We start from the raw sequence: 69,760 nt of genomic DNA on the forward strand, positions 1-69,760 counted from the left end.
GCACTGGAGGAAATACTGGAGGCTGCTACAAACAACAGCCGCAAGGCAGAGATCAGGATGTACTGGAGACTCATCTGGCAATGCCAAAAAAAGAAAGCACTGCGTTTTAGGAGGGTTTCTCAAGCGCTCACCAGCACAGTAGGCGTGGGGTGGTGGGCTGTCATCGTTGTGACGGTTGAAGCAAGTGGGATCTGCCAGAACTAAGCTGCAGCTCAAAATTTTGGAAGGGCTGTTGCCTCACCACGTTATCCAAAGGTGTGTTCAGTGCGTGGCGGTACATGTCACCCTCATTAAGCTTCGTTAACGTCACGCAGATCTGAAGCTGGTGATTTGCTTCTGGGACCACTGCCATGCCTCGGGGTGCCTGACGGGAGGATTATTTTTGTTCTTTGCAGAAGACACTGTTTTCCAAATGGATCATAAAAAGAAAAATGTGCTCGTAGGTGTTGAAAGAGCAAATGGTTTTGCATTTGACTGCTCTGTGCTTTTTCTAGTTTCTCTGCTCTTTGGAAGCAAGTGGGGGCTTTCATCCCAATTTTAAATTCTGGGTCCTTGAGGACTGGCTCAGTCCTCATAACTACAGTGAGGACTGTGATTTTGGAGGGGAAAGTAATGGAAGCAGTGTACAGTGATTCACAAAACAGACCTTCTGAGGTACTGTCTGCTCCCTTAGCCAAGTTTTGCCTTTTACCTTTTCCTGGGTCTTTTAATTTTTGTTTCTGGTTCATAAACATTCATGCTCTCATACACCCCCAGAGTGTTTCTGGAGCTTTGTTAGGGCAGCATCTGGGCCTGGGTTGAAATCCATTTCATCCTTTCTCTTGGAGATGATGGTAACCCACACTGCAGTTTTCCATGAGGCAGTCTGCCATACTGTGTCCTGCCCACGGTGCTCTCATTACATGCTCATTCTTTACTCCATGTTACCAGAGACCCTGCCTGGACCCATCTGTGCTTGTCCTGGAGGTTGCTTCTGGTGCATTTTTTCCCATGCTTTTAGCATGGGTTTCTCCAAGTCCTTCCTGAGAAGTTCTTGGCATCTCCTTATATACTGATTTTGGAGGATTGTGCCCCTGATTTTCTGCACTATAATGTTTGGATCCATTTGGAGACATTATTTGTTAGCAGCTCCCCAGGCCTACCAACCTCATCTGATCTCCTACACCAGCATGCTTCTCTTTAGCCACCATTTGACTGTACAGGTCTGTTGTGAAATCCCTTCCCTGACTAATCCTTTTGATCCTTTTAAACTGCCCACTCAAAAAGCACATTATAGGCTGGGATGAGGAACTCATCCAGGTTTGAGCTATGCTTGTGCCTTTTGTCCAAGCATCTCTGAAGCTTCTGGAGAAGAGAGAGTTCCCACCACGGCCCCTTGCAGAGTGGGAATAGTCCTGAATTTGCTGAACCAGAGGCCACTGCCTTCACACGCTGGAAGACAGGTTTGGTTGTCTGGGAGAGTGTCTGGGGAAAGGTTGAATCTGCTGGTCTTATCAGATACTCTTCTCTGCTGCTAGTGCTTTGAATATGGTGGTATCTCCTTTTTCAGTACTTTCAAAAAGCTCCTTTTCGTGAGGTCACAAAAAGTAATTTTTCATGGGCATTTTTCATACAGTGGGGAGAAGGAGCCAGTGGGACTGCAGGTGAAGGTGCCCCCATTACAACATTGGTCCTCACTGGGTATCATGGAGGCAGAGCTGGTGCTCTGTGAACGGCCAGAAGGAAATCAATCGGTAACCACAGCCGATTTCTCTGGTGGCACAACCTCTGTCATTGGATGGGCAGGGTTATCAAATCTTAAAACCCCATTAAAATGGAAACAGCAGCTTCAGAGAATTTTGTCTCTCTGTCATTTCATTTGCCAGCCATCTGAGCTCTGGTTGCGGGATCTGTCTCCTTGGAGCAACCTTCCTAGGTGGGTGGATATTGTCTGTTTTCCCCATGAGTTCTTCATGGCACTGTTGATCTCCTGACTTAAATCTTTTATACAATTAAGGAAAGCAGTATCATCGAACTGTCTGCGCAGGAAAGTGATGATCAGTGACAGCCTGAATGTATCACATCAGCAACTTCCTACGAGGCACTTGCTACCCCCACAGAAGTTATTTGCAGATAGTTTTACTTACTCTTTGTCTTGCCCAAAGGCAAAAGAGTTGTTCAAAAAATAAAGAGGTCAGTGGCACCTCTAGAGATTTCCTCTTGTTTCCACATGGTCTTGGGAGGTCTTGTTTTCCCAGCCTGTAAAAGGAGGAAGTTCTGACTGGATGGAGGTGGGAAGCACCTTGAGATGTGCAGCACAAGTTTGGCAGGTACCTAACTGCAGAGAAAAAGAGAAATGGGCCAAGTGTTCTGCAGTGAACCCAAAACACACATGGTAGAGATTGAGCAGAACTGCTGATCTTGGGGCTCCTGGACAGGGCAGGACATAGTTATGGTCCTCCTTGCTCCAATACAAAGTCAAAGGGGAAAGTGCCAAGCAGGCAGCCATCTCTAGGGGACAATATGCTGCCTGCGTGGAGGTCTGAGTGCTGCTGCTGTGTACAGAGCATCACTGATGCTCAGCAAGTTGCAGCTTCCAAAGTAGGTATTGATACTTGTCTCCTCTTCTTGAGTATGGTCTGGGAGCAGTACTCTCCCAACCATCATGCCAGGGGTAGGATGACAGTGGTTGCACATGGGCATGCTTCAGGTGGAAAAATAAGTGACAAAGCCGCCTTGTACAGAAATGTTATCACTGGTGGTTGTGTTTATATGCATGTGTTTATTTTAATTAACCTCCAAACAATGTATTCGGGTTTTGGTGGGGTTTTTTTCATTTTAAATATTATTTGAGGCCGGCTTCAAAGTGACCTCCTGAGGTAGTGGTTCAGATAATTCTTAGCAGAGAACAACTTCTGAGTAAGAGCTAGAGCTTCATAATGAGACCTTGAAACATTAAATCCATCACTTCATTTCCCCAGGTACCTGCGTGCCTGGAATACATTCTCCTTATGCTCCTTTGTTTGAACTCTAGAAGGGGGTGACAGAGTTATTAATTAAAACAGTGGTGTGCACAAGGTTTGGAAAGGGAACAAGAAACACGAAAGGCCTGTGAACAATTTCCTCCTCCTCTCCTTCCCCTGCAATTTATTCTATTCCTGGTTTTCCATGTGATATCTCTTCCTTGCAAACCAAAAACCAAACCAACCCACCTCCCCCATCCAGACTTATTTTGGGAAGATGCTTGGGAACACCTTTTGCTTTGAACTGAATCATTGCTTTATTTCATGGGTACGGAGGCAGCAGCAGGGACCCCCTGACACGTCCCCTGAATCAGGTGTTGGCACTACGCAAATATACCTTAAAAAGATGTGTAGGCAGTAAATCCCTGCCCTGGTATGGGGATATGAAGATGATTCTCAGAAACACCTTTTTCTTTGGGTTCACAGCCCTGTTTGAGTCAATGATGGCCACTGTGGTTGCCTCCATCTAGGTCAGGCTCTTGATGTGAAAGACAGGGAGCTAGTCACAGGTGGAGACTAAAGGTCTAATCCAGGCATCTGCTGCTGTCACATCTTCCAGGTAACAGTTCAGGGCCTGTTTTCCAGACCTGGCATCTTCTAGAGCTCTGCGTCCCACAGAAAACCTCCGTTGTACCATCTACTTCTCTGTAATCTTTTTGCCACCGTTCCCCATCACTGAGGAAAACTGGTGTCCTTACTGGCCTGGATGCTGCAAGAATAAGTACATTGTCTGTGGTGATGTCATTTAAAAAAATTAATACATTAAAAATGTTTCCTTCCTCTACCATAATGATAATCTTAATTTTTGAGCTTCCTGCAGTGGAACATTTTCTTAATTGAATTCCTAATTCATTGAACATCTCTAATAAGCATGAATGGCAATTTCATCTTACTGGCTGTATTCTTCTAAGGGATGCTCTTTGGAGACTGGTTCATGAAACAAAGACTTTTTTCACCTCTCAGACCAAGGTTTTAACTCCAGCCTTTGCTCAGCTGTCAACAGCAACCTGGGGCCTCTGCTCCTCCAGACCAAGGAGTGAAACAGGAGTAAGTGCTGGGCTCCTCTCATTGCTGTCTCCAGCTTGAAGGCACTAACCCTCCTGCAGGCACCCTGGGCTCATCTCTGAGCTCAGTGGAGCTGGGCTTCCTCTGCTGGGGAGATGCTGGAGTGGATATCCCATCTTGTCCCAGAGCACCATCACCTACCAGGAACCCCATGTGCTCTGCTGGGTTCAGCGCTGAATGAAACACACACTTTACTACATGCTGTGCATCCTTTCTAGACCTGCTTTTTTCGAAGGACTTAGGGTGCTGGAATTCGTTAGCTGGTGTATGATGAATCTGGAGCATGCTATCACCTTCTGGTGCGTCTTCCTTATCCTTCAATGTCCACCACACATTTTTTCTCCTTTTTCTCAATATGATCAGTCCTTTGTTGGAGATGAGCTCCTGTGTCTGTCACAGGATACAGGCACATCTCAGTTCAGCTGGAGAGGCAGCCCAGCTGCCTGTTCTCCTGCCTGTATGAGCACAAACTCTACAAAGGGCTTGCTTGAACTGGGTGATTTTTGCACCATTCCCTTGCCACAGGTCTCCTGATGCTGGCATGACTCTTGATGGAGGGCATGCTCCACCATGCCATCCATCCTAAAGTGCACCTGAAGACATCTTTAATTCCACCTAAGTGCCTAACTTGCATAGAGCTTTGCAGGGCTGGTGAAGATGTTTTTGGTGATGTTACAGTTGCCTTGTCTCATTGGAAAGCAAGAGGATCAGAAAGAGAGGGGAACACAAAGGAAGCTGAGGATCCTGCTGCAACAATTACCTAGCTTCAATTAATTGTTGGCACACAAGATACAACTCTTTCTCCTTAGGGTTTTTTTGAGCAAAGAGCCTCTCCCAGCAGCCTCTCTCTCTGCTGTACCCCGGTCCGTGTCGTTGGTTAGCTCTAGCCTTGAAGCAGTGGCATTATTCGTCCTTTGAGGACCAACTGAAACCCAGCAGCACTCCTGAAATGGGCACATCCCGACTGCTGCCTAGATAAAGGATGGCAGCAAGCAGTGCACATGAACCAGTGCTCTCAGATAGCTCGTCTGTTAATGCAGCACTGTGTAGCACGTCCCAACTGCTGCCTAGATAGCTCGTCTGTTAATGCAGCACTGTGTTCTCAAAGCTAAGTGAGTTCTTCCAGCCAGAAGCTGGCATCAGTAAAGTAAGGAGGTGGGCACCATGTTCACTATGTGGAAAAAGGCCCAACAGTTATGGGAAACAGTCTTTCGTATCTTATTTAGATGTGACATGCACAATTCTTGTGTCTAGGACCATCTTCAGTATTTCTAGGGCCCTTCCCTGAGTCTTTGTAAAGTATTTATTTAAATAAAGACCAACACAGTGGGAACAATCTATAAGAGGATTTGGGTTCCTTTGGGTGGAAAACCCCAGTCCAGCCTGCTCTGAGAAGCCTGCGCCATCCCCTCCCTTTGCAGCCAGGACTGACTGTTCACGATTTGCAATTCCAAGCAAAGAGATGGTTGAGAGACTGCAGGATGTCCAGGGAGTGATTCCCAGGTTGTGCAGGAGCTAAATCGAACATGCGTACATTGAATAGCTGCAGCTTTGCCAGCACCCAGGAAAGCCACACTACGACGTGCAGAACTCTGCAAGCCATCTTGTGCCATGCTGGGTCGATTCCTGTGGCAGAGGCTTTTTGCATGATTACTTCCTAATTGTACTTTGTGTCTATTGTTTTGTGGTTTGCCAGAAAAGACTTCGGGTGAAGCACGTTCATTTGAAACGTTATTCTATAGATCTGGCAGAAAAAAGAGTAATGGGAAATTATCTCCTCTTCACAAGAGGTCTGAATTCTTCCCTCCTCTTCTCTGGTCAGTGTCGATCACGAGCCCAGTTACAGCACAGCTCCTGCAGAACATCTCTCCCTTGCCATCCAGCTTCATTATGGTTCCTATTTTCTTTTGCTTCCCAGAGCAACATTATACTGCACTTTCATTGCTGCTCGCGAGGGAAAGGAGCCCTCATAAGCAAACCTCTTGTGCGGGGACTAGTCCTGATAAAAACCTATTTATGTCCAATGAGAAGATGCCTACCTCGAAATCACTCTGCAGTCTTCCTCTGCAGTCCATTATAAACGTGACAGCAGGCAGGTGAAGACTGCTGGCTAGCAGAGAACTTCTTTTTTCCTCCCTAATAAATGATTGAGTCCAACTTTTTAGAAGGAAAGCACCGATTATCTGCTATCTCAGGAAAACTAAGAACAAGCAGGAGTGCAAGGCTATTCACACTAACTCTACGGGGCCAAACTCTGTGCAGTAAGACCTTGAACTCCCAGGGCTCAACACATCTGCTAAGAGAAGAAGTTGTACTAGGCTGGACCATTTCACTGTTTAGTGGTAATTTTGCGGAAAATGCAATGTGCTGAAGGTGCTTTTCCATTTGGGTTAACACAGAAATGTTCTCCAAAAAACACCGAACACACGCAATATTTTTAACTTAAAATTGCTGCTTAAAATGCAAGGAAGACCATGGCTAATTAGGCCTCTGATCATTAGAATTAGTGCATGTGGCTCAGAGAATACAGCCCAATCCAATTAGAGATTTGGTAAAGGCATGAATCAAAGCAGGTGCTGTGGAAGGGAAGAAAAGTCTAGAGATTTTTCAGCTCCCATCTACAGAACAAGATTCTGTCCTTTTGTGGTAATTTTACTATTCTTCCCATGACTTTGATTTGCAGGGTAGAAGAAACAGAGATAACAAACACCGTGATCTTCTGCAGCTTCTGCGTAATATTTTCCAGCTCTCTCCTTTTCACTGCTCACCTGTATGGGGAGTAAGACATACATTTTATTGAAGGCCAGAGCAGATCAAAATTACTCAGTATGCTATATATATGTTCAGTTAGGAACTTAAATGAGGGTGTAGTTTGGTCTTGTGGAGAGCAGCGGAGCAAGGTTTTCTTTCCAGCAAAGACCAAGTGATGGAGCTAAGGGCTCTGTATTGTCACCTCTTGTTGTCCTATATGCTGATGGCTCAGTGGGGGAGTAAGACATACATTTTATTGAAGGCCAGAGCAGATCAAAATTACTCAGTATGCTATATATATGTTCAGTTAGGAACTTAAATGAGGGTGTAGTTTGGTCTTGTGGAGAGCAGCGGAGCAAGGTTTTCTTTCCAGCAAAGACCAAGTGATGGAGCTAAGGGCTCTGTATTGTCACCTCTTGTTGTCCTATATGCTGATGGCTCAGTGACACTCAGCGGTGACATCTCACAGTCTGGGGGACTCATTTAACTCCATCCCCTATCAATTTGGTGTCTTCTCTGCGTTTTTATTAGTAACACTGATTTTTACTAAGGATAGAAGCTTGTACTGAGCGTGCATCATTTAATTAAAGGGATGATGCAAACATGTGTCTGAAATTTCCTGTGAACGTTGACTTCTGGGAGGTTGTCCATATTTTGTTTGGGCTCTGGCAAATTGATATCTGTGTAGCGCTTCCTCAGAACAATTTGGTTTGCTTTGAAAGCAATAGCTCGTTTAAGGCCACTTAGTATGTGCTCTGAAACCGAGCTGCATCAGGGCTTCAACTGATTTCAGCTCTCATTAAGCAAATGGACACATCCCTGTCTTTTTGCACCAGGGGCCTCTCAATATACTGATGTTCTCTGTGGCTGCAGGCAGGACAGTCTGTCCACTGAAGACCTGCCCAGAAAGGTGACTGCTGCCCTGCACCGTGTTTGTTCAGATGGGTCTAGCCCTATTTTCAGACATGGCACGTGTCTCATCGTTCTCAGCAGATGAGCCTGCTATTAAAAACCCCCAAACAACAGGGTTTTTAAAAATTATTTAGAGAAGCTTGACAGGTTCATATATAAGTGCACTGATGTTGTTTCAAACCTGACATTGTCATGAACAAGGAGCTTCCACTGTAGTGGCTTGTAGTCCTGCTGGACTTGAAAGTGGCTTGAAAAAGGAAAAAGGTCATGGGAAAAGAATATATTGTCCTTTGGAAGCAGAAGGAGTCAACTGATTTTCCAGAGGCAACTTTATAGGGTTCACTTAGAGGCAAGCCTCCACCATCAGCCTTGGAGCCCTCAGAGGGCTTGAAAATTGTTACAGAATTTGCATCTCATGTGAAACTGGAGATCCAGATGTTAACCCAGAGCCCCAAAGCCTGTCATGCATATCAAGGACAGAGAAAACATCAGGAGTTAGACAGCACAGGCACACCCAATTACCCCCATCGGTTAGTTACATTCCCTTTGTAATTAAATCTTTGTTTGGCGTTTCAGTGCATTCCTTGCTGCACCAAAGTCACTACTTTTCCATGACATCTTCTCCTTTCTGTGTTGTTCAGGTAGTCAGTTAGTTACATTCCCTTTGTAATTAAACCTTTGTTTGGCATTTCAGTGCACTCCTGTTGCACCAAATTCACTACTTTTCCATGATATCTTCTCCTTTCTGTGTTGTTCAGGTAGTCATGCTGCCCTGATCACAGCAACACCGGAGCTCCATCAGCCTTGGAGCCCTCAGAGGGCTTGAAAATTGTTACAGAATTTGCATCTCATGTGAAACTGGAGATCCAGATGTTAACCCAGAGCCCCAAAGCCTGTCATGCATATCAGGGACAGAGAAAACATCAGGAGTTAGACAGCACAGGCACACCCAATTACCCCCATCAGTTAGTTACATTCCCTTTGTAATTAAACCTTTGTTTGGCATTTCAGTGCACTCCTGTTGCACCAAATTCACTACTTTTCCATGATATCTTCTCCTTTCTGTGTTGTTCAGGTAGTCATGCTGCCCTGATCACAGCAACACCGGAGCTCTTCAAGGAGTGCATCATCACAGGACTTAGATTTATCTTTTGTGGCTCTCCCTTCTTCCATGTCCCTGAAATAATAACAGAGGTGAGTATTTTATTTTAACGTGGATTTATCTTCTGTGGCTCTCCCTTCTTCCACGTCCCTGAAATAACAGAGGTGAGTATTTTATTTTAACGTTTTCCTTTTTTTATCACTGTTGATAAACAGGCATCAGCAAAGGAATAGCTTAGCACTTGAAATGGGAGTCAGCTCTGAGATCTGTTGGGAACTGATTTTAGGGTCAGTGTGTGGGAAAGGTTGGACTCCTCCAGAAGTGAGGTTTATTTCCATGTTTCCCAACTAATTGGCCGAATGATGTCTGGGAAATAGGCCATCCCAGGCATCACTGTGGCATCAGTGGACTGGGCATATTAAGAAAATCCCAAGACCCGAAAATTGATTTTGAGTAGAGGAAAATGATGGGCAGGATGGCTGCCCATCAAATGATGGTGTGACTTGGCTGCTGGCCAGGACAGTGAGTGGCTCTGCAAAACACCCTGTGAGACTTAGATTTTTTGAAGAACATGGGAAATCATCTTACCCAGCTTATATCACCTAGAAATTAGAGGGCTGGGCTTCCTGGGTACTCATCTTGAGAGTGTCAGAGAGCGATTCCACCCTGCTGTGTTAGCATGGGGAGCTGAGGGAGAGCACTCTCTGAGCCCGAGGTATTACCCCAGTAATGCAAGTTGTATTACTCACTAAAAGAGGTTTAGGCTTGAAAATGTTGTGAAGGGCTAAAACTGTGCAGAGAGATGATTACTGCAGCTCACCACGTCCCTCAGATGATGGTCTGTAGGAGAAGCTAAGCAACCTGTTGCAGCTGTCAGAGGAATAAGTCTCTTATCTCAGTGGGTTGATCCATGAAGGTCCAAGCCCTGCACTTAACCAGGTCATTTTCACTAGAAAATGTAAATGTGTTATCAACATTAGGACACATCCCGTAGACTTGCTGAGTATATAAGAAGCCCAAGCCTCTGCTATTAAAAAAAAAAAAAAGCCCCAAAAGATTCTCCTTAGTCTTGCAAGCTGTGTTTAAGAAAAAAAGAAAAAGCATATTTAAAAAAAATATGTGTACAACCGAGAGATTTAGGACGGTGATCCAACCCCCTACAGCCAGAGAAAGAGACTGTCATGACTCTTAACTCTGGTACTCCGGCCAAATTATTAATAGAGGTGACTGATGGATTCCAGATACTCAAGTCAGGCTGCCTCCTGACATTTTCTGTCAGTAAAAATAAGTAGCCTTTCTTTACATCAAACAAAAATCTCTTCCCTGGCTCTCCTTGACGGTTCCCCCTCCTGTCTCCACCTCCAGAGATGTCTGAACAGTATAATTTCCTTTTATTTTTAGCCGTCTTTCATAATTGAAAGTATCTCTGTGTCAAAGAGAAAACGTTCCCATGAATTCCTCAACAGGCACTTACTGAAAGCAATTGATGAAAATGAAATATTTAGTGGGGTTTTATACCTGTGGACCTGGAGACACTGATGCATCTCAAAAGCAAAATTTTAATGACATCAGGGTGGATGGGCATGGGGCCATCATCTCCCCAGCTTTGCTGGTGCTTCTCTTTTGAGGTCAGCATTGGATCCTGTCTGAAGGGTGCATTCACCAGTGGCAGGTGAGCTTTGGGAAACGGTGGCTGCTCCTGACCCCAGAGTTTTCAGCTGTTCCTGCTGAAGTCACAATACTGCTGCTTGGATCAAAGCTGTCTCACTTTTCAGTAGTATCTAGGGTGGTTGCAGTGCTCTCCAGAGATCCAGCCACATTCACATTCATCTCATCTAAGGTAAGAACCACTTGGAATCAAACCCAGGGTCCAGCTAGCCCCATTCCTTCTCTTGCAAAGTGGCCAGAGCAGATACCTCTGGAAGAAAATGACACAGGAGCTCCTTCAGGTGGTCTCCTGTGTATGTGCTGCCCACCTGTGTGAGTTTGCTTTCAGGATCTTCTCGAGGCATCGTTTTTGTCTTTGACGGACTTTTCCTCCCTGGATTAGCTCATCTCTCCCTAGGCCAGTTCTGTGGTCCCTTTTCAATGCTCAGGGAACACAAATACTGCTCCTGCCCATCCTCAGCAGCTCAGCTGGATTTGAGCTGCAGCAAGAGCATTTCAAAGAAAGTAGAGGAGCAGAAGCAGCCCCTTGACAGCACACAGTGAGGCAGGAGTTGATTCAGTTTAACACAGCTACTAAGACAGACGCTGAGGACCCAAGTTTTTAATTGCATCCACTTCACAAATCAAGCTCTCTCTAATCAAGCTGTCATGTTATAACTCTTCCCTAGCCCAGAGCTGACTGCTGTGGAGGTAGAGAGGATGGACCTCAGTCCTTGCCCTTTCTCCCTCCCTCACCAGCTAGTAACCTCTACTTCCGATGTGCCCCTCCTAGGCTGCCTCCCCTCGCCCCCCAAGTGTCACTGTTCTGTCCCCAGCCACCTCCCAGCATGAGCAGTGGCTCATGCATCTCACAGCATCTCAGTGGAGAAGGGTGTGGGGTGTTGTGTCCTCAAAATTAAGGAGGTAGGGCCCCACCTTCTCTCTGCTGCCCTCAGATGTGTGGGTATCAGCCTAAGGAGGGTCTCACTTGCTGTCCATGTCACTTCCTCATGGTTTTCTGTTGCAAAAGCTGTGGAAGAGAGTTTTCAGTGTAATGTGTCTGTTTGGGAATCATAACAAGGCTGGAATTCATGAATCATAACTAATTGTTTTGCCAGGTACAGGGAGGATTATACGATGTGTGATCTAATAACTTCTGACCGTTAATCACCTGTGGTAGGTTCTCAGCACATTGCACAACAGGTAACATAACTGACCTTTTAAGGTGAAACCACAGAAGCTGTTTCTTTGTAGGTGTTTTCCTTGCTCTCCTTGACTAGAGCATCCCTGTGAGTAGCAGGACCTTCTGGCCTGGTGGAAGTAGGCAGGAGTATTGTCTCGTGAGTGTTGTCACATCTCAGAGGGGTTTCCCACTGGGATTTCTGCAATGATTTCAACAGCAAGCGAGGGAACTCAGTCTGAATTTTCTATGAGGCTGTTGTTGCACAGGTGTCTGTAGATGTTCAGAAACTGAAGTGGTCTCCAAAGGAGGCTGGAAAGGCTCTGCCATCTCAGAGAAGACATTGCTGGGGTGGACCCATGACTGTAATCTAGCCCTACAGTGTACCTGCATGTGAGTTGCATAGGGTCACAGCTACCCAACTTATGCTATTTGTGCATCGTTCATTCACTCTTGTCCACCAACCCCAAAGAAACACTTTTCCTCTCTAAAGACCTGCCTCCATAAGGAAGATATGAATAATGAAGATAAAGAAGATGACCCTTGCCTGGAAGTGACAGTCCCTTCCTGCTGCCACCCTGGCATTGCGAGTAGCTGAAATGTGTGTCCCAGCAAAAAATCCTCAACAACCTCTTGAGCTAAGTTTAGCTTAACCAATATAAATATGCTGAGATAAAGTTAAAATAATTGTCCAGGTGACGGTCACCCTTCCAGGGGCATTTGTGAAAGAGTGAGGGTTTTCTGGGTAACCCCACACTCTGCCCAGGTGCTGACGGTGACTTTCCCAGACAGCCAAAGCACAATTCTTCCTCTGGAACATCTTCCCTGCGGCCCTTGGAGTGATTTCAAGTGAAAAACAAAACGGTGACATTTTAAACGTTGGCCTCCCACGCAGTGTCTCTCCTCAGCCTCCATTGCTGCTTACTGTGGGTTCAGAAGTCTCTGGTGGATCAGTCTGCCCCTGAAAAAACGTGGGTTTGCCAAAATAGAAGCATTTTTGCAGAAGGCAGTGATTTGGCTGAATGTTTTGCCAGCATGCGTCTCTGGGGTTTGTGATTTGTTTCAGCATTTTGTGCTTTTGTTTAATTTTGGATTTCATTTTCTCGTACAAGATACTATCAAAACAAAATATTTTAATGCTTTCAAATAATTTTTTGGGCTGGGGGGAAAACATTGATTTTTCAAATACGTTTTGAAATGCAATAATTTCCTACCGAGCAGCAGTCTCATTTTGCTGTCAGCTCACAGCATCAGCTCTGGTTACACAGAAGTTAATGCCACTGTGAAAGGAGCTGAATATCTTTCCCACTAATATGCTTTACTTTCAGCGTGGTGAATTATTTAAAATGCTTTCTATGGCTTTAGTCTGTCCCAAGTCACAATCTCATATTTCATTAATGTTGGTCTCATAATCGATTATTTCTTTTCTGGAAGCAGCTGCAATCTCCTGCAAAGGACCAAGGTGCGGTTGGTACCTTCCTGGGTGGTGATGGAGAGCAGGGCAGATAGGGTCTGGCCTGATGCACTAATTCAGCCAAACTAGGGATGGTGGAGACCTTCACAACCCACAGTGAGTTGGAGGAGAGCAAAGCCAACTGTTGAGCAGGGAAATTACACAAGCAAGGTGAGGCAGACACTAGGGTTGGTGGGCCTTAGAGAGAGAGTATGGAGCAAAAGAAGAAAAGATCTTTCAAGGCAATGGGAAGCATTTGTATTTGATATTCCTCTGTAAATGCTGTTTTCTGGCACCTCAAAAACCAGTTGTCATAGTGGGAAAAGGGAGTGAAAAATAATGTGTCCAGCGGAAATTCTTGCAGCTCTTGGCTCAGCAGAGTGAAATTGCTGAAGACTGGAGCCTACTCAGGACACTGGACCTAACACCTCTGCTCTTGCAAGAAGTGGGATCTTGGGTGACCACAAGCAGTAAGCTTGGGATGTCATTAAAATAGCAACACCTGCAGCAGCACAAAGCCCTGAACTCCCTGCTGAGGGGTGTCAGTGTGCTGCTAACTTGGCGGGAAGATGCCACCTACTAAATCACCCAAACCACTTCCTGCAGCACCTGGTTTTTCCTCATGTCTCCTATCCAAATAGTGGCTAGACCCACATAAAAACATGCTGTCTCTGCTGAAATAGCTGGGCTGGGCATTGCTGGATCCGCGCCGCACATTGCCAGCAGGACGGCTGCAGGAGGAGTAACATGCAGAAGGAGTAACACCTGTGCCCACACCATGGGCAGAGCCAGGGCCTGGCCCTGTTCCACACTGGAGCTTGTCACTGTGCAGCTCTTCATCACAGCCCTCAATGGAGACAGGTGACTTGCAGACCCTTGTGGCTGCTCGCAGGTTCTTGGAGACGCAGGTTCCCAGAAACGCATTGAGAGTGGTCAGTTGGGGCAGCTGCCCAAGCATCTTCAGGGCCAACGCAGTACCAGCCTTCAGATCTTGAATGCCTCAGTCCAGGTGGGGATGGACAGCCAGCATGAACCATTGTTCTGCACCAGAGGCCCCCTCTCCAAAGTGCCTCCTTTAGGAGGAAGTGCATGGGTTTGGTCAGAACCTTCTCTTTTGACTTGAGACCCAGCCCGGTACGTTGGTGGTCCCTCGATCGCCATGGAGCTGTATGCTCACCACTCACATGCCAAAGGCCAAAACCCCACAGTGATTCCCTCTGGTCATTATTTTCTCAATATATTATCTCCACCAGGCAGTTAGCAGCAGCAGGCACTGTTGGCAGAGCCAGGAACCCTTTTGCTTTCCTTCCTGGAGAAGGAACCTGACTGTTACACTTGCTCCCTGACCTGGAGAAGACCTGGCAAAACAGATCTGCAAGCTGTGGGCATTTTGTGCTCCCAGGAACTTCCCCAGCACCTGGTCAAGCCAATTTGATGACTGTTGTTTCTGAATGTGGACTGGAAGAGAGGCAGAGATAACTCTTGGGCTGGCTGGAGCCTTCAGCAGGGAGAAGGGCTGTGGCCATCCCAGCTGCCTTCTTGCTCCTCAGCTCTCTCTTTCTCAAGGGCCTCAGAAAGCTGCAGAAATTAAGAGGTGGTTTCTTCCCCTTTATTGAAAGTGTGGCTAAAAATAAAGAGAGTACTGAAACCAAGCCCAGCCCACGAAGCAGAGTGTGTAGGTGTGATGGTAACCAACACCTGAGGCTGTGAAGCGTCCCAGGGGAGCTGGCATCCATCTGGTAGACATGTTGGCTCTTTCTCCTCATTCTTTCTTTGGCACCTTTTCAAAGAGCACACGAGATGATGAATCTAAAGTTGTTTTGTTTGAAAATGCCCTACGCACATTGTTCCGGTTATAAGGAGAGGAGGACAGTGAGAGGACAATGGTTTTCATTTGCAAAACCTACCAGGACCCCCAAGCTGCTACTATGCTCCCTACTTTTATTTCCTGGCTGAAGGTTTCTAGGGGTGGCTGGTAGAAAACGGTGAAGGCAGATACTTCTTCATGGTGAGACACGAGGATGTCTCTGAGGTCTTGCCCTTGGTAGATGTAAATAGACCAGCAGACAGCATACAGTGCACAGGGGTGAGTTCTTGGGCAGCCCTGGGTGGCAAAGGGGGAAGGTTTAATGGAAAGGAGCTCCTCCAAGTGTCGGGAAACCTCAGTTCCAGACCTGAAAGGAAGGGTGCCATGGTAGTTAACTCATAGGTTCTCTGTGGCTGGGCAACATGGACATGCCAGCCCCGTGGTTCACCCCTCACTCACACCCTCTCAGTGTGTGCACAGGTAGGTCTTGTGGGTGTGATGGGGAGATGCAGGTCTTCCCTGAAGATGCAGGATTTCTAGGGGCTCTGCATAGTGATAAAAATCATAACACACGTGCATGCTGCTGCCACAGTCTCCCCAGAAGACCCACACTTCCACCCTGCCATAGCAAAGGGGATTGGGGCAGAGTGGGCATTAACATGTTAATACTTACACAGCGAGAGCTGCAGCTACCATGGATGAAGGGCTGTGGTGGACAGACATGGATTTAGTGTCATCTGTAATGCTGCAGAGATTGGCATTTGGGTATGAAGGGAATTTGCCACTGTTGGGTTCAGTAAATTGCTTGGTGATACTGTGACCTTGGAGCAGCTCATCTCCTCCCTTTGCATGGCCAGGAGGAGCTGTGTGCAGCCCTAGGGACAGGGATCATTACCCTGTGATGTGAAAGAGCCTGAGATCTGATGGATAAAGGTAGCACAGGTGGGACAGCTTATGTACAAGAGAAGTTTTATGAGCTGCATTGGTCTGCAATAGTCTACACAGGGGCGCCTCTTGGGCACAGTGTCCCAGCTACTGCAGCAACCTGAGAGGCTGTAATTCCCCTTTCCTCCCTGCGTTCTCCATCCCCAGTGCCTCTGCTAGGACTAGGAAATGGTAGGAAAGGAAGTATCATCAGAGCAAGCTGAGTCAGAGAGCGGCCAAGCTGGAAGGGCTGTGAAAATCCAGGTGGGAACCAAAGGGGCTGTGCTTCCAGTGGCAAATTCCCAGAGGTGGGCTTCCTGGGACAGTCCCGTATGGTGCTGCCTGCAGACACCAGCAAAAGAAAAAGCCATGAACATTGCCTAGATCCTGCATTAACCTCCCCTCCTACCACCCACAACCCCTGCCGACCTAAAGGCAAAATTGGAAGCAGTTTATTCCCCGTTGGCCCTTTCCTGCTTGTCTGGAGCCAACAGTGAGAGCAGGAGCTGCTCTCGCAGAGGGACCCTGCAAATCCTCGGGCAAATGCCTGGACCAGGCGCTGTTTCCCAGGGGGATTGGGGCAGATTGGATAATTAATCACAGCTTGTCTGGGGGAGGATGAGGAAGTCTGAATAAAGGTGTTAACAGCTCTTAAAGGCTTTCCCAGTTCGCAGAGGGTGCTGCCTCAAACAGATTATCTGGAAATATTATTAGCTGGAGTGGGAAAGGGTTTTTTTCTTCCTCTAGGCTCTTTGCAGCCACCCTAAATCTGCTTGAGCCATGGAGACAGGTTTTATTGTGTGGGGGGGAGAAGTGTTGGCTGTCAGTGGGTCAGCAATTAATTGGTTTATTCCTTTCTCACGGTTATTTTCTAACCAACAACTGCTAAAACCTTGATGCCCACTTTGTCCCAGCTCAGGAATCAAGAACCACAGGGATTTTTTGGGGGGAACCCCAGGCCATGAGGTTCTTTGTCTCCTGCTAAGCCTCTTTCCCCTGTGTCTCGTCTTAGGAGGAGGATGTGATTAGTGTTTTCTGCCATGGGATGTCAGCTGAGGGATGAGAACCGTGTGCCAAGAGGAGGAAAGAGCTGTCACAGATGGATGGTAAGTGAAAGCAGAGACTCCAAAGGAAACTTTCTTCCAACATCTCCATGGCCTATTAGTTCAGACAAATGCTCTTGTTCAGCCTGGTACTACCTTCTCTCCTGGCAGAAATAGCCTTCAGATACGTGTTTCTGGGTGAGGGTGGGCTCCCCTCCATCTTCTGCTGCTGTCTGGGAAGCCATTTCTCATGAAACCAGCTTTATTGGAGCAACGCTCCTGCTTCCCCGTGGCTTTGTCACAATTCTAGTGCCTTTGCAAGTCAGAAACAGGGGGTGCCATCAAAGCAGAAACCTCATGCCCTGCCAGCTCCAGCTCAGCCCAGTTTCTGTCCACCAGCTCCACTGCTATAAATGAGCTGAAGTCGGTGGCAGGGCTGTGCTGGCACAGCTGTGCCTGGCAGCAGGGTCTTGCTGGGAGCATCACAGATGGCTCTCTTACGGTAATTGCCCAGATAGTGCATCTCGAGCTGGCAAATCACCTTTCAGGCCAGAGGAGGAATAGAAAAAGAATATGGCTTTGACCTGAAGGATTTTGATATTTGTAGCTTGGCATCATTTTGTCTTGGAGTGAAAAGAAAACATTTCCAGTCCTAGAAAGGTGATGGAGTGGGGACTGTGCAACTGCTGGTGCAGGGTAGTCCCCTCTCTGCTTTGCCTGCCTGGCCTCCCCAGAGCCTGCTGGGCAAGTGGAAAACCCCCTCCATAGAGACGTTCATTGGAAATCACATCATCCACAGGGAACACTCCTTGTTGCCATGTGGGTACTTCTCTCCCAGCTCTTCCTAGATCTTTAACAGGAGTTAGGCTCTCTGGATAGAGTCCCGCAGGCTGCTTTCTTCATGGTTGCATTGATTTCGAACAACTAATTTAGCCCCAAAGAAAGCATAATGGAAGCAGCAGATTTCCAGGTCTCTCTTTCCCTTCACAGAAGGCCATCCCTTTCAGATGTGAAGCACAGCAAGCCAAGCTGGATCCCCATTCTCCTTGGGGGTCGGCCTGCAGGGATGACGAGAGAAGTGAAGCGAGTCCCCAGCCCTCTCTGGAGCTAAACTGCAAAACCACAGGCTTTACCAAAGCCCTTCTCCCAGCAAAGTCTTTGTCTCTCTCTCGACTCAGGGCTGGAAATACTGACAGGTATGGAAAATCCATTGCAAATAACTAAATTAACCCTCCCTGCAGCACTGCTGGCTCTGTTAGCACTTCCCCAGCTCTGGGAGACCACAGGAGCACTCCCCAGAGTGAGTGGACGCAGGTGGTGCTGGTATGCATCTGGGAGCAGCCCAACAGTTGGGGGGGAGGCTGGACTTTCTGGTTGTCTGGACCCTTCCCCTCTGCGACGAGGTCCCCTGTAGCCTCTCTGGGGTTTCCAGACAGCCCAGTGTCTGCCCTGGAAGAGTCCCACTGGAGGTTGGGGATCCAGGCTTGGCAGTGGTGGCAGAGTGGTACCCAGTTTCCTTGAGGCAGAAATGTCATTTTGCATTTAAATAGCTTTTTCCTCCCAAAGAGTCCATAAGGAATCTCTAAGATGTTAGAGCAGCAGCCTGGCTGGCCAACCATCAAGGTGATGGTGGGGTAGATGGGAAGGGAAGGGACCACGCGCTGTGCAGGTCCCCAGTGTCGACCAGCACATTAGCCATGGGAAGGGAGAGATGTTGGCCAAGGGTTCTAGGTGAAACCCTGTCATCAGGTGCAACCTGACACGGGCTCTTTGCCGTCCATCTGCTAGAACCTGAAGCAGCACATGTTGAGTAGCTCCTACATGCTCATACTGAAAAGAAGGGCTTTGTCCACAACCAACACTGCATGATTTTTCTCCAAGGTTTCTTGGAGACCATGGAGCAGGCAGGAACCAGGAGAGGGACAGGCTGCTTTGGTGTTGGACTCTTGTTACCGTGTTAAGAAAACCAGAAGGAAAAGGGTCAGTGTTTCTGGTGAGCAGGCAAGCTCTGAACTAAGCCAAGCTCTAATGTTCCAGTGTCCGTTTCCTTCTTGAAGGATGTTTCTGGTAACACATTTCTGGGGAAGGAAGTCAGCCTTGTGGTCAGCAGGGTGGCACAAGGAGCTCTGAACTTGATAGTGCTGGATAGAGGTGCAGAGATGCTCCAGGAAGTGCAACTGGACAAGGGGCTTGTTGCAGTCATCTGCCTAGTTCTTCCAGCACTCTCCACTTCCCCACAGACTTTAATTCTGCAAAGCAAGTGGGACCAAATAGATGTACCGGGTTAGTCTTGTGTTGCCCATTACAGGGATAGATGGGTGTAGTGTGTGGGATGGAGAAGAATGGATTTTAGCCACTGGGACCAAATAGATGTACCAGGTTAGTCTTGTGTTGCCCATTACAGGGATAGATGGGTGTAGTGTGTGGGATGGAGAAGAAACCAACCACTCATTCTTGTCTTGAAGACCCTCCTGTTAGAAGTAAAGGACCAGGGTTCAAATTACAGCTTGTGTTTCACCAGTAACTTCTGCTGCTGAAATTGCGTTGTTGCTCGTAATCATGTAAGGCTTATTTTCCCACACTGGAAAATGAATTCAGCGCCGCTGGCAAAGCTGGGGGCCGGGAAGTTTTAATTACTGTTTGTACAGTGCTTTGGGGCTCTGGAGTGAATGATGCTGGAGGCCTGGGAAGGGTTATATTATATATTGGCAGATAGTTATCTTTTATTATATATGTGAGCTCTGTGGTCCTGTCAGCAGCTCCTTCCTGATGCCTGGATGCAGTGAGGCTTCCTGACACAAGTAGTGCAGATACCCCCCTCCTGTAGCCGCTCACCGCTGCTGAGCATTACTGCACAGTAAGAGGGGGACCAGTGTCAACCTCCAGCCAGACTAAACTCAACCAGCGTGTGCCTGTAAAACCCACCTGCAACGCAGGAGAGAAGAGCCAGAAAGCTCTCCTCTCACAAGGCTTTTCCCATTAGATCATCTCTTCCTTAGGCGATGCAGCCACATCCTACATTAACCTTCCTGTCCCCTTGCCCCCCTGCTCGGAACAGCACCTCCTTAATTATAATCCATCAAATGCCTCTCTCCTCTACCTGAAAAGAATTGGATTTGGGGACAAGGAACAAATGTGAAGGTGTAAGTCTCTTTTCATGGGAAAGAAAATCTATCCAGCACCCTGCTGGGAACTCTGCTTTGCCTAAAACCCCAGCATAATGCAGTAAGAAGTTAAGGCTCTTAGCGGGCGAACAGCGCAAGAGTCCTATTGAGCACATCTCGGGTCTTTGCGGTCAAGGGCTCTGTGTTGCACCCAGCGCACTGCGTTTCACACAACGGGGTGATTGTGGCCCCCATTGCTCTGGCATCAGCAACCCACACTTGCCCAGGCTGGGCCACAGAGGAGATGGGCTGTTCGACAGCCACTTGCAGGTCAAAGCCGGTGCTTCAGGAAATGAGCTCGTAGAGGACAGGAGTTTTTCGATATTGTCAAACTCCTGGGAGAAAGGCCACATTGGCTGACAATTCGCATCTGTGCTCACATGGCTGCAGCTGTGGGTATGTGAGGTAATGTGGTATCCAGGATTATGATACCATCCACAGGAAAATCAGTGAGGGAACATGATGACTTTGACCAAAACTGTGGTTTCTATTCTTTATCATCCATCCATTTGTGTGTTGGTGGCACACTTGGGTTTTTGACAGATAGTGCAGAAATATTCAGCTGATTGCTGCAAAGGGCAAAACTGGGGTTACTTAAAATTTGTCTAAAATGTAAAAGCCTCCCTAAAAGATGTGCTTCCCCTCTTTAGCCGGGTCTCACCAAAGTGTCTAAAATGTAAAAGCCTCCCTAATAGATGTGCTTCCCCTCTTTAGCCGGGTCTCACACCAGTGGTTACTTCTGAACAGTGGCTTCCTGCGGTGGTGGGGAACCCCTCACTGCCTGTGCTGGGCACAGCAGGCAGGGGACGATGGCCCAGGTGGGGTCCCTTTGCACAGGGTGAGGGGCAGAGCGCATGTGACAGTACTGCAGTCACCACCTGATGGGTGACATTGCCATCTCTGCTTTGGAAGTGTCCCTTTTAGTCTGAGGTGGCCAGAAGGTAGGAAGAAGTTAGCTGGGCCTCTGTGACCTTGATGCCACTGCTCAAGAGGGTTTCCTTTACTGCCAGGTACGTCGATGGCTTCTGTCATGTGGCTGCTGGGTCAAGATCTGTGGCTTTCTCAACACAGTTGGTTCCAGGTCTTGCGAGTTGCCATGGCCACTTTGCCAAAATCAGGTGAGGAACGTATCCACCAGCCGTTCCAGCAGCACCAGTGTATTGGGGTGTGATGGAGCCAGCCCAGCCCCATGCCAGGGAAGCATGGAAGGGCACGGGGCTGATAATGGCCCCACTCGCATCCCTCCAGTGCTTCCCCACTGGCGAGCAGAGGTCAGAGGAACACATTGCAGAATGGGTTTATTCAGCCTGGAGTGATTCCTGTTCTCTCTCTTTCAGGATATTCTTCTCTGCAGCCCACCTGACATCCCACAGGGGCAAAGAAACAAATGCATGGATCCAGGTATTGCCTGCTGCTGGGCCTGTATCACAAGCACTCAGGAACGGTAAAAAGAGTGCTGGCACCACAGATTTAACCTTTAATTTAAACCATCTTTTTTTAGGGATGGGGCGAGAGCTGGCTCCGCAAGGGAGAATCCAGCTCCAAATGCTCCAAGGAAGCAAACAGACCCTTTAGAGACATCTACTGCTGAAGAAGGCGGGGAGGGATTCAGTGTGAAGCCACAAAACCCAATTCTGAGGAAGAAATGCAGCTTGCCTCCTGTCCCTTGTCCCTGCAAACTGAAGAGGAGAGGCTGTCCATCACTGCCTGTCATTTTTGGGTCAGCATCTTGGGTAAGGGCAGCATCCCTGGGTGTTCAACAGTCTCTTTGAGTGCAGTTCTGTTTAGGTTGGCCACCGCTGATCCCAGCCTGTGTTCAGCACACGGATGCTTTTAAGCCCTCGGGGAGGGGTCGGCATGGCCAGCTGGAGAGGGAGAGCGCCAGCCCACTGCACGCCCCACGGCTGCTGAGGACACTGCCGTGATTCATTCATGTCCCCGCTCAGGGCACAGATTGTAAACACGGCAGGGAAGCCAGGCCACATCCCAGCCCAGCTTGGCTGCCTGCCTTGAGGTCCCCATCGCCCAGAATTCGGAGTTCGCCTCTTTTTTCCATTACCTCCAAGCAGTAATGGTGAATGTTTCCGTAACATTTCCTAAAAATAAAAAACAGCCACAGAAATAGCCATTTAATAACATGAGTCTGTGCATCTCTGGGCCCTGAGCAATCTACAGGCTGGGAGGAAAAGTGCTGAAATAGCACATGAGTGTGAAGATAATCTGAGAAGCTCCCTTACTGCATGGGGACCAGCTCTTACCAGCATCAGCTGGGGCAGGAGGGCTGTTTGAAGACTGTTTTTCTTCCCTCTGTAGGCAAATAGCCAACCCTTCTCCAAAACCAGCCCATCTGTCTAATACTCTGTTTGATAGAAGAACCTGTATCTGAAAAAAAGAAACACAATTTGTGTGACCGTGTTGAGATGCCCGTAGTGTGGCAGTGTATGGACTGCTTACTGTTCCTTCACCTAAGTAGGGTGTTAATTTTCTGTTATGGTTTTCACAGGGAAAGAAGTCAAAGGGTATGGGCCCCCTGTGTTGGGCAAGGCTTTGCTATGCAGGGATGCATAAATCTGGTCTAGTTCATAATGGCTTTAAATATCAGGGAGCTGCTGTTGATGGAAAACTCAGTAGCTGTCTCGACAGCAGCACTACGCAGCAGCACAGGAGGGAAATCAGAAAGCGAGTACTTTGTGCAGCCTTTGGGGAATTAGTGGTTGAGTCAGGGTGTAAAGATAATGAAATTAACTCCTACTTGCAGTTCAGGCAACGTTAAACCCCTGCAACTCAGATTTTTGGGGAATGACCATACTTGGCATCCTTTCTTGCCTTCCTTTGTCCCATCAACATCCCTGGCTGAATCCTGTGTAGGAACCAGTGCTAGGGACAGGAGCTTCTCCCCAGCAGCTGAGGATGGATGGTGGATGCTCTGGCAGTTAAAGCACTAATATAGGTGGTATTAACCCATCTTCTGTGCCCCATCTGTAAGTTGGCAGGTCTGATGGATATGCTGCGTGGTTAAAGAGCCCAGTGTTCAGTACAGGAACAGGGCATCCAAGGACGTCGGGAGGACAGTGAAAGCCTTGTCATACAGACTAAAGTCTCACAGCAAGTGAGACTATTAATAAGCCGTGCCTACGCTTCCTCCAGGTATTTACAGTGCGCTTTCTCCCTGTTAGCTTTGAAAACCACAGCTCCATTTTGACATAGCAGGTCCTTTTCTTTTAGTCATGCATTTGGTACCACAAGTGCATTTGGCTGGGGAAGTATTGTGGGTAGAAACCTACCTCATTTTGAAAAGCCAACAGGATTTTCCTCTAAAAATGATCTCTGTTTCCAGGTGAACAGTTTCAGCCTGTCCTCTGGGAGCCTCCCTGCTCTGGTGATGGTGGCTGGCCAGCTTTAATGCTGGCTGTGGACAGATGCCACTGAACCCATGCAAAATGTAGGAGTGACCAGCCCAGCCAGCAAGGTCACCTCCCCTCTGTGCAGGCTGTCCCAGGGGAAAGGGGGCAGGTGGGGATTCCCAAGTGCTCAGAAAGGGACCTCTGGAGGCTGTCAGCACAGGGGTGACCCCCTGGAAACCCTGAAAGGTGGCTGGTTTCTTGCCCTTGCCCAGGGCAGAGCCCCTTGTGCCATGCTGAAGCTTCAGCAAATGAACCAAAACTGGCATAGCTGCAAAATGGGGCCAGATGACAACTGGGATCAGCCCAGCTTGTGAGTCAGGTTGGGCTGGAAAAGAAAGGAAAAAAGCCATTTCAGCCCAGGGAAACAACAGGGGAATGAAATGGAGTTCCTCCACCCTTCCCCAAGGAGAGCAGTAGAGGGCAGTTCCCAAAATCCAACATCTGTTGTAACTTAGTTGTAGCCTCTGAGAAACATCTTTTTGCCATTAAATGTGTAGGTCCTACTGGAGTGACTTCCTTCTCTTCAGCTGGAGCCAGAGACAAAGGGAAGAATTGTTGGTAATTTGTGGAGAAATTCACCTTGATATTTGCATCACTAGTGCAAGACAAGGCAGCTGCAACTTTCCTACCATGGTTAAAGACAGCACTTGGAGGTGGTTGGGAGCCTCGAGGTCCCATGAGTGGTAAGAGCATGTTCCAGCATTGCTTGTTTGCAAGAGAAGAACCCAGTTTGCATTGCTGGAAAAACAGCCATGCAGAAAACCACAAGAACTCATCGTTCTGGTCAGGCCTTTGGATTTTGTCAGGATTTTTTGAATACTCCATCATAATTAAAATTCCCAGTGTGTTGTCTTGCTGTTTGCAAGGCTGGTTGGGAAGGTGCAGGTAAACTGGCAAGAGGCATTGCCCCGGAGCATCAAACTGTATTCAATTAGCCCACCTCGACTGCAGGAACATGGTTAGCTGGCAGCACATCACCCCTCCTGGTATATTAGATACCGCGCGGTGGCTTAGTCATACCAGAGAAGTAAATGCCTCACAACTTGCTGAGACAAATTCCTCCCAGCTTTAATTAGCCGTGAGATGCTGGAGTGCCTAGAGCTTTCTCCCTGCCCCTGCCCATGTTTACACTTGGTGCATCAGTCCAGTTTGGACTCAGATCTTCAAATATTTGCAATTAGCAAATATTGCTAAGTTTTGCCATTCTAGGTCTCTGCAATTAGCTGGAAAACTCGTATTTGTATCCCCAGTCTTTTCAAAAACAAAAAGACAGATGCTGAGGTCCCAGGACTTCAGCAGGAGAGTCAGAGCTGCTCATCCAGCTTCTCTGCTGTGCTCTGCCTCTGTGTCACCCCCAAAAAGCTTCTGGCACCCTGAGGATGGAGTGGGGACCACGTAGCAGGAGCTGCTAATATAAATGAAGGAGCCCTTAGCACTTAAGTCTTGATCCTTCCTTTGTTGTGTGTTTTTTGTACCATATCTTGTGCCCATGTACAGTGCTTGTTTTTACCAGAGTGTCTGTGACAGAGCTGGCTCGGTGGGAGCCTGATGTTATTCTGACCGCCTGAATTGTCACCCCTGGGTGTCCTGGCACAAGCTGGGGGGCAAGAGTTGATCAGTCCTTGGAGAGGGGGCCCAAAGCCAATGCAGGCTGGAGGGTGTCAGGCAGGGCTGGGGCTGATTTGGTTTTGCTGTGACTTTCAGACAAGATGCTCTTGTCCTGGATGGCTTGGGCAGATCTGTTTGGAAATGGAGCTTGTGATGTTTGAGGAAGCTCTCCCTTTTCCACATCTCCTGCCCTTCCATCATATTTCTCTTACTGACATGATAACAGCCAAGTAACTGAGGTGTTTTCAAATGAGCCTTCATAATTCTGGTGGTGGCATGAAGGTTCCCAGTCCAGCCAGCTCTGACTTGCCAGCACTAGACCTAGTACTTCTTATCTGACAGCAAACGCACTGAAAATCTTAAAAAGCAATCTGCATTTTCACCTTGGTCACACTAAGCAGCTTTCAGGATGTAGTGATGCATTTTGCTGGTTGCAAAGAGCTCTATTGGCAGTTGTTAAATAACTATGTTTAATTTGCCCTAAGAACGCACACAAAATCCGTGCCCCATAAACTGTGCTAAAGATAAGTGTTGCTTTTATATATAGACGTACAAGGTTAATTTAAAGATTTGAGGTTTGCTGACCCTCCAACTCATCGTGCAACCTTTCATATATGTGTAAAAATGGATGTGAGAGGCAGTACGGTTGGGTTTACCTGTTCGTACTGGCAGCAAGGGAGCTGCGGTTGCTCTGGGGGGATGGATGGGTTCGAACATGCATGGCACTAAGGCATGCACTTAAAAACTTCCAGCTCATAAATACTCAATTCTCTGTTCCAGAGGGGCTCGTCTGAACCTGACTGCAGTGAGATGGATAAGGGCTACGACACTCGCCTTTGTGGAGGTCAGTAACGACTACAGCATTGATTGCCAGTAGCACTGGGTGGCACGCAGTGGCCACAGAGTCCTCACCAATGGCAGAACTGCCTTGGCACCAGGAAAGCAGCCCTGGGATGGTAAGGGGACAGCTTGGGTCCAAGGGAGGGGACTGTTCTCCTCAAACTAAATGGAGCTTGAACTAATACTTTATACCTCCCACCCAGGCTCAAAAAATGGCAGCCTTGGTTGCTGGGATGTTCTCCTTTGTTGAACTGCTGCAAGGCTTGGTTTTAGCAAAAAAGTAAGCCCAGCCCCTGAGACATCTGTGTTGAGGACCTGACACTTGGTAATGGTTAAGCACGCATACTTAAGCCAACGCAAGCCGGTGACAGGGGGAGCAATCCCATGGCACAGCACCGTGGGGTTTCTGACTGTGTTATATCAGCATGAAGGAAAAGAGGGGCAGGAGCAAGAGGAGGGGATGAGGAGGTGACCCTACTGGTGTGAAAACAAAGGCCTCACCCTGCTAACATGGTTCATTGTGGTGATCTGCTCTTTTGGACCTTCCATCCAGCATCTTTGAGGGAGGTGCTGCCTTTTGCCAGCTAAGTGACAGTCAAGCTTTGCTGCTCCCATTGTGTTGCACCTTGGAAAGGTGTCTGCTGTGTTTGGCATTGGTTGGGATACTTGGGAATTGAGAGAGTTTTCTCTTCCACAGTTATCAGAGCGGCCGAAAGGCACAAGTGCTGTAGTACCTGGCATTTTGTCTCCCATTTACTCTGGGCTGTAGGACTCATAAGCCAAAAAGGGAGTAGAGGATTGCATTTACCCTTTCTCCCAGCATGGGCTAGGAGAAGCAAAAGGATAAATCAGGAGACATTTCAGCACTTACCTCCTGTTTTTCCAGAAATCACTATACATTGCAAGTGCCTTTGCATATTTTATAGCACTTTAAAAAGCCAATGTAGCTAATCTGGAAGTTGGCTTGTTCAGAGAAGCACAGAACATGTGCAGCCATAAAAATCCCTCATTTGATGCCAAGCCATTGCATTTTCTAGTGTCTGAAAGGCAATCACTATTATGCATCCAAAGATTTTGGCTTGACTCCCCTCAGCTCCTCGTGGTTGGTGAGAACAAAACCACCAGCACAGCATCTTGAAAAGTTGTGTTGTTGCCATATGGTACAGATGTTTCGGTAGCAAAGGCAGCCTCTATCCAAGGGCTCGCCTTTGGAAGAGGAGCAGCATGCTTTCACCCAGTTGGGGAAAAAAAAAAAAAAGTAGTCCAATTAAAAAGGACAGGGATAGCAAGGGAATGCCAAAAGCTTGGAGGAATAATGGTCCTGGAGCAATTAGCATACCTCTACAAACAAGGAAATGTGGTTCATGGAGGGTTTGGCTTGCAAAAATGCAGTCCCAAGTCCCTGAGAGCTACTGAGGGGTTGGGTATTCATAAGGTTTTTCTCCTCTGTCTGGCTCTTATTACTACAAAATGTGTGGGAATTTGTTGTCTTTGGAAAAGCTGTTTCTCTGCCTAGTTTGATTGAAGGTGCTCAGGAGTTTCAGCAGTTAACAGCAATATCTATGAGACACGTATGTGCACACACAAATACTCAGTGTGGTCACATAAGCCCCCTTCCCGTAGGAAACCAGGCTAAAAACATGGACACTCCAAATGCTTGACTCAACATTAGTCTTTAAGGGCTGTTCCCATATCCCCTTCCTCTCTTTATTTGGGCATTTGATGTGTTTGATTGTTGGAGAGAAGAGGAGGAAGACAAGTGTTGGGGTTAATGGTAAGGGATGCTGGTTGTCTCCAAAGCTCTTGCTCTGCCCTGATTCAGGTGATGGCTGAGTCACTTTGGCCCCTCTTCTGCTGCAAAGAACAGCTTGGCCAAACCTAACCGTGTCATCCTTTTCAAAAAAGGTCCCAGCCATGGGAGGAAAGCCATCTTCAAACGGGGAAGGGGGTCAGACGTGTTGGGTGTGTGGGTCCAAGGGGGCCCACACACCGTGAGCTGGCCTCTGTGGCATTGGCAACCTGTTAGGCTGGTGCAGAGGACAGCCTGGAGCTGGCAGTAGCAGTTGGTGCATTTCCTGGCTGTAACCTACTTAAGGGGAAGGCTGAAATCTGTTGCAGGAACAAGCAGCCAGCAGCATTGGGTGCTGGTGGAAGAACGCGCGTGATTCAGCCACCTGAAGGCATCTCCCTGCAGGAGAATTACCTTCCCTATAAAGCAGCAGGCATTGCTCTTAAGTGTTATCAAGCTTAAATCGGTTCCCTAGGTGACATCCTGGTAAGTGGATTTCCCAATTAAGCATGTCCCGATTAAGTGGGATGTACTGTAATTACAGAGTGCTCAGCGCCAGGAGCGAATCAGATCCGTTTGCAGCAGAAGGGCCGGATCGAAGCTCTTCCCCGGCCTGGAGTGGGTTGTACCACGGCACTTCTGTAAGCGTGAGGGTGGGCAGGCAGGAGATGGGATTTTGCACCCACCCCCGCCGTGGCAGTCAGCGTGTTCCCTGAGGAAGGAACATGCAGGAGGAAGCCCTGATGCCACATCTTTAAACCCTTTGATATGGGAGCAAATTCCTTTTGAGGTTGAACTCCTGTGTCTCGGGCTAGTCTGCGAACTCTGGGTGAAGCCTTTGCTCCTGCTGGAGAAAGACCTGTTAGCAGAGATGGCTGCGTGGATGCCATGTAGGGAAACAGTGGCTGTTCCTCAGGAGGCACAGGCTGTCAGATGGTGCTGCCGTCCTCCAGGCAGATATTACAGCCCTTCAGAGCCAAATTCCCTTTGCACAGCCCAAGGGAGGTGGTTCTTGCTTCATAACTCACTCTCCCCACCCCTCTGGCTTTCTTTTTGAAGGTGTCTGGCCCCCGGCATGAAGCCTCATGGTCTTAGAGTCAGATCGGGGATACATAAGCCTGTTCATCTAATGCTTTGTGGTTCCCAGCTGCTGTTGGGACATTGTGGGGAGAGAGGAAGAAGATGCTTCTTTGTTCATTGTCTGTTAGTGAAAGGAAGAATAACTGAGCATTTGCTGCCTTGGACAGGTCAGAGAGCTTTTAGCTGGATGGGATATGAAATCTGATTGGACACCTTCTGGGAATTAACAGGTCAAGGCAACGCTGAAATGCTGGAGATAGACCATCAAGTGTGGATGTGGTGCAAAGGGAGGTGAAATCTGTGCCAGGAGGGGTGTGTGGCACAGGAGCGTGGCCACTTTGGAACTGGAGCAGGACCTGAATGTGGACCCTCAGACCAGGCCAGCCTCCAGCTTTACCACTCAGCAGGTTTACCCAGCTGCCCCAGGATCCCTCATTCCCACTTGGCTAGGAGGTGGCGTAAGTGCAGGGCAGCACACTTTCCCTCCAGGCTCCCAGTCCCCCATGGACTAGGTCATGCTAGCTGGTGGCACATCTTTGGTGGCTGTGGTGCTCCCAGGGGTCTTGTGCCTACAGGCAAGATGGCTAAAAAGCTCTTATACCCATGTTCTTTACCTGGTTAGAGGGTGGGGGGCAGGAGCCCGTCTAGTTCCCAGAGGTGAGACCTTATATTTTGGGGTGACATATTACATTATTTTTAGCCGTGGAGAAAACATTACAGTAGGATAGCAGGGGAACCAGTGAGCTGCTCCTGCCTTTGAGAAGGTTAATCACGTCTATATGAATAGGCTCTGTCCCGTGTGGATGTGGATTGATCCTGACCTCAGCAGCCAGTTGGCACTCCTGCTTGCTGGGCTGACCCCACAGCACCCATGGAGGGTATGCCACCTCTGGCCTGCACCACTCCAGCACCTCAAGCCCCTTGCTGATGCCTCCTAACCTCCTGCTCTGCCCATCCCTCTCCCACCTCAGCAGCTTTCCTCCTCCCACCAGCCAGGCTGGAGCATCCCCACGATGCTTGTATCCATATCCGATGCCTCAGGCTGTCCAGCCAGAGATGTGCAGTGTGTGTCTGTGTCTGTCTCTGTGCTTGTGTACATTCTACCCTGAAGTCCTTGCTCTGCTGCTTCTTCCATACTGCTGGTTTTGCAGTGCCACCCACTGGCAGAGTCTCCCAGAAATCCTCCTCTGCAGCTCTTCTCTGCCACAGGTGATGCTCCAAAGATGTAATATTAGAAGGATGGCTCTGGTGGGTGTAATTCATAGAGCGCATCGCGTGGGTGCTGGCCCGGGACATCTGGAAACCTTCTGGCATCCTTTCCGGTGTATCTCAGTGTATGCTGAGCCCAAGCTGCGAGCTCGCTGGGTTGGCAGAGTCCCAGGTGTCAGCTCAAGGCTGTATTTAAGGCAACTCAGGCTGTGTTTAAGGCAACTCATACTGGCTCACCCCAGTGGGCCATCCAGCCCTGCATCCTGCCTGCAGCGTGGCAGGGCAGGCAGCAGCAGGGTGGTTTCCCATTCCTGCTTGCTGGATGTGCCAAATTGGTTTATGTAGGTTCTGCTTTCATCTTTTCTCATGCAGGTTAAAATACAAACCCCTGACTGACACCAAAATCCATGCTGTACATAAGGAGCATGCATCCCCATGGGGAGTGTGCTCCCGGGGATACAGGCTTGGGGACTTGTGAGGGAGTGGGGGCACTTCAGTTAACAGTCAGCCTGGTCTCCCTGAGTTTGTCTTGTCCCTTTCTGACCCCATTTATACTCTCACCTCCATCCCCAGTTTAATGCCTGATGCGAGCCCAGTGGAGAAACAGGAGGAGAGACAGTGAAGAGAGTGAGCCAGGCAGTTCGTGGGGTCTGTGAGCTGCCACACACAGGAGACTGCTGCCAGGCTGGTACCCAGGCGAGGCAGCCAAAATCAGCTCGCTGCCCGGATGCAATCGCCATGTCGATGCAGCAGCAGCAGCACAGATGGACTGCCAGGAACTTTCTCTCCAGCCTCCTAATAGGCAGTGAGTGCTTCTTTAAAATAAAGCCTGACAAATGGCATGTTGGGGGCGTCAGGTCCTGGAGCACTGTCTTCCGAAAAATATGAAAAGGCACCGGAGGGGAGCCTGGCACAGCCTCCCAGATGACAGTAATTAAAGGCTTTTGCACTCAGACGCTGGGAGCTGCTCCTCTTGCAAATTGGCCTTGATTGAAGAGGAAGAGAATGATTAGGCTGAAGGGGAACGACGGGGGTGGCAGGCGAAAACACCGAGGTAAGTCTCAATTTGTCTTCTGTTGGGTTTATTTTATTTTTTTCCCTCTTCCTCTCTCCCAGACGGTGTCCGTGTGGGTGGAGGGAGCAGGGCTCCAGCTCCCCACAGCCTGGGCTGGCTCTGCCTGAGCTGCTCGGGGGGTGTTAAGCTGAAAAGGAGCAGCTCAGCTCTGGTCCTGCCTGCGCAGCCCCGGAGGGTCGCCCAAAAAGCCATCCCTCTTCCCAAAAGCTCTGTGGGCTGGATGTCACCAGGGTCACCCATCCCTTTGCAGATCTGGCAAAGGGGTTAACCTCTGGCCTGGACTATACTCCTAGCTCTCTACAGGGGCTATACTCCTATAACTCCTATAAACCCCAGGGGTTACAGCTCTTTACCCTGTTTTAATTAGAACAGAGATCTAGGTTTTACCACATTATTTATTTAAAACCTCTGTTTTTGATGAAGTTGTCTGAATATATTTGGGTTCAGTGCTAAGCCCTGCATCAGCAGGAGTGGCTCCTGCAGGGTGGCTGACAACATTACAGAAATTCACTCCCTTCTCTTCCTCAGGGTATGTCCCCTCTCAGACCCACGAGCACCAAAGATGTCCTGGCTCTGGCTGCCTGGCTGGTGTATTCCATGGAGCAGTTTGTCTTGAAGTACTCCGGGAAGTCACTGTGGTGTGAGCACGGATGCTACCTCCAAGCCCAGCCAGCTGCTTCACAGAGCAGGGCCAAGGAACTGGTCCCAAATTCAACCAAGAACCAAGCCCAGAGCATTAACAGTCAGGTAAAGCAATTCAGCTCATGTTATGGCACAACCAAGTACCTCTTTTGTCCTGGTGTGAAGGGCAGCTAAATAAATGTTTTTTATTCAAGCAACTGTAAAAACTCCAGCACAGAGTTTTTGAGCAGCCAACCTTGCTCAAGGAAGCTGCTGGCCCAGTCTGCAAATGGATCCCCTTGTGTGGGTCCAGTCCTGCAACTGCCAAACCCAGTGGCCAAACTCCCTGTGGGCAGATGGGGAAGCAGGCCCGGTGCCCTACATTTGGTGCTCGTTAATATTTGGATGCGATAAGCGGTGTGGCTTAATCTAGTGCAGTAATTGTGTTTGTTATAGGGCAATAACTCTGCAGGGTTGCCATGAAATTCAACGCGGCTTATGAAAAACGCAGGCTGTTGCGGAGGCAGGGCTGCAAACCTCTGGCAGGAAGAAACCCTGTTGGGTCGGGGTGAAACCTGTGAACCAAAAGGGTGATTGGATTGAAGAAGGGACAAAGATGCCCGTCTGTCCCTGCGTGCTGTACCGCAGCCCCTTCCCAGCAGCAGGGTGGGAGATGCTCTGGCTCGGCAGTGGCACTCAGTAACCCCAAATCCTCCCTGGCCTTTCGGAAGGGAAGCTGCTTGCCAGAGGGAGCAAGATAAGTGAAAAAGGAAAAAACAAACAATTTGCTTCCAGCTCCTGCCAGCAGCGGAGGCGGTTACTATGTGAGCAAGGCTTGCGGCACCGGTTCATTCAGCAGGGTAGTGTCTATGTTACCCGGACCCCCGTGCAGGGCAGGCTTTGTGCTCTTGAGATCAGCTCCAAAACCTACTTGAAGCCCACAGATGGTCCTCGAGCTTTGTGTCCGGCCTTGAATATCCTGCTACACTCTTGCAAAATGGCTCATACAGCCGTGCTCGGCAGCGTTGGGGCCATGAGCAGCCGGCTGCCAGAGGAGCAGCTGGGTGATGTTGCAGGGACACCCCGAGATCATACAGACAAGAGGGATCAAACTGGCACTGAGGGGTGACCAGAGGCACTGTTTTGAGCGGGGCTGGATGCTCCTTTGAGTCTGTGTGTGCTGCTTGCAGCAGTCACACCAAGTTGCACGCAAAACTGCAGCACTTGAGGATCAGGATCACACCCCAGGCCAGTTTTTCCTTCAGAAGGTAGAAGAGAATAGAGCACGCTTTCTCTTCCAAACCAGAAGTGAAGCTGGATTCCTTTTCCTCCCCAAAGCACCTGGGTTTGGTCCCGACCCTGTTCTGCATCACCAAGTGAGCAGCAGCGTCTCACTTGCTCCCTCCCATCACTTCCACGTAAACCACCCTGAAACCTGGTCGCAGTCAGGCTGGCTGGTGGGTTCAGCTGCTTGTACTCCAGAAGAGCACAATAAAACCTCCAGAAAATTATTTTTCATTTCTGCGTGCTCCCCCACTGCTGCCTGCAAGCCCCGTGGCTTACATGCTTGGCTGCAAGACATTCCCAGGGGTCGCAGGGTTGGGCTGCAGAGAGGTGAAAAGGGGGGGTCTTCAGCTCCCCCAGTGCCAAAAGGCACCTTCGTGACCCAGCTGCTTATCTCTCCCAGTTATGCACTGTTGTGACTCGACAGCAGATGACAGAGGTTAGGAAAAGGCCTGGGATGGCTGGGATGTCGTTGCCATGGAAATCAGGCAGTGTCTGGAATAGCAAGAACAAGAGCAACTCAAAAAGTAATGATCTGTCACATTGATTAAGGGGGAATCGGGGGGATTTTGTTTGCGGAAAGCCTCGTGCTTTGAGTAATAGGAATCCATATGCCACATCTCCCCCTTCACCTCCCCCTGAAGGGCTCTGTCAACAGGAAATAATCTGATTTGTTTTGACCGGGGGTTTCTCCAGGGAGTACCGACGTGGTTCCTGCCCATCAGCTGCGCTGCACAGCTTCGCCATCCCAGGATGAAAGGCACCAAGTCAATGTAATATTCATTCACTTCCTCTTCCCTCCTTCATTCATTTCTTCATCCATTCATCTGCTTCATTCACATTTCCCCGGCACTTTAATGAGCAGTGCTTAGCCTCTGCAGTCCTGCAGAGCCTTCCCCTGGTAAGCTCCTCACTGCAGATGGCTGTCTTCAGGCTTATTTATTCTGCAGAGCAAACCTCAGCGTGGCTGGAGGGTGGTCGCATTGTGCCCACCTGGTCACCTGGGTCTCTAAACCCCATGCAGATCCCCCCCCCCGGGTTTTGCTATTCCATCTTTTACATTTTGGTGCCCGGCATCCTGCTCTCAGAGACCGATTCAGCAGGGACAGGTGGGTGATAGCCCCCCTCTGGGCTTGGGCCAGGGGAGCAGAGCTGTGGGCCAGCAGTTACAGGGTGAGGGGCTTGGGCAGTGAGGGATCTCAAGCCACGTGCAGGACCAGAAACAGGAGGCACATGCAAGCTCCTGGTTTTAGGGATTTTCCTCAGATGAGCATGTCTCATCCCTCCCATTGCCCAGTTTTGGGCACTCAGAGGGTATATATGGGGGGAACAAGCACATCTGTATTTCAGTGCCCTGTTTTTTAACCACCCCAGAGAAGGTTTGGGGTTTTTTTTCCCCAACATACAGACATTTCTCTTGAAGAAAAATACAATGCCTGAACGGTGGCTGGGTAGAAATCAAAAAAAGATTAAAAGGAGAAAACTAATTTTCCTGCCCATGATCTCACTGGTGGAAACGATCCTTTCCTCCCCCAGCCCAAAACACGCTTTAGCTGTGCGTGCGGGTGAGCTGTGCTCCATCGCTCTCCAAATAGCTAAATGCATTTCTGAACCAAAGGAAGCAAACAGAAAACATCCGTTCTTTGTATAATGGAGAAAGCTTTCTCTTTTGTTCCCTGCTTTTTATCAAGTATCTGCTGCCATTATTGTTACTCACTGGGTTATTACCTCCGAGTGGCTACTTCCACCAGCATGAGCTGGTTTATTGTCTGCTTGGAGCAATTATGGATTGGGATAATTCCTGCCGTGCTGTTTCATTGTGGAAGGATCCGCTGTGCTCCGGGGCCAAGGTAACTTGAGGTGATTTGTACTGCTGAGTTACCCATCAACTTAATTAGGAGTGGGTGGCTGGTGCCCCGCCGTATGCTGGGACAGAAGGATCAGCAGAGGCTGAGCCCAGGCATCTTCTCGCTGTGAGAGGTATTCAAAGGAAAGTTTGTTCAGTGGAGCAGAGACAGGGGTTAGGTTTATTTCTAGGACTAGTTTGTCTTTATTCACTGGTTGACAAAATGTTGGCTAACACATCCTCCCTCCAAGGGTGCAGGACCCCATTGCTGTGTGTGCAGAGAGGACAGGAGCGTCTCTGCAGGAGGACTTGGTGGAAGACACTCACTGTCTTGTTCATGGCTTGCATCTGAGAGGTCATTTGTTTCCATGTCCTGTGCTGCAAAGATAAGAGGAGGAAAGCATTTCTTGTTCTGTGTGGGATTTCCCCTTAGAACTGCCTCACCTTGCTGGTTGGAGAGGGGAAATAAGATGAAAACATTTCTCTGAGGTTTGCGATCAAGACCTTCTCCTGGGCCTCGCACATCTGTGGAGATCAGAGCCCCAGTGCTGTCGTGCTGCCTCTTTGAACCGGGGGGAGTTTCACCCCAGGCAGGAATATACACCTGGCTCTGTGTTAGAGGGCTCAGCCTGCAGCTTGCAAAAGTACCTGGTTATTTTTATTCCTTTGATACTTGATCTACTATCAAAATAACTGATTTTTTTTCTCTTTAACTCCTTAGGAATCCCCAAAAAACCTGCCACAGGTGAGGCACTGCCAAAAGCCCCCTCAGTTGCCCATGCACAGGAGGGGTCGGGTCACCGCTTGCGCAGCCCTACAACTGCAGCTATGTGTGGTGCAGGGTTTCTCCTGAAGACGTGAGGGTTTTGTCCTGCCCTGCGTGGGTTTTGCAATCCAGATACTCAGGTTAGTAACAACGTGTTTATACATTCACTTGCTGGTAAATAAATACAAAAGTGTGACACTTAAGCACTTGCTAAGGCCCTGACAAACACCGTTTTCCCACAGTTAGTAACCTGTGGATTAGGAAGCTGGTATTTTTATTTATTATTAATAGCACACAATAAAGACAGATTAGCATGAAACTATAATGCCATCACATGCTTTCAAAATCCTCCATGCCAAGACCCCATCCAAGTTCAGCACAAGTAGCAGTGAGCTTTTCTAAGGAGGCTTGATGATGAGAAGTCTTTTTTTCTTGCTGGTTTAGAAAATGTAACTGGCAAGGTTGAATTTCTGGGGTTGTATATGTACATAAAACATCACAAAACGGCATTGTTCAGTTATTTGCTCCATTATTAAGCTTGGCCCTCCATACCCACAGAAATCTCTAGCTGTCTGGACTGCACCTGACACAGAGAAGTCCTGTTGGATCCGCTTACTGAAGCTCCTCTTGGATTTGATACTAAGCCCATGCCCTGGGCTAGGTCAATATTTGCCCATTTCCCACTATTTTCTTGTGCAGAGCATGGCTTCACGCTTGCTTTGTTATTCACACCTGCCCCATCTAAACTCTTAGGTACCCCTTCTGCAAGAAACTGATGGTTCAAACTGATCCGAATCAGACAAAAACTTCACCCCTTTCCTGCTGCAGGTTGGACCTTGGGAAATGTCATTGGGGGGTACAGGGACCAGGAGGTAGTAGGAAGCCACCTCTCCCCTGCTCCTCTCTGCTCTGCCTCTTGTTAAGCCAAGGCTCTAAGGGTCTGGAATTCCATCCCAAAGTTTCAAAGCAATCTTCCTTGTGTCCTTCCTTGCTGGGCTGTGTTCCCAGAGCGAAGTGAAACAGTGGTCGTTCACAGAGCACATTGCCCTCAGAATCACAGTGACAGCATCTGGGGACCTGTAGGACAACCTTGCCTTTCCTGATGGGGAGGCAGAGAGCTGGCAGGAGAAGGCAACAACTCTTGAGTTGTGGTGCTGTCACTGCTGCCTCCTTTTACCATCAGCTGCATGAGTCAAACTCCCCTTTTCTGCTCAAAAAATTTCCTGGACCAAAAGTCTCACAGCCACTCTTGCCATCCCAGAGTGCACTAAGGTATGAGCTGCCCTTGCAAATTTTCTCCTTAGGTAACTCAGTGCCTGAGTGGATTGTTTGAGTCCAGGCTGACTTGGGAGACATGGAAGCTAATGTCCACCTGCCAGCTGTACGTGGGGGTCCATGCCCTTCAAGGCAGTAACATCTCAGGTCCAGATGGGCACCCAGCAGTGGCATCCTGGCAGATGACTTGAGATCTCTATCAGATGATAGTGGAGGCCTCCAGAGCCTTTTCCTACACAAGGTTGGTGTCTTACATCCCTTTTCCCTCATATTTTTTGCCCTTGGCCAGCTCTCTCAGCTTCTTTCCCTTGGCCCCAGCTCCTGAAACAGCCCTGGGGTTCGGCACACTGTGTGAAGGTACCTCCTGAGTGCCCATCTGCATTCATGGAAATAGTCCTACCAGGACCTGGTGGCATTTGTAATAAATATTTGCATTTTGTGAGGAAATCCCCTGTTTAAATATAGAGTGATATTAACTCCGTCTTCTTTGTGTTCCCCCATATTCCTGAGCTCCGTTCATCAGCCCTGGCCCCTGAGACAGCTCTGCTGAAAGCAAATATGTCAGTCTTCACTGCACAGGGAATATTTTAAGGCTCTGAAAACAAAGTTTATTATAGCAAAGCTGCCAAAAGTGTAACCACTGCCATGCTAAAATATCCTCTCCTCCTACATTTGTAACGTGGGAGTCTTTTATATCCTCTTTACTGCTGCTGAACCATACATTTGTCTTGGCAGCAGATGTATATAGACTGGGACCTATTTCAGTGTCATGCAAAAGAGCTCTTAGGTTAAAAGATATATTACAGCTTACTGGAAAGCTTGAAATTAACTGCGTGATGATGCCACATGAAGATAAAGAACCAGCAATTTTATTGAATTGCGATTTTATCCATATGGGCTGAAGGTTTGAACTGTGTTAATATCTCCAAAGGTCTCTATTGGCCAAATTAACTATTGAGTTTTGGGCAACTAGGTGGAGATAGGAAAAAGGGACCTTGTTTAACCGTTTCCAGAAAAGCACTGCCTCCTTCTCCACCGTATAGGAGTAACCCAAAGAGAAGGCAGTCAAAGCACAGCCCCTGCTCCAGCCATCGCTGGCCATTGCAGGGGCTTCAGGGAAGCCATCTACTTCCTCTGCTCTCGGGTGCAGGGGAAGGAAAGACTGTCGGTCCCTACGAAGCTCTGCTGTGGTTATTATTAATACCAACCCCATAAATGTTAGTACTTCAGTGGCCAAATTCCTCTGCGGTGCTGACAGAGCTCTTACAGCCCTCGCATTTAAGCAGCGGTACTGAAGGTGTCCTCGGATGGCCCAGCATTTCCTCGGGTGTCTGGCAGTGGCAGGCAAACAGTTAACGACAGAAAAATATGTATAGGTTTAGGGGAAGGATTTTTTTTTAATATATGTTTTTTGCTTCACATCTGAGCTCTTGGCACAGTGTCCCCCGCCTCTAATCACACCTTATAACTGCAGTTTAAATCAAAACCCGCAAGGCTGGACCAGTTGGATCCAGTTCCTATTAAGCCATTTGATCTGCGACTGAGCAGACTTGCTGTCACCAAGCCAGTCCCCTGCCTGTGCCTCTACATAATGAGGCTCCCGTGGCAGCCTGCCTCTCCCCGCTCAGTGCAGGGGAATCCATGAAATACCGGGTATTTCGTGGATACGTCCCCCCCTGCACCACCTCTCTCCTCCTCTCGCCCCCTCCCCAAGCAGCCGGATGGTGAAGCACACCCGGCGGCTGCACCAGCATGGGGAGGCTCTCGCCAGACTGCAGAGCACAGCTAAAAGCTTTGGCCATTTAATAGGTCCGAAAAAGAAAAAAAATTAAAAAAAAAATATTTCCAAGTTAAAGCAAAATCCCTTTTTTTTTTGTTCCTCACTGTAATTTGTTCAAGCATTAACCCCTGGAAGAGGTTAGTCGGTGGTTTTGCTATTAAGGACACTCTGCAGCTGTGAATGGGTATGCAGCTGCCTTTAATAAAAGATGAGGTCTCATCCCCTCTGTGGTGCATCCCTTCTCCGACAGACCAGTGGTTGGAACCACAGCTGATAACGTTGCCTGGGCCCCATTTTGCTCTCTGCTGGTATTAGTAAAGGAGCTGGTCTCCTGATTTTATAGACCTAAAAAAAAAAAAAAGTCACTGTTTATTCTTTAAATTAACGCACCCGCGGATGCACACGTTAACAGCAGGAAGGAAAGGGTCCCAGACACAATCTCAGCCACCTCTGTCCTGCCCATCGCTGCTCCCAGGACCCCTGTGGACGCAGGGCTAGAGGACAGAGGGAATCGATGGCTCAGCATCCAGGACTGCATCACCAGCCTTCTGGTTTAGCTCCTTTTTGCAGCCATTTTGAACACTGAATAAAGCAGGAAAAATAGCATGCAGCCGTATAAATCCAAGCCAGTCTCCGAAGTCAGATGTGTTTGACAGCGGAATTGCAGCTGCGACAGGAAAGGAGTATATTCACTAGCATTTCCTGCCTTTTTTTTAAATCAGTCTTTTGAAAAGCACTGGTTTGGGTGGGAAGTTTGTTTGGGTGAAATTATTGAGGACTTATTCTATTAATGGGATTTTTTTTTCCTTCCCTTCATATGTCACTGAACCACACAAGACAGCTGCAGACTTTGAACTCTGAATCTCCATTCAAGGACTTTGAGCTCCTAAGGTTGATTTTACCACTTCAATAATAGGGACAATTATGTGAATTGGTGTCAGAAGCAAGTTGTACGATGAGTGAAGGGAAATACAGCTCTGGAGCCAGGTTATTGCTTGAGACAAGGCTGCAGCAGGCGACGGCGCCCAGCTCTCCCAGCAGAGATGGCTGCAGTGAAATAACTCAAGAGGGCCTGGTCAAAATTAATTGAGTTAATTAATTGAGCAGCTGTGGAATGGCTATTTTCTCTGCGTGCCCTGGCTCTTAGTCCTCCTCTCCAAGGGGAGGAGTGCCACTGAACCTGTTTATTGGCAATGCTGGTTCTGTGAAGCAGAGGTTGTCACGTTCAGTGTCTCATCATCTCTGAAATGATAAGGCATCACAGGTGTCTGAGCCTCAGCTGGAACTGAGGAATTTTAGACCTTGTAAAAACATTTTCTAGATGCAGAGAATTGAGAGAAGGAGATATTCTGGAGAGTTTCTACATTAGTGTCTGCAGGAGGATAATATTGCCTCCCCTCCTCCAGCTGCAAGCCCAGGATGGGGACATGGTGCTGGGTGGCACCTGCAACGGGCAGGTGGGCTGGGTGCACGGTGTGCTTCAGAATCCTCAAAAATGGTATAAACCTGGATCTTCACTTTCCTTTTGTTACGTGCAGCAGGGCAGGTCCTGCTCTGGAAATCACTGGGTTGTGGATCAGACACGTAGCTGATGGAAATGCTGCTGTGGCCCATGGAAGGGGTTTTGGGGTGGGGTGGGGTTTTTTTTCAGCCAACCCATTCAGGAAATAATAAGCTTTTATTTTCTCAGCCATCACTTTTTGCAGCATGTGTCAAGCTAACAATGGCTGGGTATTCCTCTGAGGCTGTAAAATAAGCTCATTCATCCTTTCTCTCTATTTGTAGGGAGAACAAAACAAACAAAAAACAAAACAAAAAAAGACAAACCCTCTGAGCTACTGTTTGGTCTCCAGACGGAGCCTGTGGTACGGCACCAGCAGCCAAGCACCGCTCTGGGTCAAACATGAAGGCAATGTGCCGTTCCTGTTCGCTCCACCGCACGGATGCAGAGCGAGGGAGAAGGAAGGAATGTCAGTGGGAGCCTCTTGTGGGCTCCTCCTTGCCAAGGGGAGCCTCCCTCTGGCCTTTGCTGGAGCTCTGTAATTTCCAGCAGGATCATGTTAACCGCGGACCGTGCAGGGAACAGGGCTGGGGTTTCAGTCCATGGCCACCTTCCCGTTGAGTCAGGGCTGAATCACCACCCCGCGCTGAGCGCAAAGGGCTGGAGATGCTGTTTTGGTGGAGGTGGTGGTGGGACCTCAACCTGCATCAATGGTGGGGATGGACGGGGGATGCTGTTACTTGGCACGTGGCTTTGTGGCCCGATGTTGCGTGGCATTGAAATGCAGCAGAGGTCAGGAGAGGGAGAGAACAAAGTGACATCTATGTCTTTCAAAAGAGAGGCAGCAAACGAGTTGCCTGACTCCCTGTGAAAGGGCTTGGTGGAGGAGTTTGGGTGCTACCTGCTACCCCAAAACTCCCTGCCAGTGACAGGAGACTGGTGAGGGCAAAATCTCCAGTGTGGCTGTGGGTTAAGGATGGCAGCACTGCAACCTGCCAGGAGCAAAATGCTAGAAAAAGTAGATCCAAGCATTTGGAAAATCTTGTGGGGTTTTCTGGGAAAGTGCAGGCTAGTACGTGGCCATCCTGGAGAGCCACAGGAGCAGCAGTTGTGTAGCTGCAGGTAGAGGTTGGCACACACTGATATGAGGCCTGATCCAGTTACAGCCCAAATTTCAGAGCTCGTGAGCAACCACTGAAATCCAAAAATGAGGTGGGCTCATGGGCAGTCAGACAGGGGTACTTAAACCAAGGGTGTCCTGTCACTTGTAAGGTGTCTCTGCTTGGCTCCAAGCTCTGCCTGCATCACCTCCCACTGGAGACCGTGCTGATGGGTTTGAACTTTCGATAGGGAAAGGAGATTGTGGATGCTTAAAATAAAGGCAAAAGCCTGCAGAAGAAATGGTCTTGAGAGGGGGTGGCCTAGACTGGATTGGAAGATCAGGATTAACCTTCATCCCCACTTTCCATGGATATTCCAAGAAACACCAGCTTTTACTGGCACTGCATCTGTCTTGAAGGTCTTGAGATATCAGACCTCAATGCTCACCCTGCTTTTCAGGTTTGAGGAGATGCTTTATCTTGACTAATCTGGGCTAACCCATCAGCACATCCCAGTGGCTTTGCCAGCAGGGAGGTCTGGCCAGAGCTGCTTGGCCTGGAGATGCAGTCCAAAAGCAGGAATCACACATGGGGAGAAGCAAGGCTCGCAGGAATGGTTGAAGAAGAGAAGGACTGGACCCAGAGATCCCTCCTGTCCTTCCAGCAGGTTTAAGGCCTATTCTTTGGTGTGTTTTACTGGTCCAAAAGCAGAGCAACCATTCATCCTGCTGAATTCCTCCCAAATTCTCCGGTCATAGCATGGCCGGTATGAATGCCAGCAGCTGGAAGACTGAAATAGCAGCTACCATTGCTTAGGCCCCACTGATTTGTCCTGTGGTTTTTCTGTGTCCTTTAATCGCCAGCAAATAATCCCTCACTTCCTTGCGGTCTTTCTAATTCCATGCTCTGTGCTGGTGCTTCCTGTAAACAGCAGGGCTGGTGGCCCATGCATGGCCACTGCTGTGTAATTGAGGCTCTCCCCAGCCGCGCAAAGGGCATGTGACAGGGCTGTTTTTCAGGCTGGATGTGGCCGTGTCCAAGGGCTAAATAATGGAAACGCCTGATTCTCCACTCTGTCCACCCAGCCAGGAGAAGTCAGGGCTGGCTCTGGTGAGGCCAGTGAATAATACAGGTGTAAAACCAGCACGTGTGAGAGCATCAGGTTCTGGCACCCAATGAATTGCACCATCTGGCCTCCAGCAATCATGATTAGGCCAGCCCTTGAAAGCAAAATTGGACTAAATTATGGAAAATGAGGTCCTTCCAGCAAACATTTGCACTGGTGCTTGCTCGCCTGCCTGTGCAGGAGCCATGTCCTGTGCAGACACCGTGACCAGACCTTGATTAGCCTCTAATTGCCACATCTCTGGTCTAAAATTTTGAGTTGAGGCCTAAAATTAAAGGAAGAGATGAAGGGCCTGTGCTGGATGAAGGCCTTTGGTATTGATCCTTTGCACTCTTTTAGGTAAGAGATCTCTAGATCCTCTGGGGCACTCTGATAGCAAGGGAGGTTGAGAATGTATTTTTCTATCAAAATATCTTCAGATGCTTCATGCCTCCCAGAGCTGTAAGATTTGGCAATCAGATAGCCATCCTCAAGACTAAGAGAATTAATTTTCCCCAGGTGAGTTTGTCTCAAGCGGATGGTGGATCAAAGAGGGTTTTGAGAAGAGCTGGGATGGGCTTTTTGGGTGGCAAAGCTTTTCCTCCTGTCTGAAAGCTCATTTCTCTGGGTTTCTGTTGACCAGTGGATCTTTCCACAGGTACCTGAGTGTCCAACAAACAATTTTTGCAGGAACATCTTTGCTGACGACGTATCTCGGGCTCTCACTTGTGCTTGTCCTGGCCATCCTTGTACACGAAGTGTCTGCATGTGTTCAGCTGGAAGATGATGGGGTGAGTGTGCATATGGAGGTGATTCTGGAGATGGATGGGTGCAATCCTACCAGCCCTGCCAATATTTGCAACTTGAAACGTTGGGGGAGGGACTTTTTATCAGGGAGTGCAGTGATAGGACAAGGAGTAATGGTTTTAAACTGAAAGAGGGGAGATTTAGATTAGATATTAGGAAGAAATTCTTTACTGTGAGGATGGTGAGACCCTGGAACAGGTTTCCCAGAGAAGGTGTGTCTGCCCCATCCCTAGAGGGGTTCAATCCCCTGGCAGGGGGATTGGAACTCGATGATCTTTAAGGTCCCCTCCAACTCTAACCATTCTGTGATTCTATGATTATGTATTTACAGCAAGACATGACCATAAGAGGGGTTTTATAACCAGCTGGTTAACAAGTGCTCCTTCCCAGCATGGCTGCTTCCAGAAATCTCCAGGTTTCGACCTGCTGGCTATTTCAAGTAAGTCTCAATTTATATATTTTCTTTTCATAAGCTCTCCATGGCCAAGCTGTGACAGCTGAGGGAAACCTGCTCAGTCTTTCAGTATTAAGATCTCAATTATCAGAGGACTGGCTTCTTCCACAGGATTGTGTGTGTGTGTGTGTTGGGACTCCTTAAAGTCTTTTCAGAGCTGAAGCATAAGCGGGGACTCAGCTTGGTGTGGTATTGGGGGCTCTGAAAAAAAATGCCAGGAGGGAAAGTCCAACCTCGATTTTTGTCATTTAATGCCACTTAATGTCTGTCACCTTGTTTAGAATGGGACAACAGCAAATATGTAGTAGAGCTGAGTTTTTCCATTAAATGCTAACAACCTAGTTGTACCTCCCCATGGTGCTTGTATGGTAGGGAACTGTGGGCATCCTCCAGCTGGCTGATGTGCTGAGACACGCAGTGGGTGTCCTGCTCTGTGTGCTCTGGTGTTGAATAAAGGAAGTTGGGAGGCCTGATGTGAGGAATCAGGTGGGAAGTTTGGGTTTCTGGCTGCCTGCACAGCTCCAGTGTGACCAAATGGTGGCAGGAGTAATCCCAGAGCATCCCATGGAGATCAAATTGGGGCAGGACTGGGAATTGCTGGCTTTTTTCATGACCATCTTTCCCTTATGAAGTAGATGTCACATTATCGCTAGGTTGAGCTGTTGGCCGAAACCAAGCCATACACAAAATCAGACAAAACCAAAGCTTCTACAAGCTGTTAGATCTTTCCCTAAGTCCTCTTGAAAGCACCACAGGTGTAGAAGAAATTGCCCCAATCTGTATATATTTATGCCTGCTCTCATGGATCTCCCTGGCCTCAGGCTGACCATGTGCCTCCACTGCTCCATTTTTTCTGATGGTGGGGATGTGAGAAGCCTTGAGGGGGACAGAAAGGCTTTGCCCAAGCATCAGTAGGAGCCCTTGAGACCCGAAGCCAATAATCCTTGCCTGGAGCTGGTCCCTTTGGCTCCAGGCACTGCTGAGTTTGCTGGTGGAGAAAACCACTGCATTAGATGAAACCACTGTTAAAGGAGACTTCACAAAAGTGAATAGCTAGTGGTCAAAAAGAGCTGCCAGGCTCCTGCTTTCTCAGTAACTAATAAAAGTGCTTTTTAACACAATTAATGTGATGTCTTGCTAAAGACTGAAGGAAATTGGAATTGAGACATTTGTATTTTGACAGACTCTGTGGAAAACTTCTGTTCAGACTGGTAGGAATGAAACCAATAAATTTCTGAAGAAACTTTCTGAATTCAGCCTTCAAGATAATAGATAGGCTGTTCTGACTGCGGATAAATAAACTCTGTTTTTATAAGCATTTAAAGACCTTCGGGATGACGAAGTGGAACATACTTCAAGTCTCCAAAGATGGGAAGTGGCTTCTGAGTCAAATGCCCTCCCGTGCCAGGGCTCGTATTTTAGACTGAGATCACTCTTTTGTGACTTGTTGACAGGTTTTTTGTTGTCCTTTGAAGAAAAAAAGGGAAAACGTCCCAGGCTGAAAATAGCCATGAAACATTCCCCAACTGGCCAACCTGTTCTTCAAGAAAACTTCCCAGGGAACGTAAAGCTCTAGCCACAGCCCTGAAAATGCCAGCTAAGAAATGGCACGTAGAGTGATGATTGGGGTGAAAAAAACCTAGTTTGGATGACAACAGCTGACCACCTGAGGAAGAAAAGAAGGTAGGTAGGTTGGTTCTCACCAGGAAATGCTTAGAGGATGGACTCTAAAGGTGGGAGCAACTCCCTTTTTGCCTCCCCCTCTCGTGAAGAACAACCCTACTTGCAATTCCTGCCCTCTCTGGCAACAGCCACAGCCCTCCCAAAGGCCGGTGGTGAAAAGGCTGGATCAGAGCTCGTCACCTTTGGAATAGCAGGGCAGGTCTCTGCATCTGTGCAAGGCTGGGGCTTAGTTCTGCAAACAAAACCAAACCAGATGAAACCCAGAGCCATGGGTGGTGAGCAACGCTGAAGGGTTAGCGCCAAGTTTTGTTTGCTTTCTTCTCCTGCCTATCTACCAGCTCATGTGAACTCTTGGATGTGTTGGGCAGAGGCCAGCAGTATATGCTTTATTTGAAACGTAAAGTCACATTTCTGGAGGAAAAGAGAGATGAATCACATGTACAGGGTGGAGCCCAAACCAGGCTGATGGGCTTCAAATAGATGTGGGTACCTGCAGTGGCTCGTGACCAAAGAACAGTCCTGGCAGAAGGGTGGCACACTGGAGCAACGTGCTTCAAGGCTAAACGTCAGTGCTATGGCCAAGTTGCTGAGGCTTGCAGAAGAGGCACCAGAGCATTTAGAGGGCTGGCTCAAGGAGCTCCATGGCTTGTGGTGTACAAAGGTGGTGGAAATGGGGGAGTGATGGGATTTAGGAGGCAAAGCCTTATAAGATGGCTGGAAATGGGCACCCTGTGAATCCAGCCTGTAAAAAAGGCTCTATTATTTAAAAGTCATGAATCAGGGAAGTAACTTGGCTAAGCTTCTGCTGATCCTCTGCTGCTGAGAGTGTTTTGATCCAGACTGATCCCTCCCCCCCAAAACAGATGCTCTGATTCACGTGGAAATGAATTCAGGTCTGAGCTGCCCTGGGGAGGAGCTTTGGATGCTGCAGCAACTCACCCTGCCTTTGAGACTGGATTAGGGAAAGGTTGTCCTTGCCAAGGAGCCCACGGGGAGCAGAGGGTCTGAAGGAGGTGCTGAGGCTTTGACTCATGTGCAGAAGATGGCCCAGGAGCAGGAAGATGCAGCAGCATCCCTCTGGGGCTCAGCATGTGGGCCACACCGTGCCTCTGCTGCTGCCTCAGCAGCACCTCCTGGGCTCTGGTTGCTGATGGGGGGGGCAGAGGGAGGCTTTTTTTCTAACAGGGGAAAAAAAAATAATCTGCTTGCAAGTAGCCAGCACAGACTCTGGCTGGCTGCAGGAAACGTGTGCTCCTGCCGCCAGAGACACCACAGTTGCTACAGCAACTGCAAAGCACAGCGACTCACCAACACCCTCCCTCTGCCACCCTCCACCCCAACAAAATAAGGCAGAGCAGGGAAGGTGATGATGAGGAGACAAAGCAGCTGGTGGGGATGCCGTGACCCCCTGGCAGTTGGGGCTGCCACATGCTCTGCTCCTGCCCGGGCACCGCTGCGTTCCCATCAGGCTTGACAAGCACTTGGTTTCCAGGTCAATATGGTTTCATTGAGTGGATCTGTGATGCAGGGATGGCCTCCCAGAGCACACAACGGTCCCCCTGCCTGCCTTCCCACCCCAGGCAGCTCCCCAGTGGGCACCTGTGGGAAGGTGATGCTGGGTCAGATCCTCGGTGCTTGTTCAGCCGTTGGGGCCAGTGTGGGAGCTGTTAGGATGCAGATGTGATGCTGGGGATGCTGCAGGGAGCAAGGGGAGGCAATTGGGAGGCTAAAATTGAGCTGTGCTTTGTGAGCACCTGCCATCTCATTACTATTTCAATCGGGCTCTCCGTGGTTCCCAGGACTGTGTCGTCCTGCCTCGGTAAAAGCACATGGTTTCCCCCAGTGCTCCTCTCTTAAATATTTAATGGCAGGAGGAAGAGCTGTTTTAAGAAATGCTTCAGTGCTTCCATCTGAACAGAAGGTTGTTTGAGGTGGCCGGAGCAGACAAGAAAAAGCTTTAGCTGTAATTTTTCGGCATCCTTCTGCTCTTGAAGGGGTGGCAGCATGATGACGCAGAGTAGGGGGGAAAGGAGAGGTGTTTCGGATGCCTGGAGAGAGGAAGGACTCCTGGGATCTGTCCTGCATCTCCTTCCCAACTCTGTACCACTATAGCCTGATTTCTTACATTAAAACATTTGAAAGAGGCTTCAGATTTGGAGCTTTAGTGGAAAATGCTTGAAGATCACCTGCCCCCAGATCTTAGCCAGGCTGGATGTGTCAAGTTTGCCAAATGCCAAGGGTATAACGGAGATTTAAAGGCATCCACCTGCCAGAGACTTCCTAAGGATTTATTGGAGTTCATGAAGTGGTTTGAAAAGCCTGGATAAAATCACTGTGGAAGGAAATGTGTTTTAATCCCAGCCAAGTTATAAATCAGGCCATCCTTAATACAAATGACTGCTTGAGATGAGGCTGATACAAGAGGGGAGGGTTGTGCTTCTCCTTTGTTCAGCAGTCCTGTGTCCCAGCACATCCACTCCTGTGGGGACCAGCTTGGTTATTGCCGGTACTCAGAGCAAACCTTTGTCTACACAGATGCCCCCATCTGCACATCGGGGAGTTGGGATGCCAGTGGGGCTGATGGAAGTGTTGCCACAGCCCATATTATCTTATCTCCCTAATAAAGGCCATTTCCTTGCAGGGCAGCTGGTGTCAGGCTGAAATCAGTGGCCTTAAGCACTCTTTCCAGAACAGGTTGGGCACAGGCACTATTTAAACCAGTAAAACGTCCCAGGCACAGCACATGCAGTGGTCTGCACTGGGCTGGGGCTCAGAGAAACACAGCAAAAAGCTATCTAGAAAGTGGCATTAAAATGCAAGTTTTCATAGCAGCAATTGTGGACTCTGCAACAGACCTCTTCACCAATCCCAGCCCCTTCCCATGCAGCTGTGGTACGATCAGGTTTTCATTTGAATGATGGGCAAAAGAGGGTGTCAGACATTTCTCAGCACTGACCTTGTGAAAGGGCAGTGCTGCTGGGCTGCTCAATAATTTATATCCTTAATATCAGAGGACAGTGTTTGTGGAACTTCCTATCTCTGCCACCCAGGATAAGAAGCAGCTTTCCAAGAGAGACGGGCTGAATGTAGGAAGCCCTGAGAGCGTGCATGGAGCTCACCAAGAGGGATCTGCCTTAGTGGTTTTGATGGCAGTATGATTTCTTAATCTGAAAAGATCCTGGTACAAAACCATGGCTAAAATCAAGCAGCAGATGCTGGACCCTAAAAATCAAGCAGCAGCTGCAGCCAGGTGATTTTGTGCTCTTCTAAAGACAAGAAAAGAAATAGTGCTGGATCTGCTTGGTGCTGCAGAGGGGTGAGTTTCACTGCTGCTGAGCAAAGCGTGCGGCTTTCTCTGCGCCCCAGGAAAGCCAAGACAGCCCGGCAGCTGGAACAGGCCATCCGGCCACAGGAAAGCATTGGGGTGCAGGGGAGCACCACCTGCTTGCAGAAATTAGGACCTGACTCACCATCATATTGACTTCTCTGCACTAGGTAGTTAGGAATGGAGATTTTTTTAAGTAAATGCTTAGAAACATAATAGTTCAGCCTCCTGCTGCTCTTCTTCCATCTCTGGCAGGCAAACAGCTCCAATCCATACCTTATAAGACAAACCAGGTGAAGTCCTGGGAGCAGCAGATACTGATGCCCATACTGGACTGGATCCCGTGCATTTTCCTTGGCAGCAGTTTGGCCACATGCCCAAGACTGCTCCTTCTGCTTCTGAGACTATCAAACTTTTGGGGCTTTGCTGGTGGAGCTGTAAGAGCGAGGCTGACCACATTGGGCCATATCCTGCTCTGCCAACATCCGTGAAATCCATGAGGATGCCACCATATTGACAGAATCAGCTGTTCCTTAGAAAATTATTAAACTTGAGCAAGCATCTTAGGAAATGCCCTTGGTGCTAGAAACTGGGGAATTGCCTAAGGTTTGGAAAGGGTTTGCATGCAAGCTCTTTCCAAAACCCCCAAATGGGGCTGTGACCTCAGGTTCCAGCCACATTCAAAGGGCAGGATCAGGCCTGCTTATCTCCTTCCCCCTCCCCAGCTCCACTTGAGCAATAACCTACTTTCTTGCTTTACAGAAAGAACATCTTGGATTAGGTTGCTGCAAATGAAAGGTTTCAGTCATGGTATCAGATGAGCTGCAGGTAAGCAGTGGGTTTAATGTCAGCTTTTTTGGCAGCCTCTTTATTCCTTCTCCGCTTTGCACAAACAAGCCATCTTTGTGTGGAAGTTCATTTTCCATTTTAGCCACAGCCTTTGTCAACACGGCTTCCCAATAATCCTCACCACGCAGATAAAGGCAAGCCAGCAGCCAAACCAGGTCCTCCAGGCTGAACACCAGCCTGCTGCCCACTCCAAAACCAGTGGGCAGGTTCATTAAAGGATTCTCCCCTCTATTGCAGCCCCTTGCCACCACGAAGAAGGGCAGAAGTTGTGCCCACCTAACAGATCCTAAATCCCAGGGTGACGCTCAATCAGCCTTAACTCCTTCCTAATCAGGGCCATGCAGTTAAGGCACAGGCATCAAAACCCTGACCCCCAGAGGGTCAGGGATGGCTTAATGCCTTTCTGTCCTCATTAGGAAAATCCACCAAACTCCGGTTCAGGATATAGGGAGGAAAAGAGGAACTTCAAATCACTTCAATGTCTCTGTCCATTACACGTTCATTCTCTTTTTGGCCTCGCAGAGCACTCAGACCAGCATATCTAAACAGTATGTAATTTTATATTAAAAATTAAAACCAAAACCATCAAAACCCTTCAGGTCAAAGCCTGACACAGTGCGTGCCCTGTGGGTTGGCAGGATGGGACCCTCCCGAGCATCCGCACTGTCCCCAGTTTAGCCAGCTAAGGCAGGAGAAGGGGCTGGCTGTGCCAGGCAGAGCAGCACCCACCTTCACAGCCCCACGCCCGGCTGCTTCCCATCAGTGCCTCAAGCCTCCTTGCAGCCTCGTTAACTGCTTCATTTCTGCTAATTTGCACTATCCCACCCCCAGCAACAACATCACGAAACTCTCCAGCAATGTGAAGGCGGCATGAGCTGAAATGCCTTTGCTGCTGAGCTAAATAGCATCAGGGCTCGTTTTACTGCTTAGAAATCTTTAAGGAAACAAGCTTTTTAAAAATCATAACAGAGGTGCTGGGTAATTGGGTATAACACGGTCCTAAATGTATACATAGAGTGGCGAATGCTAATGAAAAACAAAATTAAAGGGCCCTGCGTGGTGCAAATTGGGTGCCGTATGGTTTGAATCCTGGTGAGCAGCCACTTCATGCAGGAGCAGCTCTGTCCATACGCCCTTGTGCCTGCACAGAAATGGTGCATGGCTTTAGACAACCTGCGCAGGCATCGATTTTTTTATTTTTTTTTTCTCCAGCTTGTGGATTTTAAGCCTCAGCAGTGCTAAAACGTGCCGTGGGCTCGCAGAGGACACGTGCAGCCGGCGGTGGGGTGAACTGCAGCCTGAACAGCTGGGGCTCTGTGTCCTTCTCGTAATAAATTCCTCCCAGACGGTGTTTCAGGGGATTGCTGGGATTTGAGGGGAGTGGGGGCCGGCTGGGAGCGAGGCAGGCTCCAGGTTTATCCTTGAAAGCCCCCGTGCTGCAGAGCCTGGGGCTGCGTTTGGCAGCCTGCCGGGGGGAGAGACGTCGGCGGAGGCTGGAGGCTGCCTCGTGCTGTAGGAACTCACCAATCCTCTCGCCAGCTAAACTGGAGATAAAGCTCCCTATTAACAATGCATAAAGCAGGCCAAAATCTGAACACCTTCCCAGGCGGGAGGTGAAGCAAAAGCTCAGAGTAACTTAAAATAAGTCCTTCCTGTGCTCCTGGCTAGAAAGCGGCCGTGGTTGGAGCTCTCCCACGGTGCGCCCGGCCCACCTGAGGGCAGAGCAGGGTGCTGAGCAAGGCTGTGCCACGCTTTTCAGCACGACGGAGGCAAAAAATCAGGTCAAAAATAACCCCATCCCAACGTCAGCAGCGGAGCCGAGAGGAACCAGAAGTCCCGAGCTGTTTCGAAGTCACGTTAAATAATAAAGCAGAGGAATGAATAAATTAGCTCAGCATCTATTTAGGTCAGCCCTCTCCGTTTCTCCCAGCCGCCTCCGTGTGCTTCCTCCCCGCAGCGATCAGCTGCTCCGTTGCACGCTGTGCCTGCAGATCTGCTCACTCCTTCCGAACAGCCGGGCTGTTGGGAAGCACGGGTTGAGCAGGTGTCACCTCGGCTGCGCACGGTCACCCCGGCCTTGGGAAGCGGCAGGCGAGCTTCCTTTTCCGTTACCGGGGCACCGAGTGTGCTGGAAAAATCCCATTACAGCCATAAGCGTGGGCTGAGCACTGCTCCCTTCCTGGCGTTATCTCCGACACACAACCCCGCACGGAGCCGTGTGGTCCTGCTGGATGGGCTTGCAGCTGCCCAGGAGACAAGTCTCCGTGCTCCGCCTGCTCATCTGCTGCTGGCCCAGCGCAGCCTCTTGGTAGCCCTGGTCATCATCCAGCTATTTTCCATGCCCAGCTTCCAGCCACGGCAGCACCTCCACTTTTGCGGACCATCCTTCCCCACCCTGCAGGTGCCCCAGGCTCGGTTGAGTGCTTACAGTTGTCATTTGTTGATCTGAGGACATCCAGCCAGATGGACCACGCCGATTGACACGGGGGAATCGGCTTTTAAACCTCTAAGCTCCCTTCAAATCATTCAAATGCCTCCAGAAAAATGCAACTGCTATGCAGTCCTCTAGATACGTCTTTATTTACACATTTCCCAAGCCTGAAAAGCCCTCTTTGATGTCCAGAACATCTTGAGGTTTTCAGCTATCAGCAAGCTGGATGAACACTCACCAAAGAGGAATTTACCTGCATCAAGGGCTGCTCCATCTCAGCCCAGCTCCTGGATTGCCAAAACTTAAAGGAAACACAACTGAGCTGGTCCTCCCTGACCCTCCAGGTGACTGGAGAAGGTCTCCAGTGACAACCCCAGCCAGAAGACACATTCAGGGTGTAGGCAATGGAAAATGAGATGTTACTAAGTTTGGCCAAGCTTAGCTGGCTCCTAGTGGGTCCCAGCCTATGAGTCATCAGTACGTGGGCCACCAGCATGGCCTCCCCTCTGGAGGAAGGAGCGGAGGTGGAAAAATAACAAGAGGAAACCAGTTGTTAGTAGTGCCAGCTCTGGGGAGAGTGGGAGGAGGTGGCAGGCCTGGAGAGAAAGGTCACAGCTGTACTGCAGGCTGCTGCCTGATTTTTCCTCCTGCCTTTGTGGTGGGAAGCTTCTTACAGGAACACACTCATGGAGGATGTGCAGAGGGTCTGGGCTGGTCTGAGGGATGGTCTCTGTGGAGGAATGAAAGCCTCCAAGGGCAGGCAGGAGTGATGGAGCTGCTGTAACTTGTCCTTCCTTTTGTCCATGGTCCGGGCTCACCCAGGTTGCTCCTCTGATTTCTGCTGGGTCAAGCTTGATTACCCCTCTTGAAAGCAACTTTTGGCCCAGTGCAAACATTGTAAAAGATCTGCTTTGCTTGGAACAAACACATCCATCTCCCCACGGCAGCTAAACACCAGTGCAAAGTGTTTGTTCCCCAGTCCCTGCCCCACCGTAGCACCGGTGCCCATCTGTACCTAACCCAGAGACTCTGGCTCTTTGCACTGATCCTTGGTGACAGTGGTGGCAGGGGGAGATTCAGACAACTAGATCATGAGCCAGTGACCCTATTCCTTGTCCAAAGCCAATACAGTGAAAATATTGCTGAGGAAAATAAAAGACTGCAGCTCTCCAGCCTCTTCCAGTGCCCCAGCTCTCCTAACTGGTGCTAACTGGAGCACACCTAGTGGAGCACACAGGCCTCGGCTACTGTTCCCGTGTCCCTGCCATCAGTCCAAGACCACTTGTGGGCTGTGCCACACTGGCTCCCCATCCTGTCGGGATACCCACAGCCGGGGATCAGCACTTCTGCTCCCCCTTGCCTTGCAAGAACTCCTGCTCTCTTGAGGCTGCCTGTCTGACGATTGCCACCGGTTGACACTGGTTTTTTTCTTACCGTCTCTTGCAGATGCACAGAGCCAGCTGTCCCCCGCACAGTGGCAGACAGGTACTTTCTATAAACAAAACTATTTCTTCAAGTCTTTAAGAAAATTGTAAAAGATGTTAGGGAAAAAACCCCACAGCCAGGTACGATACCAGGTCAAGGGGGAAACTTCTGTGTGTTTTGCTGTCATTCCCTGGAGATGTCCCTTCTCCCTCTCAGGGACCAGTGCTCCCACTTTGAGCCCAGAGTGGGATCTGTTATGCTCAGGCTCCCTCTAGTGCCTTCTTGTCCTGGTGTCCCTGCTTCTCCATGTGGTTTCTCCAGAGGTGTATTGGCCATTTGTTCCTGAGGACTGGCCATCATCCCTGCTCTCCTCCAGCACTGCTAGCTCAGGCTTATAGCACAGTTAAGCCCTGTTTGCCCACAAGCTACCCAAAATCCACCGCATCCCACCAATGCGGGGACCTCTCGGGGACACGCCAGGTGGCTCACCCCTGCCTCCTCTGCTCCTAGAGGGAGCAGCATTTAGGGGCACCCCATAGTCTGTGTCAACTATCTGGGCTTCTAATCAACACCTGAAGCTCTTAGCACTGATTTTGGCTGGCGTGGAGTACACCGTGTAGCAGAGGCTGGCTGCACACCGGGGTACTGGCGAGCTGTGCTGTCACCCTGGGTCCAGCACCCTACATGAGCATGGTTCTGCCTCTTTTTATCTCCTGTGAAAATGGGGAGGAAATTTCCCAGTGTCTTGGGAAATGGCCAGCTTTGGCCACAGTTTGGGCCTGTCTTGTAAAACTCAGCCCAGCTCAGCTCTGGGGTGGGCACCACGCTGGATGACCCACAGCCCTGCAAATGCGCCGTTGCAGAGGTGAAGGCAGCCCTAATTTCTCAGCTGGCAAGGAGGTGTTCTTTGGTATAACCATGAATCGAGGCAGTTACTGTAGCTGCGGGCACGACAGCACACTCTGCCAGGTGCCTTGGCAGGGCTGGTGCCCAAGGGAGGTGCCCCAGGCCCCCAGTGCTTGGGTCACCTTCCAGCACGGGCTGTGGCATGTGCCTGAGCCCTGAGACATGTCGGGAGAAGTTTCTCACACATAACATCTCTCTGAATGTATATATCAGAATATACAATAGAAGAACACCTCCAAAATACTGCATTGGATGTCAGCAAAACCCTCCCCATACCCTTTTTGGGATGGATCACAGTGGTTTCCTGAAAATTAGTGATTTACACCCACAGAGCACTTGGCCTGGGCACTGAGCTTTTCCAAGTCACTGCCATTACTAAAAGGGGGAGTTACAGTAATTAATCGCCCCAAGTCCAAATGTCAGCTTGCAGGGAGGGAGGAGGGAAGGTTAGAGGAGTCTGCCGAAATGTGGCATCAGCATGAAAGCCGTGACAAACCTAACAGAGATCATTCGGCATAAATGTGTGTGATGCAAGGACATTGACTGAGATAACGCGGTTGTCAAAGACTCTGTGAGATTTTTATTTTAACCTATGATTTTTTCCGTAATTGTTTTGCAGCTGGAGTAATTACCATCCTATTTAATGAGCACAGCTCCTTTAATAGATGACACTTGGGCTAACATGCACTAATTAAGTCTGTAATCACTGAAAGTATGATTGAAGGTTTTGAACTGGCCAATCGTTCTCAGTAACACCGTAATTAGAGACATCGCAGCTCATCAGAGCACAGAAGAAATTCAAGGGGTCTTGATCACCCCGTGGTGAACACGGGTCTTGATCCTGCCTTGGATCATCCTTTTCCCCTGATATTCTGCATTGGTTTGCAGTGGTTTATAAACGACCCTGAATAGATCACACTCAGCCCCGTAAACCGAATGCATTTCCAGAGTTTTATTTTAATCATTTGGCTTAGAGTCTTATGTATCACCTGGGCATCAAGCACAGCTTCTCTAATCCCCACCTGTCTGACTGCTTGGCTCACGTGGCCCAGCAGCAGCTGTGAAAGACTCACAGGGAACTCTGACAGCAGTAATTGCAGCGAGATACTGAAAGAACTTGAAAAAGATAGCTGAAACCATAAAATAAACCCTCCCGTTTCTTCCTCCGACGGAAGGCTCAGAAATGAGTGAAAAAGATCAAGAGTTTTCATAATCGAATGGCCAAGATAAGGGGACCTGGCAGCATATTTCTTCCTGCAATGCAGTGGAGGCAAACATGCCTTTGGGATTCAGTTTTATCTTCCGCTGAGCTCGGCTCTTTGGGTTATCAGGAAACCAGGCTTTCTCTCTGCTGTTGGCTGTGATTAGCTGGCCACGGCGACGTCTGAATACTTTTAAGACCACAGCTTACTACAGTGGAAAGAATTTTTAAAAAACAGAGCTTGAAGAGTTAGAAGTTTGTATATCAAGGAGGATTTCATGGACAACCTCATATTCTGGCTGCAAAATGTCAGTAAAAGAATTTCGCTATTTTCATCTATTTTTTACACTGTTCTTCATCTATTAGAATTTAATCTATTTTTTACAACTGTTACTATTTGCTAGTAACAGTTGCGCAGGATTAAAAAAAAAATTAAGCCAAATACATTTTGCAGCTTAGGTGTTGCTGGAAAGAAGAGGGATACTGAAATTAAATTGTATTAGCTTTCTTTTTCCTGCCTATTTTAGTTTCAGCTTCATCAGCTACACGTCCATTGAGGATAATTTCACACACACACACTTTTGTAATAGTATGAGCTTGTTCCTAGGTATCCAAACTTGAGGCAGAGTAGCTAATTGCTCTGCAAGCAATCAGTCACTGAAAAAAAAAAAAGTCTGGTTCTCTCCTCTGTACCGGTCCAGGGGCTTTGGTCTCTGGGCTATTTCAGGCAATTCACTTGTGTCTCTCATCTTAAAATACAGGTGATGCCATAAAAAGACGGCAGTATTTTTCCACACTACCACAACACGGAAAGGCCTGGGCCTTTTTCGCTCCTTTTTCCAAGGTTCCCAGTTGAACGTACAGCAGTCGCGGACTGAAACACTGCAGTTTGTGCACAGGCAGACCCCAACGGGCTCGGGCTTGGGCTTGGCCTATGGGTCCCTGTCCTCCTTTCGTGCTTCCCCACGGGAGGCGCCTCAATCCACGACCACGAATCACTGTTGGCAGCTGCTCCCTGATGGCCACACCACATGTCCTCCTGCATTTGGGACAGCCAGACCCGCTCCCTTCCGGCCAGGCCTGCTCCCATCACAGGGAAATGGCCTCAAGTTACACCAGGGGAGCTCCGGCCATGCCTGCTGCCATCACAGGGAAATGGCCTCAAGTTACGCCAGGGGAGGTTCAGGCTGGATATTAGGAAAAGTTTTTTCACCGAAAGGGTTCTCAGACATTGGAATGGGCTGCCCGGGGAGGTGGTTGAGGCACCATCCCTGGAGGTGTTCAAAAAACAGGTTGATGTAGTGCTGGGAGGTATGGTTTAGTGATGGTGTTGCTTTTTGTTTGTTGTGCAGGTGTCTATTTTTGTCAAAGTTGGGTTGACGGTTGGACAAGATGATCTTTAAGGTCCCTTCTACCCTAGAAGATTCTGTGATTCTGTGAAATGGCCGCAGTGCTCTGGCTTGGCTGGCACTTTCACTAAGCGGCCCACTTCACTTCATTTGCCCACCTTCGTCACCACTGTGCTCTGGCTTGGCTGGCACTTTCACCAAGCGGCTCACTTCGTTTCACTTCATTTGCCCACCTTCGTCACCATTTTACTGTCTTTCAGAGACTAAAGTACTACCCAAGTCTCAGCCCGTGTACATTGCGGGGTGAGGCTCTCAGCCCGCAGGCCGGCCTGGCCAGGGGCGGTCAGACACCGCACGGAACCACTGCGCCGCGGCCCTGCTGGGCCCGGGGGGAGCCATGTTGGGGGGACAGTGTTGGTGGGGGAGCCGCGCCGCTAAGGGACGGGGGTCCGCCACGTCGCTGGGGCCAGGGTGTTGCGGGGCCTGGGGCGAGAGCGGAGGCGGCAGCCGGAGGGGCCGGTGCGGAGCGGGGGTGCGGGAAGGGGAGCAGGGAGGCGGCCGGGCGGAACCTCCCCGCTGCGGCGGTTGTTGCACCCCGGAGCGGAGCGAGGTTCCGGTCCGTCGGCGCCATTTCCCAGCAGCCCCTGCGGCACGGCCTTCTCTTCCGGTGTCGGCGGCGGCGGCGGTAAGTGTCGCTCCGCTCTATCCGGTTCCATCCGGGCCGGGCCTGGGCCTGACCCGACCCCACCGGGCTGGGAGGGGGCGAGGCCGGGCCTGGGGCTGTGGTGGGGCGGGCGGCCGGGTGTTCGGGGTCGGTACCGCCGCCTGGCCGGCCCTCCCTGACTGAGCGGTGTCTCCTTCTCCCGTAGGTGCAGCCATGGCCAAGTCCAAGAACCACACCACGCACAACCAGTGTGAGCCGGGGCTGGCGTGGGGCTGGGCGACTTGGGGAGGCGGGGAAGGGCGGTGTGGTCGCTGGGGAGGCCCGGGGCCGCGCCTCGCTGAGGGGTTTAACCGGCTGCTTTCACCCCCTCGGCTATGGCAGCCCCGGCTTCCTCTGTTTCTTGCAGCGAGATAAGCTTCTGAGGGGAGGAGGTGGCAGTACGCAGAGGTGGCATGGGGTGGTTAGGGAAAAGAGCCCTGCAAAAGTCAGGGCTTGTTTGGACCCAATATAAAAATAATATATAACCAGAGAAAAAACACTGCTTGGAGCTAGATCTTCTTTAAAGGTTCCTTCCGACCTAAACCATTCAATGAATTTGTACGTTTGAAGTAGAGGCATTAATTACTGAATGGCATTCAGCCTGGGTTGCTTTGCCTTCTAAAAATGAGCAGAGCAGAGTGGTAAAATAGTTCATGTTTGGGGTTTTTTTCATCAATGCTGTACATTGGCAGAGTTATGGGTTGGTGCTGCACAGTGAACAACGGTGCCCTGTAAAGCTAAACTCACACACTTGAATTTTTTGGTGACTGAGGCCTTTTATCATGCTAGTGCTGTGGCCATTGATATATTATTAGTTAATGAGGAGCCTGAAATCCTTGGATTAGAAACTCGGGCAGTGCTGAGAGCACAGCGTGCAGCGGCGTGAGAACAGTGATGCTTTCTTAATTTCTGTTTAGTTTGGACAGGAAAGGTCATTTTGGTAGGGTCAGCTGGGCTGCTTACAGGAAAGCTAATGCAGTTATTTAATAATGGCAGAAGTGGTAATTTAAATTGTTTTTTGGTCTTCCACGTAGCCCGTAAGTGGCACAGAAATGGCATCAAGAAACCCAGGTCCCATAGATACGAGTCTCTCAAAGGGGTGAGTATTTCTATTGGTATTTCCAGGCTCTTCAGCTATAGAGGCTTAACCACCAAAAAAATCCTGTATTTATATTATTTTAACAGACATTTTTTGCAGGCAGGGACTTGTTTCAGATGGTCAGAGCCACTGTGGGTTTTTTTTATCGTACTAGTGGTGTGGCCATTGATATATTATTAGTTAATGTGGAGCCTGAAATCCTTGGATGAGAAACTCGGGCAGTGCTGAGAGCACAGCGTGCAGCGGCGTGAGAACAGTGATGCTTTCTTAATTTCTGTTTAGTTTGGACAGGAAAGGTCATTTTGGTAGGGTCAGCTGGGCTGCTTACAGGAAAGCTAATGCAGTTATTTAATAATGGCAGAAGTGGTAATTTAAATTGTTTTTTGGTCTTCCACGTAGCCCGTAAGTGGCACAGAAATGGCATCAAGAAACCCAGGTCCCATAGATACGAGTCTCTCAAAGGGGTGAGTATTTCTATTGGTATTTCCAGGCTCTTCAGCTATAGAGGCTTAACCACCAAAAAAATCCTGTATTTATATTATTTTAACAGACATTTTTTGCAGGCAGGGACTTGTTTCAGATGGTCAGAGCCACTGTGGGTTTCTGTTTTACCTTTGGCTTACCTTACATGCGGCTGTGATATTTCTAACCTGGATGTATGTCTATAAAACCGCTTTTCAGCTGATTATTAGTTGATTTTGTTTCTGTCCTGTTAACTGCTGCTTCCAGTGAAAATAACACGTCAGTTGGGTAGCTCTGCTCTCTTTTGAGTCCTACTGTGTCTCCTACTTCTCTCCCATAGATATGAGTCACTCAAAGGGGTGAGTATTTCTATTGGTATTTCCAGGCTCTTAAGCTATTGAGGCTTAACTACCAAAAAAATCCTGTATTTGTATTATTTTAACAGACGTTTTTTGCAGGTAGGGACTTATGTTTCAGATGGTCAGAGCCACTGTGGGTTTCTGTTTTACCTTTGGCTTACCTTACATGCGGCTGTGATATTTCTAACCTGGATGTATGTCTATAAAACCGCTTTTCAGCTGATTATTAGTTGATTTTGTTTCTGTCCTGTTAACTGCTGCTTCCAGTGAAAATAACACGTCTTGTTTGATCTTTGGCTTACCTTGCATGCAGCTGTGATATTTCTAACCTGGATGTATGTCTATAAAACTTCTTTTCAGCTGATTATTAGCTGATTTTGTTTCTGTCCTGCTAACTGCTGCTTCCAGTGAAAATAACACGTCAGTTGGGTAGCTCTGCTCTCTTTTGAGTCCTACTGTGTCTCCTACTTCTCTGTACCCTTTAATATTATCGTACCATCTCTACTAATCCAGAGAATTTGACTCAGAAGATGAGAGGAATTTGCATTTCTGGACAGTTGATAGGAAAGTCACAACCTTTTGCTTTTTTGAAGGTTAGACAAGTGATATAAAGGGATCTTTCTCCATGCTTCAAAGTGAAAACATGACATTTTGGCTTTGGGGAGGGATGTGATTATCGGCTTTTTGTACGCAGCATAAAAGTTTGTCACCTGCATAGCTCACCTGCCCCCTCCCACAGATAGTCCAGCTGTCTCTGAGTCCGTCTCCTTGTACCGAGTGTTCGTGAATTAAGGTGACAAAACCCCGATATTCATATGTGCTACCTACAATGCTGTTTACAGTAAAACAGTAAATGTTTCTCAGCGGGACAGTAGCTGATAGTTCTGCGAGTTGGTCCTAGTCGTGACAGGATGTGTTAGCCAGCCATTGGCTGACAAAAACTGGGGAGTGACTCTTCTCCATCCTGTCACTTTTTTTCCTTCAATGTAAAAAGGAAAGGCCCGAGGAAATGCTATTGGTCTTTGCCCAAGGATTCCATGTTTATGTGCTCATTTGCCAATGTTGGTTTGTGGCTCTTCAGATCCAGAGTGTATTGTGACATGGAAATTAAATTTATCTTGTTTACAGCTTTCCTTAACTTACCCTATTCTTTCTGTATGTTTATCGTGGGGGTTTTGGGTGAGTTGGTTGGTTTGTTTATGGAAATTAAGGAAAATGGCTACTTAAGGGATGATTACAGATGGCTAAAATATTTTTTTTGTTTTAATAAATCAGAATAAAAGTTCTGAGTTAATCCCAGCCAGCATTTGGGAATAATTGGAACAAGCTGGAGAAATACATGTTTTAGCATATGTCCCTTCTACAATGTGGCTTAATTTTTTTCTTATTTTTATAGGTTGATCCCAAGTTTCTGAGAAACATGAGGTTTGCAAAGAAACACAACAAAAAGGGGCTGAAAAAGATGCAGGCCAACAACGCGAAGCAGGCTGCTCAGCAGAAAAAGGACTGATGTAGTTTGGGAGCAAAAGAACCAGTTTCCCCATTGGCATGTGTATTACAGCATTTTTGTAAAAATAAAATTGGTCGTAACAAAGTCTTTACCTCCTGAATTTTGAGGAGCTCTCTCCAAAAGTCTTGAGTTGTATTCTACATGCCAGCTGGAGCTGTGGAGAGGGGTTGTGGTGATATCATCAGCCTACACACACAAAATAAAACAGCTGCTCCATCCTCAGTGCGGTTCTACAGTGGTTGTTGGTACAGGTCATGAACATCTAGCAGTTCAAAGTCTTTTGTCAAGTTGTGAAATGGTGATTAAGTAAGGCTCTAAAATTTAAACGAGAAACGACTTGTGTCTATTCGTATAAAGTGAAGCCAGTGTTGCCTGGACTCTGAGGTGACAGTATTCAATACAGGTAAAATTATTTTTGATAGTAGCACACACATTCAGAGTTCTCATATTCCACAGTTTTTGTGATAGTTCCTAGTGCTGTTACTTGTCTGTTGCTTTGCTCTCCAGGTGAGGTAGTTACAGCTGTGGAAATCCTGAAAAATGGGAAGGTACGGAGTGCTAGTTCTAGTGTTAGAGATTGTAGTAATAGGTGTTAGAAATGGTGTGTGTTGTATTCTGCAATACTTTAAAGTGCTGGCATGTTCATGGAACTATCATGGGAACATGTAAAGTTATAGGACTATATAAAATAGCCATATTTTTCATAGTTACTGCGTTTTGGTGGAGATCTTTCATTCTGGTAACAAAAAATACCTACTGATGAAATGTACTGGCTGGTGAGATCAGGGGAGTAACATTCAAAAGCCCAAGAGGTGTTGTGACAGGGTGTTGTCACTGCTGTCTTTCTGTAGATGAGGAAAGGACTTCTCCCTCCAGATCCCAGTAGCCAGCAAAGCTGGTTCCAGAGGTGCATTTTTATAACTGATATGAGCTACTTGTTAAAATGAAATGACTGTTCCTGACGCTGCAATTCCAACGCTTGTCCACCTGGGGGTGTAAATCCACACACAGACACTAGGGCTGCAAGTTTGCAGGTATTTCTCACTTTGTGGTGTAGCAGCAAAACAGCTACGGGATTAAACAAAGGAAAATCGTTCAACTGAAACATCCGATTAATGTAGTTCACTATTTTTTTAAAATAGTTAAGCCAGTTGCCAAAATGCGATGTTATTTCAAAACAATGTAAACAGTTTGAATTCTTTATGGCTTGAATTCACAAGTCTCTTCCCAAATACCACTTTTTAATTGTTTTTAACTGATTGAAAATACCACCCAGCCCTAAACCGAGCAATATAGAGGTATTTACTAACTTTAAACTTAGGAGTTGGGGGCTTTTAAAGTCAGAGGGAAGTCTGCAACCCCACAACTGCTTTGTGCATCTCTTGGACTGTTGAGGAGATCGATGATTGTCAGCCAAAAGAACTTAACTGCTGTGCAGGAGCAGCTGGTCAGGAGGGGTGCTGGGATGGAGAATGTACAGTCACAAGGTTTGTACCACCAGGTAGAGCCTGCTAAATAGTCAAGACAAAAAGGTTGTCTGGTCCCTGCTGCCCTCGGGAAAGGCAGGAGATCACCAAGCCAGAGGTTCCTGGTGGTAGTCTTCACTGGGGAGGTTTTTTTGTGTGTGATCGGTCACCCAGAGGCAGATCCCACTGGCCTCAGTGGTACCCAAGTGCCTGTGGGTATCAGAGGACTTTGTATTGCTGCACCTTCACCTGCGTGTCTGCAGAGCTCCAAGCTGGTGTGAGTTCTGCATTTGAAATATTCTAACACCAAGGCTTTTCTATCTAAGGGGGATTTCATCTCTAAACCCTTTTGGTGTCTTCCCCAGGGTGCTTGTCTTGTGAGAGTAGCTCACCCACAGGATGGGGTTTGAGGGAAGAGAGAGAGGCCAGGGTCAGGCTGAGAAGAGGATGTTGGCACGTTCACGAGAAGCAGGGAGGAAGATTTGGGCTTCCTGGGGTTCCAGGCAGCTCCCTCAGGCCCTGCCTTCAGAAGCAGCCGCTATATCTCGCTGCCCTTCATGCTGCCCTTCAGTGGGACAGCTTCCCAAATAAGGGCTTGCTGACTTTCCGACCAAAATAGCGGCTGCGTGACAAAATGCAGCGCGGTGGAACGTAACCTTAATCCAGGCGTCATTGTGTAGCAAGAGTCAGGAATTTTGTGAGCTTCCACAGCAGCTCGGTGTCAGGTTTGTTGCTGTCTGCTCCCTGCACACACGGTGGACCTGCAGGACGCTGCCTGGACAGCGGTTGATCACCTTTTTGAGTTTTCTAACCCCGTGAGAGCTCTGTTCACAACTTCCCTCCTTGTGGTAGAGGTTGCCCCAGCCCCAAAGGAGAAGCTGTGGAGGGGAATCTGTGCTGACGTGGCCTCCTGGTGGGTTTTCATCCTCTTTGGTTTTCCTTGTGAAATAATCTAAGTTCTGGGTTTTGATTTCTGTTGGTCAAGTGAGGTTGAAGATCCTTTTTGGGAGGATTACGTATACAGAGCCCAGGAGACAGAACTGGCAGCTGTGGCCCCCTTGAAACTATTCCCATTATGCAGCGCTCTGTCATCTTTGACATTTAAAAACTTCAAAAACTCTTAGGATTAAGGCTTTGGTATCCTGCAGGAAGCCAGTGAGCTTGAGAGTGGCTCCGCTCAGCTACTGCTGTACGTTGGGTTATACATTTCATGCTTGCTGCTGCTGTATGTCATACCCACTGCAAATGACTTCTCCTCTTTGCAATTAAGAGGTCTCGGTATCGAGTTCCAGTTTGGCTCCTTTTTTCCCTTTGATTAAAAAAAAAAAGAAGAGAGAGCAAAGGGCACGTAACTGAATACTGCATCAGCTCATTTGGCAAAGGTGAGCAATCGCACTGGAAGCCAAGAGCATGGAACTGGGAGGAGAAATCCCAGCACTGGGAGACACTCGGATGAGGCAGAGTGTGTACTGGGGACGTATGTTCATGGTGAAAAAGAAAAGCTGGGCTGGGCACGCGTTGCTCTCTCCGCCTTTATCACCTTCCAGTGGTGTGGTGAAGCAAAAAGCAGTGAAGAGACTGTGAGTGCTGCTTTGCCCAAGTTTCAAGGCTGTTGCAGGTGTTTCTGTGCAACAGGGGCTTTGGAGCATTTGGTGAAATACTTTCTTTGATATATCTTAGCTCACGTTTTACTGCTGCTGCCCTGGTGGCAGGTGTGTGACTGTAGGTGAGCTGCAGAGGTGTTCTTAGGGAGATGAGAACCAAATGTCCTCAGCTTTTCCTGTAGTCAGTGAGTGCACACAGCAGCATTTTGCTGAGGAGAGGCCTTGAATAGGCTGGAAAAGCTGCAATCCAGGGCAGGAGCTAAATCTACTGCCAGTGAAAGCAAGTGGTTTGGGAACTGTGGCTGTGTCCAGAGGCATGGGCTGCTGTCACCTGCCAGCACAGCTCCATCTTAGCTGAGAGTTTAAGAGCTCACAGATCTGGGGACTCTTAAGTGGAAGTGGCTTTTTGCATGATTGAAAAAATGGATGGATATTTCAGTGACTTTTTAAAAATTATTGTTATTTTTTCAGATATATTTCAAGTAGTGCTCGCGGACCTCTGTCACATTTCTTAAGGGCTTCTGGCACCAAAGCTTCACTCGACATGCAGGGAAAACTGAATTTGTTTGGAGTTCCATCGATATGTGGAGTCCTCAGGTGGTTTTCATTCATCATGAGCACATCTCCAGGTACGTCCCCTCTGTGGAGGCTTCAACCAGGCTGATCCTGTGCTGGTTACTGGTTTTTCAGCCGTCTGGCCCGCTCGCCAGCCCGTGGTGTGGTGTGTTCCATTCCAAATGCAGCTGTTCCTGTGTTTGCCAACAGTGAAATCCACCCGCAGCACCCCACCCTGCCCCATTTGCTGTCTTACTTCTGGGGGCGTGTGTGTTAAAACAAATTGATCTTGCAGCAATTTCTCATGCGGAACAGGCTGACCTGCTGGCACCTCTGGTCTAAAGACTAAAAAAGGCCAAATAGTCTCCAGTGTCTCTGGGGAAGCTCTTCTAGGAGCAAGTTTTGGCTGCTGCAAGACCCTGGTGCTCCCTCTCCAGCCACCACGTTCCCGATTTTGCTCTTGGAAAAGTGTGTAGACAGTGAGGCCGTGACTCACTGCTGCCTCTGCCATTGAACCAAGGGGGTAGAGCTGAGACATAGCCAGGTGGCTCTTTGCAGCCATCATTTTCCTTGGGGTCACAGCAAGAGCCCAGGCCTCCCCCACCCACCAAGTTGGCTGAAGGGAGGGGATTAAGCTGGGAAACTTCCTTATTTTTTTCCCTCTTGTTCACTCTTTAGGGATCCAAAGCCTATCAGTGAGTGAATACCTTGGAGGTGTCCTCATTTGGTGCCAGGATCTGGTCAGCCCATAACTGGGCTGTTGGTGATGTGTGTGGAGGTGTGATGTGAGAGTGTTGGTTGCCTGCAGGATGGATGTGGGGACAGCTGGCATCATTGTGGCTTGTGGCAGAAGCCCAGGTATTTGCACCCCTGTGGAGGTGTCCAGGCCTGGAATAAAACAGGTCCTCAGAAGCAGGTCTCAGTGGGAAATGACTTCTGCTGCTACACTGGGGAGGTGGAAAATTATTCTTTTTTGATCTCTAGGCTACGGATTCATTGGAGACAGGAGGCAGTAACACACAGGAGCATGTCCTGTCACAGGGCTGTTTGACCCAACACATTCCTGTGTCTGTTCACTTCTGGTGCACCTGCAGTTCTGCTGAATCAGCAGGAACTATGGCATTGAGGGTGTGGGACCCTCGGGGGAGACCCCTTTGAGCGGGGCATCTAGATGTTTGCATTAGGAGTGTTTCCAAAATATCCTGGGTTGTAAGGAAAACCAGCTGTTCTAGCTGACAGGAGTTCATTTCCTCAGTTTCTCTGATGTTACAAGCCCTGCTTGGGCAAAACATTTGGGGCTCATTGTCCAGAGGAAAGACAGGAAAGACACAGCCATGTCCTTCCAAACACCTGACAACTCCTCTCAGGCCTCATTTCACCTCAAGCCTATTTGATCTGAATTACAACATTTCATTATTGCTACAAATGAGAGCATCTGACACACCAAATACAGATGCTTGGGGTGTTATTTCCAGGGGGGCAAAAAAATAAACTGGTTTGGGGAGGGAAGGCAGAAGGATGGTGCAGTGGGCATGGGGGTACTGCCATGGTGTCACCCTCACCCAGGGTGGAGGGCAGCATCGCCGGGGTTTGCACTGACACAATCTTGTGCCTTGCCCTGCCAATGTTTATTTTGCTTGGGTAAACGTTTGATTTTAGCAACACGACTGCAATGTCTGAGCTGTGCTGGGGCTGTAATTCGATGGGAGGAGGCAGCTATGTGCAGGGGAGCTGCTAATGCCGCAGGAATGCTGCACTTCCTTGGGGCGGGAGAAGATGGCACCCAGGGCCCTCAGCGACAGCACGGCTCTCCCTCGGCCCTGCTGTCGCCCCACACCGGGGGGACGAGACCCAAAGCAGGGTTGTGCCTTGCTCAGGGCCCAAATGAACATGATTTCTGAGGGAAAATTGGGCGTTTCAGTTCTTACGGTGAGGCTCCCACCCAGGGCTGCTGGAGGACTGAGGGGCTGCCATTGTCTGCTTCCTGCCAGGCTGGGTGAGGTGGGAAGGAGGAACCCAGTCCAGCTTAGCAATGGCTTTTATTTGTATTTCCAAAGAAAATACAGGTCATCTCTCTGCATGTGCCACAGGGTGGCCGTCAGGATGGTGGGGAGGAGGAAGGGGTGACCCTTCAGGACAGCCAGGGAAGGAAAGGGACTGTCCCTCACCCAGGGATTTCAGTGGTGGCATAAGTGGTTGTTAATTCATATTTCATCACTAAAATGCTGCTGATGCTCCAGTTAAGCCAGCAGGCACCAGTGTTGGCTCCTGAGCCCGCTCACCATGGCAGAGGTCAGGAGATGCAACGTGGCAGCTCCCCACCGAGCATCCAGAGCCCCTTTGGCTGGACTTTGTCACTGGGCTGGCAGCAAAATATCTCCTTGGAGACTTAAACCGCCAACTGTGGTGTCACCTTCCCAGACACGGCTCGCAGGCACTTGGCACGGCCCTGAGGAGCAGACCCATTAGTCACGAATACGTGACCGGGGTGAAGCTCTCACTAAACCTCCAAGGAACGACCATCTGAGGCACTTGGTATTAACGTGTTTTATTTTCCCAGCGGCCACCCTTCTCAGCGCTCAGTCTTCATGCCGGTAGCCAGGGGACTTAGCCAAGGAGACGAGATGCGGAGCTGGAGGGGTTTAGGAGATTCGGGCTGTCATCTGGCTTCAGATTTATTCAACACCCTTCATAAACTCCAGGAACTCTGCCAAGGGGAAGACATAAGAGATAAGGGGTGTGAGGTGGGACCGAACTGCCCTCGCAGCTGCCAAGTGTGGTCTTGGCAGCTTGCCCCAGCCCCGTCTCCTTTTCCACCCCCGCACCCCAATGTGCAAAAGGCTGAGAGGGGATGGCTACTGCTCCTCTGGCTGTGGCGAGGACTCCTTGTGACTCCCACTGGAAATGTCACCAGAGCCCAGCGTCACTCTCAGTCGCCTCCAAAACACTGGAGGTGAGTGCCCAGGAAGGAACATGGCCACCAGCTCAGCTTGGAAACGGTCTGGGGGTCATTTTGGTAGCATTGCTGCAGAAAGTCAGCGTGCAGAGAGTTCAGCAGCCCCAGGCCCTTGCTACCATTTCACAAGCATAAGAAACCCCTCATCCCTGTGCAAACACCAGCTGTGATCAGGCATATTGCCCAGCACTGCCTGCATGAGCTCACAACCATCCCTGAAGGCAACCAAGACCACAGGAGCTGCCCAGCGACGCACAACCAAACTGTGTACAAGAAAGACTCCTACCGTCATAGTCAATCCTGCCATCATTGTTTTTATCTCCATCTCTCATCAGTTCTTCTATGTCGTCCTCTGTGATGGTCTCTCCCGTTGCCTGCAGCATGATCTTCAGCTCCTCGAGGTCGATGTAGCCATCAGCATTTCTGCGCAAGGATGGAAGATCTCAGAAGTGGACCAACATGCTGGGGAAGGGGAACTGGGGCGGCTGCACTGCTCCCACCACCCCACTGTGCTGCAGTCACTGCCCTTACTTGTCAAACATCCTGAAGAGATCTGAGAGTTCCTCTTCGGTTTTTCCTTTGCTGTCGTCTTTCATACACCGGACCATCATAACAAGGAACTCATCAAAGTCTACAGTGCCGCTACCTGCAGGCAGAGTACACACCATCAGACAGTGCTACCGTGGGTGAACAGCAACATGGAGACATCACATTAGTAACCAAGGCACAAAACTCCAGAGAGCAGCCCTGCAGCAAGACGCTACCATGGGTGAACAGCAACATGGAGACATCACACTTCCCTTTAGTAACCAAGGAGCAAAACTCCAGAGAGCAGCCCTGCAGCAAGAGGCAGCTTTCAGGATGCTGCCGTAAGTGACTGAGGCCATGGACTGACTTCATCACTGCATTTTCACCTTTTGCAGTGATTTTGCCAAAGCAAAATGAACCAAAAGTCCTGCTGGAAGCACCGATGAATGGAAATTCCTGCTATGGAATATGGATACCTGTCCATCTCATCCGGAAGGCAGATATTCATGCAGTGTGGTTTTGCACCAGCAGTACAGTGACACGTTTATCTTCTTTTTTTGCCTGATTTTTAATGGGTTGTTTGGCTTTTTTTCTGTTTACTTAGTACGGTATTTCTGCCCAACTTGCACACAGTGGATTTTGCTATGTGACCACCAGTACATTAATTTAACCAATACTGGCAGTTATTTGTGTATGTGTATACACTTGAGCAATGAAAGATGTTCCCAATGACAGAATCCTGTATTTGTGGCACTTCTGAAATGGCAGTTGCCGCATTTAGCCTGTATTTTGTTTTTTTTAAATGGATCTGTGGAATTTCACAGTTCAAGCAGTCTGATTGTTATAAGAGTAAGTGAAAGATGTTCCCAATGACAGAATCCTGCATTTGTGGCACTTCTGAAATGTGCAGTTTTACAGTAAACCCCACAATGAGTTCAAGCAGTCTGATTGTTATAAGAGTAATAATTTTGATAGTTCTTTTTGCCTGGAAATTTTATAAAGTAACCACGCTTCAAAATCGCAGCGCTGCAGGTCACTCCTTGCAGGCTGCGGCTGTCCCCAGCACGGATCCTGCCAGCACTGTGCATACACTGAGCACTCCCGACCTGCCCCATCTCCCCCATGCCTGTGGTGCTTGGGAGAGTGGAAGAAACCCAAATCTCTCACCATCCTCATCCACCTCGTCTATCATCTCCTGCAGCTCTTCAGGGGTGGGGTTCTGCCCCAGCATCCGCATCACCTTCCCCAGCTCCTTGGTGCTGATGCAGCCATCCTCCGCCCCCAGCACGAAGATGTCGAAGGCAGCTTTGAACTCTGGGGAGAGAGGGAAGAGGAGATGTCGGGGGTCTTGCCCCATGCCTCAACCCTGCCAGTGGGCAGCCCCAGGGCAGGGGGCTCATCCCAGGCCAGTCTGGCATTTCCTGGGGTGTAATTTCTGAGGCAGGCTGAGCTGCCAGCTGGGGAGTTCGTCTTTAGCCTGCAACGTCAGGTTAAAAGATGCACCTACCATTTTTTTGCTCTTCTGTCAGCTGCTCTACCTGTAAGGAAAACACAGAGATGAAGTAATTTCTCTTCCTCAGCATCACTAATGGTTAAAAGGTAACGTTATTTGTGTAACAGCCTTTGCAAAGGTCAGCCAAGCCTTACAACAGTCACTCTCATGGACTACAGGATAAACGACCAGTGAGGTTTTGACACCACGACTTTTTGTAGTCTAAGAGATTCTTCCCCTTAAAAAAAAAAAAAATTATTCCC

General features: G+C 48.9%; 3 protein-coding genes and 2 long non-coding RNA genes across 5 annotated transcripts in view; 4 read left to right on the forward strand and 1 right to left on the reverse strand.

Annotated features, from left to right (window-relative positions):
* The first annotated feature begins 16,855 nt into the window (after positions 1-16,855).
* Positions 16,856-21,770, forward strand: LOC106898258. The gene is made up of 4 exons (XR_001413905.1): positions 16,856-16,949; positions 21,061-21,168; positions 21,388-21,451; positions 21,552-21,770. It is a non-coding gene; the product is annotated as an uncharacterized LOC106898258 (long non-coding RNA).
* Positions 21,771-23,965: 2,195 nt separating this feature from the next.
* LOC106898256 lies at positions 23,966-53,368 on the forward strand. The gene is made up of 9 exons (XR_001413903.1): positions 23,966-24,137; positions 25,843-26,018; positions 30,554-31,802; positions 35,528-35,712; positions 36,877-37,088; positions 43,024-43,124; positions 43,472-43,579; positions 49,365-49,430; positions 53,329-53,368. It is a non-coding gene; the product is annotated as an uncharacterized LOC106898256 (long non-coding RNA).
* Positions 53,369-57,371: 4,003 nt separating this feature from the next.
* On the forward strand, positions 57,372-61,118 carry RPL29 (ribosomal protein L29). Its single transcript, XM_014959448.1, has 4 exons — positions 57,372-57,448; positions 57,633-57,677; positions 58,501-58,565; positions 60,783-61,118. The coding sequence occupies exons 2-4, from the start codon at positions 57,641-57,643 to the stop codon at positions 60,894-60,896; spliced, it is 216 nt and encodes a 71-aa protein (XP_014814934.1). The 5' UTR covers positions 57,372-57,448; positions 57,633-57,640; the 3' UTR covers positions 60,897-61,118.
* An 897-nt stretch (positions 61,119-62,015) lies between these two features.
* NISCH (nischarin) overlaps positions 62,016-69,760 on the forward strand; it is a 47,997-nt gene continuing 40,252 nt past the window's right edge. Inside the window, 2 exon segments of the mRNA XM_014959446.1 lie at positions 62,016-63,275; positions 64,438-64,595. The gene's annotated coding sequence lies outside the window, so the exon portion shown is untranslated.
* TNNC1 (troponin C type 1 (slow)) overlaps positions 67,051-69,760 on the reverse strand; it is a 6,451-nt gene continuing 3,741 nt past the window's right edge. Inside the window, exons 2-6 of the mRNA XM_014959447.1 lie at positions 69,513-69,543; positions 69,173-69,319; positions 68,009-68,123; positions 67,764-67,900; positions 67,051-67,228 (exon numbers count right to left, since the gene is read on the reverse strand). Coding sequence (XP_014814933.1) covers positions 67,197-67,228; positions 67,764-67,900; positions 68,009-68,123; positions 69,173-69,319; positions 69,513-69,543 — 462 coding nt within the window. The 3' untranslated portion in view covers positions 67,051-67,196. The remainder of the gene's footprint in view (positions 67,229-67,763; positions 67,901-68,008; positions 68,124-69,172; positions 69,320-69,512; positions 69,544-69,760) is intronic.

The sequence above is a fragment of the Calidris pugnax genome, unplaced genomic scaffold (assembly GCF_001431845.1).
Source record: "Calidris pugnax isolate Ruff unplaced genomic scaffold, ASM143184v1 scaffold407, whole genome shotgun sequence".
NCBI classification, from domain to species: domain Eukaryota; kingdom Metazoa; phylum Chordata; class Aves; order Charadriiformes; family Scolopacidae; genus Calidris; species Calidris pugnax.

Excerpts from the sequence above, each read along its gene's own strand:
- RPL29 (XM_014959448.1), top strand. The coding sequence starts at position 57,641 with ATGGCCAAGTCCAAGAACCACACCACGCACAACCAGT. Across the intron at positions 57,678-58,500 it reads CCACACCACGCACAACCAGT|CCCGTAAGTGGCACAGAAAT; the intron begins GTGAGCCGGGGC and ends TCTTCCACGTAG. Across the intron at positions 58,566-60,782 it reads GATACGAGTCTCTCAAAGGG|GTTGATCCCAAGTTTCTGAG; the intron begins GTGAGTATTTCT and ends TTATTTTTATAG.